The sequence below is a fragment of the Rhinopithecus roxellana genome, chromosome 19, assembly GCF_007565055.1.
Source record: "Rhinopithecus roxellana isolate Shanxi Qingling chromosome 19, ASM756505v1, whole genome shotgun sequence".
Taxonomy (NCBI): Eukaryota; Metazoa; Chordata; class Mammalia; order Primates; family Cercopithecidae; genus Rhinopithecus; species Rhinopithecus roxellana.
Window position 1 is genome coordinate 31,094,061 of NC_044567.1, and position 62,214 is coordinate 31,156,274.

A 62,214-nucleotide genomic window follows, 5' to 3' on the forward strand; every position below is an offset into this window, starting at 1 on the left:
ATACATTTATTTATGTATTTTTATTCCATTCTCAGATAGGGGACACATCAACTGATAAGAACAGATACTACACTTGATTTTAGCTGAAAGGTCAAGAAGTAATTTGCATGATTCCATTTATATGAAAATCCAAAGCAGGGAAACTGTAGGTGGTTCTCCTAGGGCAAGGAGATGTTGGGGGGTGAGTGTAGAAAGAAGGACTGACTGCTAAAATGTATGAGATTCTTTTTTTATTTTTTTGAGACGGGTCTCATTCCATCGCCCAGGATGGAATGCTGTGGCACGTGATTACGGCTCACTGCAGCCTCGACTTCTCCGGCTCGGCGGATCCTTCTGCCTGACCTCCCAAGTAGTTACATGCACATGCCACCATACCTGGGTCATTTTTTATTTTTTTTTTTGTATAGGCAGGTTTTGCCATGATAGCATTTTTGTGTAGGCAGGTTTTTGCCATGTTGCCCAGGCTGGTCTCAGACTTCGAGCCTCAAACCATCCACCCTCAGCCTCCAAAAGTGCTGGGATTACGGCGTGAGCCAATGCACCCGCTCAGGTATGAAGCTTCTTTTGCGGGTGATAAAATGTTCTAAAGTTGATTGTGATGACAGCTGTGTAACTTTGTGATTATACTAAAAGACCAACGAAATGTATACTTTATATTGTGAATTGTATGGTGAATTACATATTTGTTTTAAAAAGTCCTCTGTGTAGGGAAGAATGCCTGTGTTTTTAGTGGGAAGTGAATCAAGCAGGGAGCAAGACTTCCTCAATCTCAATACCACTGGATTCATATTTCAAGAAGTGTCACAAATAGAGGGCATGGTGGCACGCACCTAGTCCCAGCTACTCCGGAAGCTGAGGTAATGAGGAAAGAAAAAGACCCCCTCACATTGTTTTATGTTGTTTTATACTCAGTACCTGTTTTAAGAAAAAAAACAAGGAAGTAAAACCAAAGACAGGCAGCCCGGCGCCAGGCCCAAAACCACGGCCTGGTCTGCCTGGCCTAACCCCAGTAGTTAAAAATCAACTTATAGCTTAGAAACCGATGTTATTCATAGATTTCAGACTTGTGTAGAAGAACACTGTGAACTCCCTGCCCTGTTGTGGTTATCAGTGCATTAAACCGCTGTCACGTATCCCCTAGATTGCTCAAACAATCACAACCCTTTCATGTGAAATCTTTAGTGTTGTGAGCCTTAAAAGGGACAGAAATTGTGTACTCGGGGAGCTCGGATTTTGAGACGGTAGCTTGCCGATGCTCCCAGCTGAATAAAGCCCTTCCTTCTACAACTTGTGTCTGAGAGGTTTTGTCTGTGGCCTGTCCTGCTGCAGTAAGGAACTGCTTGCCTGGGAGGCAGAAGTTGCAGTGAGCCGAGATTGTGCCATTGCACTCCAGCCTGGGAGATGGAGTGCAAGATTTCGACTCCATTAAAAGAAACAACAAAAAAAAGCCTCACTCATCCAGTGTCCGCTAAGGAAAATCTACCCCAAGCAGGCTTTGTACCTTATCTTTCCTTATGCTTCATTTCATTTGGTAACTTTGTAAATGTTTCTTTTATTTGAATTCCTTTCAGATAGATTTTGAACAAGAGCAAAGAGAGATCACAAAAATATGCAGCAGATGTTTCCTCTGGAACAGGGAACTAGAGGTCAGGGACGGGAAGGCACATAAGATGCATCCTTTGTATATTTGAAATTTTTTTATTTTTTATTTTTATTTTTATTTTTTGAGACGGAGTTTTGCTCATCGCCCAGCTAGAGTGCAGTGGTGCGATCTTGGCTCACTGCAACCTCCGCCTCCCAGGTTCAAACGATTCTCCTGCCTCAGCCTCCTGAGTAGCTGGGATTACAGGCTCCCGCCACCACGCTCAGCTAATTTTTTGTATTTTCAGTAGAGACAGGATTTCGTCATGTTGGGCAGGCTGGTCTGGAACTCCTGCCCTCAGGTGATCCACCCTCCTCGACCTCCCAAAGTGCTAGGATTACAGGCGTAAGTCACGGCGCCCGGTTTCTTTGTTTGTTTGTTTTGTTTGTTTTGTTTTTTTTTTTGTTTTTTTGTTTTTTTTTTTTTTTTGAGACGGAGTTTCACTCTTGTTGCTCAGGCTGGAGTGCAATAGCAGGATCTCAGCTCACCGCAACCTCTGCCTCAGCCTACTGAGTAGCTGGGATTACAGGCATGCGCCACCATGCCCGGCTAATTTTGTATTTTTAGTAGAAACGGGGTTTCTCCATGTTGGTCAGATTGGTCTCAAACTCTCGACCTCAGGTGATCTGCCTGCCTGAACCTCCCAAAGTGCTGAGATTACAGGTGTGAGCCACTGCGCCCCGCCTGTTTGAAATTTTTGCCACTGGCTTTAAAAAATAAAATTGGCATCTCATTTAGATGTAAAACAAAATTCAACTCAAATGTGCAAGTGATGTCTAAAGCCTGTGTATAATATACATTCAAAAAAGAGGTGGGAGAGAGGATTTCAGGGTCTGGAAGGTGGAAACTGGCCTGGCCTTAAAAGGAAAAAATGATGGGACACTTGAGGGTGCTGGGGGTAGGGACTGGAGCGGTGCAGACAAGCCAGGGCCTGGACCTGCAGCCTTTGCTTCTCTTTGTACTAATTCTGAAACTTGGCCCCGAGCCAGGGCTGGGGCTATGTCTAATTGGCCAGATGTAGCTTCCCTGAGCAGATTGTGTCTTCAGTTTGACAGAAAAGAAATAAGAATAAGGCAGTTTAGCAGGCAGCACAGGCTTCCTGGAGCAAGGAAGACTGAGGCGGCGGAGGAAAAAAAATGCTAGCTGGTCCTCAAACAGGGCCAGAGGGGACCAAAGGGGACCAGCTGGCTGGGTACAGCCGGCCCGGCCTGAGACAATTTGCGCCCTTACGCAAAGCGTGGCCCTTCCCACACCGCCCCAGGGAGCCCCAGAGGCCACAGCTCGGCCAGGCCCGGACGTTCCCTGTCTCCCAAGACCAAGAATAGCCACAGTCAGGTCCTGGCCCAAATCTAGGAGCCCAGCCCCAAGCCCCTACCCCTCTGGGGAATTTCCCCAATTTTCACAGGCACAGGACGCATTCCCAACAGCCTCCGCCTCCCCACCGCTCACTCTTCCACCTGCCTCCCACCGCGCCTCCTCCTCCCCCTACCCCTGACCCCTCCAGCCTCCAACTGCTCCACCCCTCACGCCCCCACCTGCCTCCCACCCCACATCCGTCTCTCCTACCCCTCACCCCCATCTGCCTCCCACCCTACCTCTGCCACTTCCACCTCTCACCCCCACCTCCCTCCCACCCTCGCCTCTGCTTCCTCCACCTCTCACCACCCACCCCTCACCCCCACCTGCCTCCCACCCCACCTCTGCCTCCTCCACCCTTCACCCCCCTACCCCTCACCCCCACCTCTCTCCCACCCTCGCCTCTGCCTCCCCTACCCGTCACCCCGCTACTTTCCTCTCACCCCACCTCAGCCACGCCTCTCACTCTCGCCTCTCCACGCCCTCCCATCCCACTTCAGCGGCGCCTCCCACCCCTCACACCCCGACCTGCCTCAGCCGCGCCCCCCACCCCGTCTCTCGGGTAGTTGGCTCCACCGCGGTTCTGCTAAGACCCCCACCGCGACCCCAGTTCCTCTAGCTACTGAGCTTCAAGCGTGTCCCCCCAACTAACTACCCAGAATCCTGGGCCGCCTCCCACTGCGCCTCGGCAGCGTCCCCCGCGCACGTTCCCTGCTCTTTCCCCTCACACCTCCCCAGGAATCCCGCGAGTCTCTCGCCCTCTTGTCTGAGGTAGGCATCGGTCCCCCTCCCGGACACGCCCTCCTGGGACAGGCGTGGGAACCGCGTCCGCAGTCGCTTGGGCGGATCCCGGGTCGGGGGCCGGGATGGAAGGACCTTCCTTTGGACTCCGGCTTCGCGCTCCTCATGCGCCACTCCCTTCCCTAAGTCACTGAGCTGGACTGTAAGGGTGTCAGGGACTGTGGGCTCCACTCCCCTTCCCTCCAAAGGAACCTGAGGATGCAGGCGGAGGGCGGGACCACAGCATCTCCCTCTGGCTTGGAGGGCGGGGGCTGACCCGGGAGCGCGCTCTGGAGCGGTGAGCCAGGCGCCTTGGGAGGCTTTCTTTCCAGGCAGGGTCTTGCTCTGTCGCCTAGGCTGGAGTGCAGCAGCCCCATCACGGCTCTCTGCAGCCTCGATCTCCAGGGCTCAAGCGATTCTCCTCCCTCATCCTCCGGATAGCTGGGACCACAGGGGCGTGCCACTACGTCTAGCTAATGTTTATTTATTTATTTATTTAGAGATGGAGTCTGGCTCTGCCCAGGCTGGAGTGCAGTGGCATGATCTTGGCTCACTGCACCCTCCACCTCCCGGGTTCAAGAGATTCTCCTGCCTCAGCCTCCCGAGTAATGGGATTACAGGTGCCCACCACCACACCTGGCTAGTTTTTGAATTTTTAGTAGAGACAGGATTCCGCCCTGTTGGCCAGGCTAGTCTCGAACTCCTGACCTCAGGTGATCCACCCGCCTCGGCCTCCCAAAGTGTTGAGATTACAGGCATGAGCCACCACCACAGTCCGATGCTTGCTCGCTTGCTTATCTTTTATTTATTATTATTATTTTTTGAGATGGAATCTTGCTCTGTTGCCCAGGCTGGGGTGCAGTGGCACAATCTCGGCTCACTGCAAGCTCCACCTCCCGGGTTCACGTCATTCTCCTGCCTCAGCCTCCTGAGTAGCTGGGACTACAGGCGACCGCTGCCACACCAGGCAAATTTTTTGTATTTTTAGTAGAGACGGGGTTTCACCGTGTTAGCCAGGATGGTCTCGATCTCCTGACCTCGTGATCAGCCTGCCTTGGCCTCCCAAAAAGCTGGGATTACAGGCGTGAGCCACTGCGCCCGGCCGCTTGCTTTCTTCATCCTTTCCACACCCCAGGAGGTAGGTCCTGCTGTAACCTCCATTTCGGTCAAAAGAAAAGAAAAAGTAACTGACTTGCTGTAGGTTACTGCACAGTTTGCAAGTGATGACGGTGGGATTTGAACCCAGAAGGTCTGATTCCTATAGACTACAATACAGTATTCTCTCCCTTTACCTTCTCATCTCCTACTTAAAAAAAAAAAAATCGGATTTATCATGGTATAATTTACACCCTTTTTAACATTAGTTAATTTACACTCATTTAATTTTTAAAAGTTTACGCTCTTTTTAATGTATAGTTCAAATAATTTTGACAAATGGTGTCATGCCCGTCTAATTTTTTGTATTTTTAGTAGAGATGGGGTTTCACCATCTTGGCTAGGCTGGTTTTGAACTCTTGACCTCAAGTCATCTGCCCACCTCAGTCTCCCAAAGTGCTGGGATTACAGATGTCAGCCACTGCGCCCAGCCAGGTCTTATGGATTTTTAAAATCACTCATATTGCTTACCAAACTGCCTGGCACAAAGTGTTCAAAGGCTGTTGAAGAAAATGAGATTAAAACAAATCTAAAATGAGCACAAGAAATCTTTTTGAGGTCACGGTAATGTTCTAAAATTGGATAGTGGTGGTGGTTGCACAATAGTTTAAATTTACTAAATGTTATTAAAGTCTATGTATAAAAAGAGGTGAATTTTATACTACATAAATCACACCTTAATACAGCTGTTAAACAAAGTCAAGCCTGGGCCGGACACAGTGGCTCATGCCTGTAATCTCAGCAGTTTGGGAGGCTGAGGCAGGTGAAATCCCCCTGGGCTGAAACGATCCTCTCACCTCTGCCTCCTGAGTAGCTGGGACCACAGGTAAGTGTCACCACACTCACCTACTTTTAAATTTTTTTGTAGAGATCCCTCTGTTGCCCAGGCTGGTCTTGAACCCCTTGGCTCAAGTAGTCCTCTAACCTCAGCCTCTCAAAGTGCTGGGATTATGGGCATGAGCCACCACGTCTGGCTGTGATACCCATATTTTTACTGTACCCTTTCCATTTTTAGTTATGTTTAGATACACAAATATTTAGCATTACATTACACTTGCCTGCAGTACTCAAGACAGCAACAAGCTGTGTTAGTTTGTAGCCTAGAAGCAATAGGCTATACCGTACAGCACAGGTCTGCAGTAGGTTACACCATTCAGATTTGTGATGTTTGCACAATGAAGGCATTGCCTAACAGCACATATCTCAGAACACGACTGTATCTGAGGGTTCCACATCTGTGGATTCAACCAACTGAGGATGGAAAATATTTCAGAGAAAAAATAAAATAAAAAGAAACAATAAAGGCAGAGCATGGTAGCTCACATCTGTAATTCTAGCACTTTGGGAGACTGAGGCAGGAGGAACACTTGAGCCCAGGAGGCCCAGGCTGCAATGAGCCATAATCACGCCACTGCACACTCCAAGCTGGACAACAGAACAAGATCTTGTTTCAAAATAAAAATAAAAAGAAGGAAAAAAAGAAAATTCATAGAATGAACATTTAAGATTTGCTTTTCCATATACTGTTTTTAATATACACCAGTTTCCATGTACACCAATTTTTAAAATGTACAAAGAATGAAGAAGAGTTTTTCGCCTCTCCGGCTCCTCCCCGTGGTCACTCCGTGAACTACAATAGCTACCTAGGGCTGGCTCCAGACACCTGCTGCTAAGCGTGAGGCCAGGGAGCCAGGTTAATTAATGCCTTTGGCGAGAGGATAAACGCAGCCAACCAGCCTAGCCCTTTCAGTACCAATCACTTTTGGGGACTTCAGAATACAGAATACAAACAGTCCTCAGAATTAAGTTAGACCCGGATGTTCCTCGAAGTGGATTGGGAAGAGGTCACCAACCAAGTCACCTCCCTCTGATTATCATCTCTCACAACCGTCCCAAATCCCATCCTTCAAAGTCCAGCCACACCCAGATGCCTCTACCCATGCTGACTCCACCCTGGATGGGGTATACAGCCTGTGACTCAGAACAGGCCAATCAGTGCTGACATTCCCTGGCTAAGTGACTGGTTCAAGGGTGGGCATGTGACTAAGCCTATCCAATCACAGTGAGCCTTGGGATTTTTCCTGAGAATGCTGGGAAAAAGGCTGTCAAATGTCCTGGAAGGAGACAGCTCCAGAAGCTGTCGGCCACCATCTAATGATTTGTCTGTAAATGGAAGCAACACAGAGGAAGAATCGCCAAGGATGAGGAGATAAAATAGGAGCCTGGGCCGGGCGCGGTGGCTCACACCTGTAATCCCAGCACTTTGGGAGGCCGCGGCAGGCGGATCACGAGGTCGGGAGATCGAGACCATCCTGGCTAACACAGCGAAACCCCGTGTCTACTAAAAATACAAAAAATTAGCTGGGCGTGGTGGCGGGCACCTCTAGTCCCAGCTACCTGGGAGGCTGAGACAGGAGAATGGCGGGAACCCGGGAGGCAGAGCTTGTAGTGAGCGGAGATTGTGCCACTACACTCCAACCTGCGAAACAGAGCGAGACTCTGCCTTAAAAAGAAAACAAAAAAGGAGCCAGGTCTCATCCTTTGATCTCTGGATCAATACTTGCCTGAACTGAATCCAGAACTATTTGGTTTTGTGAAAAAAAGTTCCCCTCCTCCTCTCCTCACTCCATCCTTCTTCCTCTCCTTCTTCTCCACTTCCTCCTTCTCCTCCTCCACTGCCTCCTCCTCCTCCTTCTCCTCCTCCTCCTCCTTTCACCTTTCTCCTTTCTCTTTTCCTTTCCCCTTTTTGACTTAAGGCAGTTTGTGTTGATTCTTATTCTTATCCTACAATTGAAGGAGGCCACCAGAGTGTCAGATGGCATGTGCTTCCAGAAGAATGAGCACTTGATTGGAAGGAGAGATGGATCAAGGAATTCCTACTGCATGGAACAGTAGGAATTTGTATTTTGATTTGAAGGCAGGTAGTTTTTTTTTTTTTTTTTTTTTTTTTTTTTTTTAATAGACAGAATCTCGTTCTGTCACCCAGGCTGGAGTGCAGTGGGCCATCTCGGCTCACTGCAATCTCCACCTCCTGGGTTCAAGCAATTCTCCTGCCTCAGCCTCCCAAATAGCTGGGATTACAGGTGCCCGCCACCACGCCCGGCTCATTTCTGTATTTTTTTTTTTTTTTTTAGTAGAGACGTAGTTTTGCCTTGTTGGCCAGGCTGGTCTGGAACTCCTGACCTCAGGTGATCCGTCCACCTCTGCCTCCCAAAGTGTTGGGATTACAGGCGTGAGCCACCACACCTGGCCTGAACACAGGTAGATTTAAACAGGTGGAATGAACTGGCCAGTAAACCATATAGGAAATAAAAGCAAAAGATGGATTTCTCCATTTCATATTTTTTCTTCAATTTCCTATAATGAAAAATTTCAAACACAAAGGTTGGAAGAATAGTTCAATAAACATTCACTTTCCCACCTCCTAGATTAAACGGTCATTAGCATTATTTACTTACCTTTTTGGTGAAACCACTTCAAAATAAGTTGCAGACATCATGACTGCAGGGAAAGCTTTCCCGGCTGGACTGCAAATACCTCCTCCAACCTCAAGATCTGATTTGGGCTCTGAATTTAGATGGGACTCCTGCAGGATCTGTGGTGTAGTGTTAAACCAGCTCAAGAATGCCCCTTGGCCTACTGCTCTTGGCTTTCAGGGTTAGTGGTGGTATAACTAGTAGCTTATGGAGTGTAGTTCTACTGAAGAATGAGAGCCAGCCACTTACCTTTACAGAGTTGCTTGGAAGCAGGGGATTTAAGCTGAGTGACCCCAGACCCACTGGCTTCCCGTTGCTGATATTACCAACTAGAGCGTGCTCCATAGGCAGTGATTAAGGATGTCTGAAGCTGTGTTTTGAGGGTCCAAGTTTTTTTTGTTTTTTGTTTTTTGAGACAGGGTCTCCCTCTGTCGCCCAGGCTGGAGTGCAATGTCGTGATCTCGACTCACTGCAACTTTCGTGTCCTGGGTTCAAGCAATTCTCCTGCCTCAGCCTCCCAAGTAGCTGGGATTACAGGCACCCACCACTATGCCCGGCTAAATTTTTGTTTTGTTTTCTTTTTTTTGGGATGGAGTCTCGCTGTGTCACCCAGGCTGGCATGTAGTGGCATGATCTCAGCTCACTGCAACCTCTGCCTCCCAGATTCAAGCGATTCTCCTGCCTTGGCCTCCCAAGTAGCTGGGATTACAGGCCTGCGCCACCACACCTGGCTAATTTTTGTATTTTTAGTAGACACAGGGTTTTGCCATGTTGGCCAGGCTGGTCTTGAACTCCTAACCTGCCTGCCTTGGCCTCCCAAAGTGCTGGGATCAGGAGAGTATGAAGTTGTAAAAAGTTCTGGAGATAAATAATGGTGATGGTTACATGACATTGGTTACATGAATGTACTTAATGCCAATGAATTGTATATGTAAAAAATGGTTAAAATGATACACTTTGCTGGGCACGGTGGCTCAAGTCTGTAATCCCAGCACTTTGGGAGGCCAAGGCAGGCAGATCACGAGGTCAACCGATAGAGACCATCCTGGCTAACATGGTGAAGCCCCGTCTCTATTAAAGATACAAAAATTAGCTAGGCGTGGCGGTGCACATCTGTAGTCCCACCTACTCGGGAGGCTGAGGGAGGAAAATTGCTTGAACCTGGGAGGTGGAGGTTGCAGTGAGCCGAGATCGCGCCACTGCAAACTGCAGCCTGAGCGACAGAGCGAGACTGGATCTCAAAAAAAAAAAAAAAAGTACATTTTATGTCTCTTTTGTACCATCCCCCCTAAAAAAATGATTTTAAGAGTCAAGATCTCACTCTTGTCTATCAAAGTGCACTGCAGTTTCGGACTCAGCCAGCTTCCCTAGCTCAAGCAATCATCTCGCTTCAGCCTCCGGGGTAGCTGGGACTGTAGGCGGTGCCACCACACCCAGCTCATTTTTTATTTATTTTTTCCTTTTCTCCCTTGGTAGAGACGAGATCCCTAGGCTAGATTTCCTAGGCTGATCTCGAACTCATAGAACAAAGTATCTTCCCAACTGGGCCTCAGTGTGGGCTTTCAAAACGCTGGGATTACTGGATTATAGACGGCCGCAGCACACCAGCAGCAAACACTTCCCGCTTTAAAAATTCAGGTTGTGATTGGCTGTCATTCAGTATTATGCTAATTAGGCAAGCCTGTTTTAAACTTCTTAAAACAATTTTTTAAATGACGTTTCCACCTAAAACGTTAAAATTTGTCAAGTGATAATATTCGAAAATATGTTGTTGCCAAACTATTTTCCTATTTGTTTCCTAGTAGCATTGGAAATAGCAAAAGTATCTCGCCATCAGTTAAAAGTTAGCAGCAGATGTACACCTAGCGAGGCTACAGTTAAGACTATGCTTTCAAGGGATCGTTTCTATAGTTCGTTACTAGAGAAGTTTGTCTGAATGTGTAGAGCATCGATTAAACCACGAGAAAGAGACGTAGTGTTGTTTTCTGAGCGTAAAGCCGGCGTTTGGTGTTGCTTCAGTGCAACCGCCATCTGCCATTGAAGGTCGCTTTCCTCTCCGTTTTGGAGAGTAAGAGGGGAAGAACAGGGTCTGAGTGGTTTTCATTCTTGGTGGTGTAACGGTAGACAGTAGGATGGCGGTTGTTTTGATGTTTCCGTGTGTTTGACCCGCTCTGATATTCGCAAGGAAGTTGTTTCCTTGCATTTCACCTGCGATGGATCGTGTGTTTCGTGTGGGTGGTTTTCAGTCTTAGTTTTGGTGGAGAGTGGTACGGTCTTCTTCTCGGCTGCCTCCTTCAACGTCGTTTCCCGACCGCCACGCCACCCCCAGACGGGGTCTCGGGGTCTGTTCTGTCTGTCGCCCTGGTGACATAGCAATGCCCGCCTCCCGGGCTCAAGCGATTCTCCTGCTTAAGTCCTCCCGAGGCGCACGTCACGTCAGGCTTTTTTTTTTTTTTTTTTTGTAGAAACGAGGTGTCACCTTGTTAACCAGGCTGATCTCGAACTGCTGACCTCAGGTGATCCGCCCGCCTCGGCCTCCAAAAGAGCTGGGATTGCCGGCGTGAACCGCTGTGCTCGGTCTTATTTTATTTTTTTAGAGACAGGGTCTTCCCATATTGCCCAGGCTAGTCTCAAGCTCTTGAGCGCAAGGGATTGGCCTTCCAAAGTGCTAGGATTACAGGCCTGACCCACCACACCCAGCCTCGGGTGCCTTCTAGGAGCTGGAATAGACTCGGCAGGGCTCAGTGGCTCACGCCTGTAATCCCAGCACTTTAGGAGGCTGAGGTGTTCGAGACCAGCCTGACCAACATGGAGAAACCCTGTCTCTAATAAAAATATAAAATTCCCTGGGCGTGGTCGCACATGCCTGTTACAAAGGAAAGCAATTTAGTATTCTCCTAATTAATCTTGGGTGCTATACTTCTTTTATGTTTCTTTAGTAAAACAAAATCTTTCTTTTTTCTTTTTTCTTTTTTTTTTTTTGAGACCGGAGTCTTGCTCCCAGGCTGGAGTGCTGTAGCTCGATCTTGGCTCACTTCAACCTCCACCAACCTGGGTTCAAATGATTCTCCTGCTTCAGGCTCCCGAGTAGCTGGGATTAGGGGAGCCTGCCACCACACCAGGCTGATTTTTATATTTTTAGTAGAGACAGGGTTTCACCATATTGGCCAGGTTGGTCTTGAACTCCGGACCTCAGGCGATTTGCCTCAGCCTCCCAAAGTGCTGGGATTACAGGCATGAGCCACGATGCCCAGCTGTAAAATAAAATCTTAAATCAGCGTTTTCCTTTTTTTTTTGAAACGGAGTCTCACTCTGTGAGTTCGAGACCAGCCTAGGCAGTATAGCGGAATCCCGTCTCTACCAATGGGAAAAAAATTAAAAATGAACGGGGCGTGGTGGCACCATCTGTAGTCACAGCTACGCGGGAGGGTGAACAGGCTGATCGCTTGAGCCAGTGAGCTTTGATCGCCCCACGGCACCCCAGCCTGGGAGACAGAGTGAGATCTTGACTCTTAACAACATTTTTTTAGGGAGGAAGGTATAAAATTGACATAAAATGTACCTTTACCTTTTTTTTTTTTCTTTGAGATGGAGTCTCCCTCTGTCGCCCAGGCTGGAGTGCAATGGCATGATTTCAGCTCTGTAACCTCTGCCTCCCAGGTTCAAGCAATCCTCGAGCCTCAGCCTCCTGAGTAGCTGGGATTACAGGCGCCCACCACCACACTTGGCTAATTTTTGTATTTTTAATAGAGACGGGGTTTCACCATGTTGGCCAGGCTGGACCTGAACTCCTGACCTCGTGATCTGCCCGCCTCGGCCTCCCAAAGTGCTGGGATTACAGGCATGAACCACCATGCCGGGCCTTCCCATCTGTATTTCTTTGGTGAATGTCTGTCACACCTTTTGCCCATTTATCTTTTAAATTAAAAAAAGCTTTACTGTGGTATAGTTGATATATAATAAACTGCATATTTATAATGTACAGTTTGATAAGTTCTGACGTTTATATCACCCACGAAACAATAAGCACCAGTAAGATAATGAGCATATACATCATCCGCAAGTTTTCTCATGCTCCTTTATAATTCCTCCCTCTGCTCTTTCCCCCACACCCCATTCCCAGGCAGCTACTATCTGCACTCTGTCACTCTATATTAGTTATATTTTTTGTAATTTTATACCAAGGGAATCATACCATATGTCCTCTTTTTTGTCTGTGGTTTTTTGTTTTTTTTTTTTCTGAGATGGAGTCTCACTCTGTCACCCAGTCTGTTGTGTAGTGGCATGATCTCAGCCCACTGCAACCTCCGCCTCCCGGGTTCAAGCGATTCTTCTGCCTCAGCCCCCCAAGTAACTGGGACTATAGGCTTGCACACCACTCAGCTAATTTTTGTATGTTTAGTGAAGACGGTTTCCCCATGTTGGCCAGGCTGGTCTCGAACTCCTGATCACACGTGATCCACTCACCTCAGCCTACCAAAGTCCTGGGATTACAGGCGTGAGGCATCGTGCTTGGCCTCTTTTTTTTTTTTTTTCTTGAGATTCAGTCTTGCTCTGTTGCCCAGGCTGGAGTGCGGTGGTGCAGTCTTGGCTCACTACAACCTCCGCCTCCTGCATTCAAGTGATTCTTCTGCCTCAGCCTCCTGAGTAGCCGGGATTACAGGCGTGCACCACCACACCCGGCTAATTTTTTGTATTTGTAGTAGAGATGGGGTTTCACCATGTCGGTCAGGCTGATCTTGAGCTCCTAACCTCAAGCGAACTGTCTGCCTCGGCCTCCTAAAGTCCTGGTTTATAGGCATGAACCACCACACCTGCCCTTTTGTCTGCTTTCATTCAGCATATTTTGAGATTCAGCTGTGTTGTAGCATGTATCAGTAGTTCATTGCTTTCATTGCTAAGTAATATTCCTCTTTGGAAAACAATATGGAGATTTCTCAAAGAACTAAAGGTAGATCTACCATTCAGTCCAGCAATCCCACTACTGGTTATCTGCCCAAAGGAAAGTAAGTTGTTATATCAGAAAGAAACCTGCATGCATATGTTTATCACAGCACAACTCACAATTGCAAAGATAAGGAACCAATCCAAGTGCCCATCAATTGATTTTCAATAAATCAATGTCCATCGTCATCTTCAATGAAGAAAATATGGTATATACACACCATGGAATACTACTCAGCCATAAAAAAGAATGAAATAATAGGGAGTTTTTTTGTCTTTTGTTTGTTTTTGTTTTGAGACGGAGTCTTGCTCTGTCGCCCAGGCTGGAGTGCAGGGACGTGATCTCGGGTCACTGCAACCTCCGCCACCTGGGTTGAAGCAATTCTTCTATCTTGGCCTCCCGAGTAGCTGGGACTACAGGTGCACGCCACCACACCCAGCTAATTTTTGTATTTTTAGTAGAGACAGGGTTTCACTGTATTGGTCAGGCTGGTCTCAAACTCCTGACCTCAGGTGATGCACCCATCTCAGCCTCTTAAAGTGCTGGGGATTACAAGTGTGAGCCACCATGCCCAGGATGAAATAATGTTTTTTTGCAGCAACTTAGCTGGAACTGAAAGCCATTGTCTAAGTGAAGTAGCTCAGGAGTGGAAAACTAAATACCATGTATTCTCTCTTATAAGTGGAAAGTAGGCTAGGGGTGTGCAAAGGCATGCAGAGTGGTATAATGGACATTGGCGACTCAGATGGGAGAGGGTGGGAGGAGGGTGAAAGATGAAAAACTACATATTGAGTGCAATGCACAATCCTTGGGTGACAATTGCACTAAAATCTCAGACTCCACCGCTATTCAACTCATCCATGTAACCGAAAACCACTTGTACCCCAAAAGCTATTGAAATAAAAATACATAACTATAGTACTAATCATTATTATATTCAGTTGTTTTGGCTATATCCTAATTTGTTTATCCAACTTTACCTGTTGGATTTATGTTGTTTCTGGGTTTTGGCTATTACCAATAAAGCTGTTATGAAAATTTATATGCATGTCTTTGGATAGAAACTTTTTTTTTTTTTTTTTTTTGAGACGAAGTCTTGCTCTGTCACCTAGGTTGGAGTGCAGTGGCGCGATCTCGGCTCACTGCCAGCTCCGCCTCCTGGGTTCACGCCATTCTCCTGTCTCAGCCTCCCGAGAAGCTAGGACTACAGGTGCCCACCACCATGCCCAGCTACTTTTTTTTGTATTTTTAGTAGAGACGAGGTTTCACCGTGTTAGTCAGGATGGTCTTGATCTCCTGACCTCGTGATCTGCCTGCCTCGGCCTCCCAAAGTACTGGGATTACAGGCATGAGCCACCGTACCCAGCTGGATATAAACTTTCTTTACTCTTTGGTAAATACTAGGAGTGGAATAGTTGGATCATATGTGTGCTTTTTTTTTTTTTTTTTTTTTTTTTTTGAGACGGAGTTCTGCACTGTCAGCCAGCTGGAGTGCAGTGGTGCGATCTCAGCTCACTGCAACCTCTGCCTCCTGGGTTCAAGCAATTCTCCTGCCTCAGCCTCCTGAGCAACTGGGATTACAGACGCGTGCCACCACATCCAGCTAATTTTTTGTATTTTTAGTAGAGATGGGGTTTCCCAGTGTTAGCCAAGATGGTCACATGTTTAGCTTTTTAAGGAACTGCCAAACTATCTTTAAAAGGGATTGTACCATGTGCCTTCACACCAGTTGTATGAGAGTTCCAATTCCTCCTTATTTTTGCCAACTGTTGGTGTGATCAGTCATTTTAATTTTATTCATTCTAGTCAATGTAGTGTTGTAGTGTCTCATTTTGGTTTCAATTTGCATTTTCCTAATGACTAATAAGATTGAGCATCTCTTCATGTCCTGTTTTCTGCCTGCACATCTTGTTTGCTCAAGTGTTTATTGAAACCTTTTGTCTATTGTGTTAGTTTCTTACTGCTGTTGTAACAAATTTCTACAAATTTAGTGGCTTAAAGCAGCACAAATTTTATAATAAGCACAATTTTATAATCAAGCAGTTTTGTCAGTTACCTTAATGAAAAGCTAGAAAATGGCTGGGCACAATAGCTCACATCTGTACCCCTAGCTACTCTGGAGGCTGAGGTGGGAGGATCATCTGAGCCTGGGAGGTCGAGGCTACAGTGAGCTGCGATCATGTCACTGCACTCCAGCCTGGGCAACAGAACAAGACTCTGTCTCAAAAAAAAAAAATTGGAAAGAGAGATGGGTGGGGAAATAAAAGGAAGGAAGAAAGGAAGGAAGAAAGGAAGGAAGGAAGGAAGGAAGGAAGGAAGGAAGGAAGGAAGGAAGGAAGGAGGGAGGGAGGGAGGGAGGGAAGGAATGAAGGAAGGAAGGAAGGAAGGAAGGAAGGAAGGAGGAAGGAGGGAAGGAAGGAAGGAAAAAGGAAGGAAGGAAGGGAGGGAGGAAGGAAAAAGGAAGGAAGGAAGGGAGAAAAAGAAAAAGTGGAACCAACAGGGATCTGAGGTAAGTTTATACTTAGGGAGCCTCCCAAAGTATAAACTGTGAGAGCCTCTCAAAGTTTATACTTTTGGAGGTCAAGAGATTGAGACCATCCTGGCCATTGAGACCATCCTGGCCAACATGGTGAAACCCCTGTCTCTACTAAAAATACAAAAATTAGCTGGGCGTGGTGGTGCATGCCTGTAATCCCAGCTACTCGGGAAACTGAGGCAGGAAAATTGCTTGAACCCTGGGGGCGAAGGTTGCAGTGAGCAGAGATCACACCTCTGCACTCCAGCTTGGGCGGCTACATGAGACTCCATCTTAAAACAAACAAACAAACAAACAAAAAGAATAAAACAAAAACCGAGCCTCAGCCAAGACCTAGCCCAGACAGTAAATTGGCAGGGCTGGGAGTTTCTGTCACATCAGCAGTCAGATGTCTTAAAACCAGAGTCTACCCAGAGTATACACATCTTGTGTCTTTGTCTTAACCTGCTTTTCAGTTTATGCTAAAAAAGAAAAAGAATCCCAGCACTCTGGGAGGCTGAGGTGGGAGGATTGCTTGAGCCCAGGAGTTTGAGGCTGCAGTGAGCCGTGACAGCACCAGTGCACTCCGGTCTGGGTGATGGAGGGAGACCCTGTCTCCAAAAAACTAAAGAAAAACCTGTCACGGTACTGACCAATAATAGAGACTCCCAAAGCGTAAACTGGCCTGAGAGCCCTGTTTGTTCTTCCTGCTACCCTGCCCACTCTGCCCCCACCCCGTTCCAAGACTGGACCATGCCATGAAGGAAGCCCCTCGGTTACAGCCTCCCCCACCCCATCAACCACGCTGCTGAGGACATGGGAAAGAATGAGAAGCCAGAGGGAGGCGGTTGCTTGCAGGAGGTTTAGCGTAAAGGAAATAGGAATGGTAATGGGAAATTGAAGATAGCAGTTAAAAAGAGCCGTCATTCAAGAATGACACCCCTGATGCCACCTGTGCTGCCCCCCACCTGACAGAAATGGACCGAGAAGGCTGCTAGAGTGGATATGCAAAGGCAATTAACATTTTCAGAAGGAGTGGCCTTCTATGATGTAACCTTGTCATAATGAGGTTGCAGGGAAGAGACAGGAAGTTTCCAGTCATGATCACAAGGATAGTATTTCCTGTTGGAGTGATTTTTTTTGGTTTGTTTTTATGAATATCCTGCATTAGTTTGCAAAACATTTTACATTTGAGGAAACCCAAAACTCATTTTGCCTGAAGAGTTATATTCATTTATCGTTAAATCTATAAAATTACAAATATAAATATGTGTCTGCTTTACACTCTTCACAAAATATTGTGTGTCTAGACCTGATTTTCATAGGCTTGTTCTCTCAGAATTAGGAAGCCAAAAAAATAAGAAAAAAAAAAAAAAAGTGGTGAGAGTCAGATGGTTCATAGTCTTTTTGAAAAACCAGTAGCCATGTGCATTTTACTTAAAATAACTTTCCTTTTACCTCACCAAAGTACACCATGGTAGGTTATGTCTTTCCCTCTCTCTCTGCCTCTCTCCTCCCCCGTCCCCCTACACACAACTTTTAGACTCAAGGGGTACACGTATAGGTTTGTTACAGTGGTATATTGTGTGATGCTCAGGTTTGGGGTACAGTTGATCGCATCACCCAGGTAGTGAGCATAGTACCTAATGGTTAGCTTTTCAGGCCCTGTTCCCCCTGCCTTCCTCACCCCTTTTGGAGTTCCCGGTGTTTATTGTTCCTATCTTTGTGTCTCTATGTACTCACTATTAAGCTCCCATTTATGAGAAAGCATGGTAAGGTTTTCTGTTCCTGCATTGGTCACTTAGAATGATGGCCTCCACCAGGTGCGGTGGCTCACATCTGTAATCCCAGCGCTTTGGGAGGCCGAGGCAGGCAGATCATGAGGTCAGGAGATGGAGACTATCCTGGCTAACTTGGTGAAACCCTGTCTCTACTTAAAAATACAAAAAAATTAGCCAGATGTGGTGGCGGGTGCCTGTAGTCCCAGCTACTCGGGAGGCTGAGGCAGGAGAATGGCGTAAACCTGGAAGGCGGAGCTTGCAGTGAGCTGAAATCACACCACTGCATTCCAGCCTGGGTGACAGAGCGAGACTCTATCTCAAAAAAAAAAAAAAAAAAAAAAAGAATAATGGCCTCCAGCAGTGTCCATCCTGTTGCAGAGGATATGGTTTCCTTCTTTTTTATGGCTGTGTAGTATTCCATGGTGTGTATCTACCGTATTTTCTTTATCCATTCCACCATCGATGGGCCTCTAGGTTGATTCCATACTTTTGCTATTGTGAATAATGTGATGAATATACAAATGCATGTCTCTTTTTGGTAGAATTTTCCTTTGAGTACGTACCGAGTAATAAGATTGCTAGGTTGAATGGTAACTCTGTTTGAGGTTCTTTGAGAAATCTCGAAACTGCTTCCCACAGTGGCTGAACTAATTTACATTCCCAATAGTGTATAAGTGTTCCCTTTGCTCCACAGCCTCGCCAGCAGTTGCTATTTTTTGACTTTTTAATAGTAGCCGTTCTGACTGGTATGAGATGGTATGGTATCTCAATGAAGTTTAGATTTGCATTTCTCTAATGGTTAGTGATGATCAGAATTGTTTCTGTGTTTGTTGGCCACTTGTGTGTCCTCTTTTGAGAAGTGCCTGTTCATGCTCTTTACCCATTTGTTAATGGTTTTTTTTTTTTGTTTTTTTTTTTTTTTGCTTGTTGATTTAAGTTTTCTTTATCAATTCTGGATATTAAATACACAGTTTGCAAATATTTTCTCTCATTCTGAAAGTTGTCTGTTGACTCCACTGATAGTTTCTTTTGCTGTGCAGAAGCTCTTTAGTTTAGTTAGATCCCACTTGTCAATTTTTGGTTTTATTGCAGTTGCTTTTGGGGACTTAGCCAAAAATTATTTGGCAAGGCCAATGTCAAGAATGGTATTTCCTAGGTTTTATTTTAGGATTTTTATATTTTGAGGTCTTTCATTTAAATCTTCAGTTAATTTTTAGGTCGGATGTGGTGGCTCACACCTGTAATCCCAGCACTTTGGGAGGCCGAGGCGAGTGGATCACAAGGTCAGGAGATTGAGACCATCCTGGCTAACACACTCGGTGAAACCCCATCTGTACTAAAAATACAAACAATTAGCGGGGACCAGGCACAGTGACTCACGCCTGCACTCCCAACACTCTGGGAGGCTGAGGCGGGTGGATCACAAGGTCAGGAGATCGAGACCATCCTGGCTAACATGGTGAAACCCCATCTCTACTAAAAATACAAAAAAAATTAGCCAGGCTTGGTGGCGTGGCAGGACAATGGCGTGAACCTGGGAGGTAGAGCTTGCAGTATGCTGAGATCGTGCCAATGCACTCCAGCCTGGGGGACAGAGCAAGACTCCATCTCAAAAAAAAAAGAAAGAAAGAAAATATTTTTGTATAGCTATATAATTTGTGTGGTTTTTTGTTTGTTTGAGACAGGGTCTCACTGTCACCCAGACTGGAGGGCAGTGGCACATCACAGCTCACTGTAGCCTTGACCTCTTGAACTCCAGAGAAGCTCCCACCTCACTCAGGAGGACGTCAGTCCTCCAGGCAGATATCAGGCCCCAGGTGGACTCTGGACTTAAGGTGTACACCAGGCCCCAAGTTGACAACCAGGCCCCAGATGAACAACAAGGTCCTAGCTGGACAGCAGGCCCATGTTGAACACCACACTTAGGTGGACATTTGGCAGCAGGCAGACACCACGCCTTAGGTAGATACGTAGGCTCCAGGTGGGCATCAGACCCAAGGTACACAGCCAGTCCCCAGGTGATCACCAGACTCCAGGTGGACACAAGGCCTTAGGTGAACAACATGACCCAGTAGGCCATCAGGCCCCAGCTGGATACAGTCACCAGGAGAACACAATGTTCCAAGAGGGACATAGGCCCAAGGCAACATCAGGCCCTCTGTGGACATCAGGCCTGAGGAGGACATCCGGCCCCTAGTGAACATCAGGCACAGGTGTCCAAGCAGGCCCAGGGTGGACATAATGGTGTGTAGGTAAGGAGTTGTCCTGGGGGGAGGGCGAGCAGTCAGCAGCCCAGTGGAGTCCTGAGTAGGTTTTATGAAAGGAAGGGGCCGAGGGGACAGAACCTTAAAGAAGCGACCTCACTTCCTTGATGACACATCCAAACAGAACTTAGAACTCTGGTAACCAGGCGCCCAGATCCTAGGGTCAGCCCCGTAACCAGCTCACTTGGTGGGAGACGCTCGAGAGAGCAAGATGTTCTCGTGTTGCTTCCCCACTTCAAGAGGCTGCTGCTTCAGGAATGGAGGCAGTGAGAGCCTTTTCCGACGATGCCGAAGAAGGCTCATCCATCACCCTAGAGGCCTGTGGCCCTTTGTAACAAGGCGCACCCAGGTACCACAGGGCAGCCCGGGGCAGGCCCTAGTGGGCCAGGCCACACCAGAGATCCCATCGGGGCTGCATCTGCACATTGTCCCTGTCCAGGAGGAGATTCGGGAGCCCATGGAGGCGCAGGCACAAGGTGAGGTGGCCTGCAGTCTGGAAGATTTTGCGGGGTCGGTGTTTAGAGGCTGGAACTCCTTTAAATTCAGGGAGGTTGTTTCTGTGTTTGGAAATTCCAGTGGAAAGTGACTGACGCTGGTGACCCTTTCTCCTTTTTCAGCTTCTGATCCACATGCCAAAATAGGAGCACTTCCAGCACCGGCTGTTGAGCCAGAGTCAGCATGGGAAGAGCCCCCTCCAGAGAGAGCGCTGGAGCTGGAGGGAGCTCCGGCCAAGGACCAGCCCAACGAGGAGCTGCCTGAAATCACGGCACCTACTGTAGCCACTGGCCTTAGCCCTGAAGTTGAACATGTGGCAAGAGAGAGAGGCGGCAGGGAGGGGGTGACCAGCATGGCCCCAGACAGCAGCTCCCATGCTGCCCCTAGTCCTGGGCACGGTGGCAACCATGGAGGTAGAGAGCCTGGGCTCCTCTACCTCGCTGGAGAGAGGCTTGTGTCATTCATTAGAGCTGCAGTCCTGCTGCTGCAGGGCCTGTTTCTTCTACTGCTGCTGGTGGGGTCTATCTGTGTGCAGGAGGTGCTGGAGAGCATGAAGAGAAGGCTGGGAGGAAGAATTCCAGCAGCTCCTCCTGCACTCAGAGGCGGCCTCCTCCTTCAGGCACGGATGTCTGTCTGCAACTGGGCATCCAGGCTGTTTGCCCCTGAAGTGCTGCCCAGGATGGGCTCTTAAAAGGCCGGCAGGGGGTGAGGGGACCAGGAGGCTCCAAAGGGTACAGCAAGCAAAGCTTTTAAAGACAGCCCTTGTGCCCCAGGATCTCTGTGCCACCACCTGCCCTAGCATTTATTATTACTGTTAGAATTACAAGTTGATGAAACTACATTTCAATAAAGTTTGATTTATGAAACTTCGTGCTTTTTTGAACTCCCTAATGTTAGATGGTGTTTTTGAGGTGATCCTGAAAATCTCTGACGGTTGTGTCTTTTGTTGTGGTTGTTTGTGTGATTGAATTACCATCGAGTCAACTGCTACTGAAAACCTTTCAGGTTTGGCTTTTAGAAGACCTTGACCGGCCGGGCATGGTGGCTCATGCCTGTAATCCCAGCACTTTGGGAGGCGGAGGCAGGTGGATCACAAGGTCACAAGATCAAGACCATCCTGGCTAACATGGTGAAACCCCATCTCTACTAAAAATACAAAAAAAAAACCAAAAACAAAAAAACAACTAGCTGGTGTGGTGGCAGGCACCTGTAGTCCCAGCTACTCAGGAGGCTGAGGCAGGAGAATGGCATGAATCTGGGAGGCAGAGCATGCAGTGAGCCGAGATCATGCCACTGCACTCTGGCCTGGGAGACAGAGCAAGAGACAGTCTCAAAAAAAAAAAAAAAAAAAAAAAAAAAGACCTTGACCTACTCTTGCCTGTTTTGACTCTCTGGTTTATTGTGGAAAGAGGGATGATGTAGGCTCATGTCTCCGGCATATCAATCACCTTTTGCCACCAAGGATTTGACATCACAGTTTCCAAGAATTATGTGTGCAAGTTGACATGGTACTTTAGCTAATCTGGGTGTCAAAACAGAATGCCATAGACTAGGTGGCATAGGAAATTGATTTCTCACAGTTCTGGAGATGGTAAAATCCAAGGTCAAATGGTCAGCAGATTTCGTGTCTGCAGAGGGCTGGCTTCCTGGTTCATAGACAGCCATCTTTTTACTGTGTCCTTACATGACAGAAGGGATGAGGGAGCTCTCTGCAGTCCCTTTGATAGGGGCACCAATTCCATTCGTGAGGTCCCTGCCTTCATGAACTTAATCACCTCCCAAGGTCCCACCTCCAAATACCATCACATAGAATTAGAATTCGACACATGAATTTGAGGAGGACAGTAACATTTGCTTTACAGAATCAGGTCTCCCCGAGCCATATGCACTCACAGGAAATCTATAATCATCTGTTAAGTATTTGCTGGTCCCTTCTGGGTTTAGGGAATTTTTTTTCCTTAAGAAAAATGATCTTTCATGTGATCCATGGTTTATTCACAGAAAACCACTGTGAGTTCACACACTTGCTAAAAAGAAGGGCAGTTGTGATACAAAAATGAGAGTGACCTCTCTCCCTCTCTCCCCCCCCTCTCTCTTTTTAACCAACCCATTGGGCTGAGACGTTGTAGGGGCCCTTGGCTGGGCAGTAGGACTTAAGTAGCCACAAACGGCAAATACATCTTTTTGGTCAGTTTGGAGTAGAAAAGGTGACAGTTTACCAACAAAAGAAAAAGTAAAGCAGATGGAGAAGTTCTTAGTTCACATTCTAGCTATACCACCCCTTCCCTATGAAACCCCACCCCAAACTCAGGAACTAAGACATAAAAGAGTAAACACCAAGGCACTGGCAACCAACTGACTCTTCTGAATGCCCTTGCTGTCTCCTACAACAGTTCCAGGCTGAGCATAGGGGCCAGGAAGGTGGCAGGAACACGATGATTCCCTGTGGGGGTCAGCCAGGGCTAAGACAGGGCTGCTCACTAGGGCTAGAAATTAGGAAGGGAGAGGCTCAGTGCAGACCAGCCCTAGCCTCCAAGTCAGCAAGCAACGAGACTGTGACAAAAGCAGGCAGAGGAAGCTCGAGGTAGAAAAGCAGGGAAAGAAAGCAAGTACGGGGCGAGAAGAGAACTGTGCAGCGAAAGCAGCCGATCTGATGGCAGAGAGAGACTGGTGCTTAGAAGCTCATTTGGGGAGAGAATGAATAGAGGAGGCACAGAGATGGGGAACAAACATTTAGCTGGTGAGAGAGATTTAACACGAATGAGAAGAGAAATCTCACACAAAGGACACATTCATGCAGATCCTCAAAGATGAACACGCAGTCATCCCTACATGTAGAAATACGCTCACTTACACATATAAAACCACAGATGCATGGAGAGCAAGCATACATACAGACACATACTTCTACACATGTGCTCATGTGTGTCCAGATACACACACACTAAACATGCAAAACGTGACAGCATTTACACATAGATATACATCCTCACATGTACGCAAATGTTACATCCTCACGCAGACACCCACAGTCCAGTGCGCACATATCCACACAGGTACACAGCCATAGAACTGACATAGATACACATAAACATACACATACAGACACATACAGACAGGCATGCGCAGATATATCTATGCACATAGACACATGTACTCAGTCATACAGATACACACACTCTCTAACGCAAAGGTGACCAGTGTAGATGAATATTGTGAGCTCAGTGGCTTCCCAGACCTTCATCTTTTCCCTGCGCTTGTTTCAAAGCTGCTCAGCAGACTCCTGGCGAGGCTGTGTGAGGCAGGGGCAGGAGCTTCAGAGTCCTCACAGCTTTGTGAGGCAAAAGTCTAAGTCCAGTCCTGGCCTCTGCCGTTCACCCACCACTGGGCTATTAATGCCCTGTCTGCAGGCGAGAGATTCTGCATAGGCTAGTCTTGGGATTTTTTCTAACTGGCCATTTTCCTCCTTGGCACCCCCACTATCCCACTGGGAACGGCATACACTCTGCAAGGGAAACCTGAGAAATGGCTGTGAGTCTCCTCAGACAATAAGCATATCCTCCACCCACAGCTACCTCAAGGGCCCATCAAATCACAATCAGGATTATAAATACTTATGACTTAACAGTAATTGGCAACACATATACTATAGTATTTACAGTACCATAAATGCATCTGTTTCCCTTGTTCAGCAGTCTCTGAGCTGGAACAGTGTTCTGTGTTTGCCAAGGGAGACAGGGCCAATGCCCAGGACACGCAGGAAGTAGGGGCAGAAGGTGGCGTGTCGTGGGGTTTCTGGTCGATCTGCAGGGCCCAGCTTCTCCATGAACAGTGGGCTGTAGTGAGAAGCTTGCCAAGACATGCATATCGACTGGAGTTGGATTCTCCCCATCCTTAGCCCTGTGGTCCTTTGGCCTCAGCCATGGGTGCTCAGAGTCCTGTCAGGGTGGACAAATGTTTCAGTGTTTTTGGCCTGACCTGATACTTCCTGGGGATCCAGGCTGCAGGGCCAGTGAGCTACCTGCTTTCTCAGCCAAAGGGCTCTTGAAGCAGCAGCATCAGCTTTTTCTTGCCTTTGTAGATCTGTTTGAGATTGTCGATGAACTGGGTAAATTGCAGGTAGCCATCCTGGGGCTGCAGGAAGGTCTGCTGAGCCTTGCTTAGAAACTCAGTGAACTGTCCGTACTGGCAGTGAGTGGCTGATGTGTGTTGGGTGTAGTGTGGGGTGTTGATGTAAGCATTGATGGTGACATCAGCAACTGGCGCAATGGAGCTCTGTCAGTGGAGATGAGCTTTCCAGAGCTGCGGCGGCCTGGGATGCCGACCAGGCCAAGTGCAGTCACCACGCAACCTCGCACACAGGATGTCTGAAAGCACCATGGCAACGTGCACACTCTTCACTACCAGGGGGATGAGCACTGCCAGCTCATTCTTGCCCAGAGAGTGGCTGAGGGCACAAACTCAGAGCACGTCATTGATGGCTGCGTGAGTATTGATTGGTTATGAGCCAGGTTAAGGTGGCTCATGGCCAATGAGGCCAGCTTGAAGGCACGGAGCTGCAGCCACGGAGCTGCACATAGCAGGCAATGGGGAACAGCTGGGAATGGGCCGTGCCACCGGCAGCAGCCGCAGTGGCAATCTGGCAGGCGGCCTCAAAGGCAATGTGGTCTTTCTCAGAGTGTAAGGGCTGATGACAGGGCACAGCTCTGTGGATGCTTCATAGCACGCTGCAGGGCCAGTGTGCAAGCACAGGTAGCCAGTTCCTCCTGCTGTGGATAGTCAAGACTGAGGCGCAGGATAGTGGTGTGGGATATGGCTGTGGCAGCTACAATACTAGTAGCCTCAGTAGGAGTGAAGAGTGTGTCCCAGCTCTGCAAGATGCTCACTGGGGCCCACACACCTGTCAGGCCAGTGCCTGAGCTCAGCCGTGGCCATCTGGGTCCTGATTCAGGTCTGCTCAGATTACTGTGTGGGGTTCAAACTTGGCCAGCAGAGATGAGTTCTCCTTCCTCCTCAGCAACCTTGAGATGATCTGAGGCAAACCAGGGCAAGAGAAGCATGCCAGATGGCCAGACCCTGCTTGGGGTCTCTTCCTATCCCTTCCGTCCCCAGGCCAGAGGGTTGAAGGTTTCTGCAGGTGCTCTTAGCCCCTCACAAGGATGGAGCAGTGGAGCCTGGGGTTTGCTGGCCCCGAGGCCAGGGTGGTGGATCTGCCAGGGGTTCTAGCTGAAGTGGGGCCTCTCAGGGTAGAGTCTTGTGCTGGGGCTTTGGGCTTTAGAAAGGGTCATGATCCTCCAAGGTGTCTGGGGTTTCCCACAAGCATGGACAGGGACAGGTACAAAACCACCAGGCCCACTACCTCCCAAGGGTGCACTTGAGTATTGGCAGTTGAAAATTCATTCTCTTAGACATGTCTCCGATGTGAGGGTCAAAGTGCTGCTGGCGTCAGCATATGGTTGGTTAAAGCAGTGAGGACAGAACTTGGGCTGGCTGAACAGAGGCCATCTTCTCCCACCATCAGCCCCCTCCTTTCTTAGGCCATCAGGAATAGGAATATGAGAGCTCCATGGATTCGTTGTCCCATCCCAAGAGTAGGGCATAGAAACTCCTTTCCCCTGGGGGTAAAGGGAGGTGGGAGATACCCACTTCTGTAGCACGGGTCACCAAGCATTGTACCATCTCTCAGGGTCTCCAGTGAAGGGTTGATAAGGTCACCACCTGTAGCCCAGATTCCAGGGCCACGTTGATCAGGGTGCTGTCAGTACTACTGTTAGTGGGAGTAGCAATCTTGAACGCATTTTCAGCCAGTCTGAAGATGAGGGAGGAAGAACAAATGTGCCTCTGCATTGCTTCTGGAATTGTTCAGAGCCTCAAAGTGTCTCCTTTGGCAGCAGTCAGCATGGTGGAGGGCAGTTCCCACCACTTTGATTCCAAGTGTCCAAGCGGGAACAAGGGAGGATAACGGCTGGGCACCAGAGACAGCATATGGTGAGGGAGGGATGTGTCGCCTTCACAACCTGAGTTTTCTAAAACAGGTAACCTTGTGACACATAAGGCTAATTTATAGACCGGGTCTGGATCATGAGACAGCAGAGCTGAGAACAAATACTGGCAGAAGTATGCATGGAAACGCTCTCTCGGTGGATGACTTCTCCCAGATCGCTGAAAGGGCCCCCTTCCAGCAGCAAGATGCTCTATTTTTGGAGAGTTTGCACTAAGTCTTCATCCAGTTTCAGCTCTTGGAGTTGGCTGAGGAGCTGCTCCTCATTACCGCACACCTTGTCCTGTGGGTAGGAGCCTTCAGGCATTACCCTCTGTGACCCAGGCCCATGGATGCAGCTTCCAGGGCCAATGACAAGTAGGACTCACTGCTGTTTGGGGAGCCTACAGCCACAGGTACATGTTGGTACACAGGGGGTCTGCTTTCATTCATATCTAGATAGATGTCATCATTCAGGAGGCAGGCCTCAGTCAAAGTGACAAACAGGCAGTCAATGGGATCCAGGAAGTGGCCCACCCAGCCCTCCAGGTTTGTGATGGTTGTGGTTCCTCTCTGCAACACCTCTTTCTTCTGATGCTTGTAGATTTTCAGTTGCCACTGCTGCTGCAACCTCAGAGTATTAATAATGGCCACTGTGAGTCTGAGGGCCTCTTTTGGATAACCATAGGAATGTGGAGCATCAACCCCAGCACAGGCTGTGGCACATGCTCAAACCACAGTGAGTGGCCTTGGGAATTAAACACCAGTCTTGGCTGGGTGCAGTGGCTCATGCCTGTAATCCCAGCACTTTGGGAGGCCCAGGTGAGCGGATCATAAGGTCAGGAGATCAAGACCATCCTGGCCAACATGGTGAAATCCCTTCTGTACTAAAAATACAAAAACTTCAGCTGGGCATGGTGGCGGGCGCCTGTAGTCCCAGGTACTCGGTAGACTGAGGCAAAAAAATGGCGTTAACCCTGGAGGTGGAGCTTGCAGTGAGCTGAGATGGCGCCACTGCACTCTAGCCTGGCGGCAGAGTGAGACTCCATCTCCAAAAACAATACAAAAATTAACTGGGCATGGCGGCACGTGCCTGTAATCCCAGCTACTCAGGAGACTGAAGCAGGAGAATCACTTGAACTCGGGAGGCAGAGGTTGCAGTGAGACCAGATTGGGCCACTGCACTCTAGTCTGGCAGCAGAGCTACTAGACTCTGTCTAAAAAAAAAAAAAAAAAAAAAAAAAAAAAAAATCTCACAGATCCCTGAAAATGTGATTATGTACATTTTCTTTTTTGTTTTGTTTTGTTTTGGCTCGGTTTTTTGAGACGAATTTTCGCTCTTGCACCCAGGCAGGAGCAATGGCGCGTTCTCCGCTCACCTGCAACATCCACCTCTCGGATTCAAGCGATTCTCCCGCCTCAGCCTTTCAACCAAGTAGCTGGGATTACAGGTGCGCGCCACCAATGTCTGGCTACTTCTCTTTTTTTTGAGATGGAGCTTCGCTCTTGTCACCCAGGTGGAGTGCAATGGTACGTTCTCGGCTCACTGCAACATCCGACTCCTAGCTTCATGCAATTCTCCCACCTCAGCCTCCCGAGTAGCTGGGATTACAGGTGCCCGCCACCACGCCTGGCTATTTTTTTTTTTTTGTATTTTTAGTAGAGACGGGGTTTCATTATGTTAGCCAGGATGGTCTCCAACTCCTGACCTCAAGTGATCCATCTGGCTCGGCCTCCCAAAGTGCTGGGATTAAAGCATGAGCCACTGTGCCCAGCCTGATTATATATATTTTCAATAAACATATATGAAAATGGTCTCAGACCTTTTAATAATTAGAAGACCAAAATAAATAAAAATGTAATAATATTACCCACTAACCAGAATATAGAAAAGAAAGACTGACAAAATCAGGTGTTGCAAAGGACATCTAATCAGAATACTCCTAAACTTGTGGTTGGGTTGTATATTAGTCAAAAAAATCTTTGAAATTAAAAAAATTAATTGATAAATTGTGTGAATTTGTGGTGTACCACATTGTATATATATATACACACATACACAGACACACATTGTAGAATAGCTAAATCTGTATATATGTATACACAGCCCCAGACATACATTGTAGAATGGCTAAATCAAGCTACCTAGCATATCAGTTACCTTAGATACTTATCTTTTCTTTTTCTTTTTTTTTTTTTTTTTTGAGATGGAATCTCCTTCTGTCACCCAGGCTAGAGTGCAGTGGTGTGATCTCAGCTCACTGCAACTGCCACCTCCCAGGTTCAAGCGATTCCCCTCCCTCAGCCTCCCGAGTAGCTGGGATTACAGGCACCCACCTCCATGCCCGGCAATTTTTGTATTTTTAGTAGAGATGGGGTTTCGCTATCTTGGCCAGGCTGGTCTCAAAGTCTTGACCTCGTGATCCGCTCACCTCACCCTCCCAAAGTGCTGGAATTACAGGCGTGAGCCACTGAGCCTGGCCAATACTTATCTTTGTGTGTGTGTGTGTGTGTGTGTGGTGAGAACATTTAAAATCTGTTGTCTTAGCAATTTCAAATATTACCACATTGTTATTAAGTATAGTCAACATGTTGTACAATAGAACTTTTGAGCTTTTTCCTTCCAGCTGAAATTTTTAGTGACATGCATTGCATTTGAACATGTGCATTACTATGACCAAGCTATTTTATTTGTAGGTCTGTACTTAACTAAAATACACATGTGAACCAAAAGAAATTAACAAGAATATTCATAGTGGCTTTTTTTGCCCCAAATTGGAAACAAACCAATGTCCATCAACAGTAGAACTGATAGATGTGCCGTAGTCATACCGAGCACTACCGAGCAGGGAAAAGAAGTGAACTGCTTCATGAAACCACCTGAAAGAGTGTCACAAACGTAATGCTGGGCCAAAGAAGCCACACACAAAACCATTCCTACCGAATGGCCCTCCATGCATCCATTTATGAAACAGGCAACACTAACTGGGGCTGCTAAAAACCAGGTGACTCTTCGCTTTGGCAAGACAGATGGGCAGTGGTTAGGGAGCAGACCTTCAGGAGAGGGATTGCCAGATTTCATTTTCTTGGACTGTGTGGTGGCTACAAGCATGCCTCCACTTTGTGATAAATCAGAGTAGTAGAATAATAGGATTCCTGTGTATATTATACTTTAATAAATGTATTTGAATTCATTTTTGCCATTAGGACAAATAATACAAATTATAATAAATTTTTGCAATTTTAATATTATTTCTACTTGATGAAAAATAAGTCACCCGAGGGATTCCAAACTTGGGTATTTTAATATAGAACTTATGTGTGTGAATACATATTTCTAGAGATCCACAACTGTCTGATTAATGTCATTTGAGTGTAAAAAAGCAAAGTTATGTTGACAATTTGCTGACTCTCTAACCTTTTACTTGAAGTTAAGCTAATTATCCACATCCATCAATGAAACTGCATTCACGGAAGAGTCCAATCCATGGCATAAATGATAGGAACTTCAGAAAAGTCATTTCTTCTTCATTATTTATGTAAAAACATTAAATTTCTTAGAAACACAGACCAGCAAACTCTCAGTTTAGTGTTGCTTCCATTGCTTCCTCTAGTCTTGTTACCAGAGAAGATTTTTATGTTCCAGAATTGCACAGAGGGAAGAATTGCCTATTATGGCTACCACTGTGGCCATTGAGAAAGCCACAGGATTCCTAGGATCCCAGCAATGACCCTCCCTGGAGGTGATGGGAATTAAGAGACCTGCTATGGAAATTGTGGGGGCTGTGTAAACAGTCTCTACAAAGCTTTCTCTGTGTCTGGTACTTGAAGTCCACAGGCAGTAAAAAAGGGAAGATTACAGAACAGACTAGGAGAGATTCCATGAGTAAGTGATGGAACCCCATAAAAATAAAGTGAAACCCATGTTCATGAAACTAAACACAGGCCAGTAACCCAGCAGTCAGAGAAACTAAAGGAAAAATCCCGGGAAAGGCAGAGCAATTACAGGCTTAGCTGCTGTTTCATGCCAATGAGATAAGTCAACAGATCAGCAACAAGTTTATGTGTGTGTGTGTGTGTGCGTGTGGATGTGGACACTTGCTACAAAATTCAATTCATTTTATTCCAGTATGTGAGTGTGCACATGTGTGCATGTGTGCACTCCTGTTGACCCAGTTTCTGCTCTGTGGCCAGGTCGGTGACCCTGGACAACCCCAGTTGTGCCCTCAGTGATGTCTGCAGGGAGGGAGCACAGCCCCTGCTGTTGGGCATTGCACTATGTGATGCCATCCTTGGGACCCTCGGGGTGATGGAACCCAATAGGCTTCCTTAGGCTTTCCTTTCAGATGGACATGAAATAGATGACGCTCTATTGTCATTTTGTTTTCTTTCTTTCCATGGATTCTGTGATCATCTTCCTCTCCTCATAGACTCTGCAAGAAGGGGATTCCTGGTGGGGGAAGGGTAACTGGTGAGAAATGAGGTACCAGGAAATTAGCAAAGGGTCTTCTGGTCATCTGGGGACAGTTCTCATGCGGTGGTTATTATCTTAAGCCATTAAGTTTCAGAGTAGTGTGTTTTGTATCAAAAAATAATGGGAACAGAGTTTGAAACAAATGAATACTTTCTCATGTCCTGTATATTGCCAAAAAATAAAACCTCTCACAATAACAGATGTCACCATAAAATGTCAACAAATGTATAACTCTTATATACTACAGGTGGAAAAGTAAATCACTCCAATGTTTGGCAAACAATTCAATAATATTTAAAAAATTTAAGAAAGCTTTAACTCAATAACCTGAAAATGGTATTCCCAGAATTGCACATGTATATAAGGAGAGAAGGACAAAACTGTATATTGCAGCATAGATTTTAATAGTCAAAATCTGGAAGCAGTCAATAGAGGAAATGTATAGATAAATTTGGCTCTAGTTATATAGTAAATATGTATCTGGTATGCAGTAGATACTCAATATTTATTGAATAAATGAATGGATTAATATAATGCACTAAAATGAATAGTCGATGTATCGGCATGGATGCTTTTTTAAAAGCATGTGCTATAAAATATGATTAGCATGATAACACATTTCTGAATTACCTCATGCACTTTTAGCTCTTTAATTTACAAATAAATGCAGTCTGATTTGGTGCTGTGATAGAGATTTATGAAAAGGCTTCCCATATTATGGGGTAGATTCTTGGCAAAGACCCAGGTGTGCAAAACAACAGCAATTTGTTGCCCTGAGGCATTCAGATCATGGAGGCTGCATGGCAACTGCATCCTCTAGGTCTTGCATGGCCATTGGTGCATTTCACCAAGTGAAAAACTGGATCAGCTTTACATTTTAGAAGATGACTCTGGCAGAACAGTTTGCAAGATTATGTGCAAAATTAAATGTTAGGGGACAATCACAGAAATTGGTGTTAAGACCAATATAGTCAGTGGCGATTGAGAGAAAGGGATCTGATTCCAGGGGTATTTAAGAGGTAGAATTGAGACAATGTGTGACCCAATGTATGTGGCAAGATCAGGGAGAGGGAGGAATCTGGAAAGACTACCTGACTCTGGATCTAAGTGAATACAGGTTGTGTTCACTGACTTAAGAGAATGCGAGGAATGTACAGGTTTTGGGGTTAATAGATGATGAGCCTAGTTTTTAGAACTGCCAAGTTTGGGACATCTCTGGAGCATTTAGGAGGTAATATGTGGTTTGCAGAGAAATCCAAGAAAGTGAAAGTGTCTTCAGAGTGAGACAAGTAAATGGAAGCGGTATTTGGGGATGTCATTGTGCTGTAAAGACTATAATGATGATGATTTTAAAGTGCCCATATAACTCATTCAGTGCTTTTTTAATAGAAAGCCTCACAATTTAATCCAAACCAATTTTCATTACGGATCTGTTCCATGCTACACTCTGGAGCTCTGAGCCTTGGTAGAGCTAAGGCACTGTCTGTGTCCCTCCAATTCTGTTTTCAAGATGTGTTCCATTATCTGTAGCACTAATAATGCATCATACTCCCTCTCACCTCTAGCACATTGTCACTTGTTTTTCCCTAGTGTGCCTCACCTTGGGCCTCACTGTGGTTGTCACCTCCCTATGACTCATTTTTCTCTGTCCTAAAAGCAGCTATGTTCCTCAATAAGGACTGTGTATTTGTCACCAGCATAAATCCAGTGCTCACTATGGTACCTTATAATAGGTATTTAATAAATATTTGTTAAATAGTAAATGTTGTTTTAAGACATAGGCCATGCACACTGGGAACTTACAATCAAATGTGAGTGTAGCACAGTTTGCTTGGAACTATTCTCTGTTGCTTTACGCCTTCCATGCATCTCTCTTCAGTTAAATATAAATAACTAAGTCAGGACTATATATTTTTCTTTTATGCCACTGGTCATCTCTCCTGTCATAGTGTTCAGATAAAGTTTACAGCATTCACTTTAGCAATATTTTAGGGCACTAACGAAATTAGCCATTTTGCACTCTGTCCATATTAACTATTCTGCAAACCTAATGATTTGTTTATTTAACTGAATACTGATTTCCCCATTAGGGCCTATTAGCACCTCAAAATTGGCTTTGTAAACCTGGTAAAACCTGATTATTATCAGTAATTAGTAATTTGATGGATCCTTTATATAAAATTTAAATGGAGAAGCAGAGCACCTGAAGTTAATGTCTTTATCTGGCTATAAATTTAGAAAGGGCAAAAGTTGGCAATATGATTTCTTAAATTTTTATGGCTGCAAGAAGACTGTTGAGTTCACAATTTCCATGCATTTTGAAGGACTTCAAGTACATTTTAGTTTAATTAAAAGGGCCTGCATGTATCTGAGCATGTGGAACTTGAATTTTAAGACCTCTAATAATTTCATTCTAAATTTTGGTTTTATTGTTACAGCTAGGGATGGGTTGGCTCGTTGACTTAATTTCTTTTTCTAATGTGTGCTTCTGTACCTCAGAAATAAATGGAGAGAAAGGAGAGTGAGAGAAAGAAGCAGAACAGTTGACTGATGACCTTTGAAGTGTATCAAAACAACAATCTATTTATATCCACTGGGAAATGCTCATCTCTTTGAAGGCATCTCACAGCCTCTTTATCCTATGTGGCCTTTTTAGGTGTTCCTTTTAAATCCTGATCTAAATAAAGTACATGCTTCACAGTATCAAATTCATAGTCCAGCTAAATGAAAAATCCATTAGCTTGGAAACTCCTAGAAGTTGCATTGCTGTGGCCATTGATTTCTCCTCTCTGGTATCAACCTTACCTTGCATCCATTGAACACACCCTCCTGGCAGTGGGTCCATTTACTCAACTATCATCACCTCATGAAGAGCCCCAGGTGGCCCCTGTAGCATGTCTCTTTGAAAAACTATTACTTTGATGGTGAAAGAGTCAGTGTGACATCAAAAGTATCCTGACGATTCCTGTGCTCACCATTTTCGTTCCTTAACAGAACTCCTGTAGTTACAGAGCCTAAAACCAATGCAAAATGTGATCGATATTAGTAAACACCACTATCTTAGACATTTAAAGTTTGTACTAGGAGAGATCAAATCAAATAAACAAACAGGCGGTGGCTTGCCTTTTTTGCACAGGGCAGCCTGTCTGCAAAGTTTTATCTCACTAGGCTGCTATTTTTGTGGACCTCTCGGAGCTGAAGAAAGCTCTTTCTTTGGTTAGGTGTGGAAATATCAAGTCAATTTGTTAAATTGTGTATTTTTAATGTATTTGCTCACACAGATCTTAAAGATTTTTAGGTTTAACGGGCCTTAAAGAAACACAAATTAATAAAAGTGGAGTTATGCACTTTGGTGGACATATGCTTTATCTTTCAAAATCAGGACACTTCAGAAAATGGAGCGTTGTTAAAAATAGTACCAGTGCAAAGAACAAAAACCAGGACCATTGCCTGGCAAACTGAGACTTGTGGTCACCCTAATTATGAGAAGAGGGCAATTAAAAATGGAATGCTAACAGAATCTATTAGGACTGAAGGACTAGGGTTTAGTTTGGCAAACTGATATTTATTTGACAAATCTGATGAATAAATATGAAGCCAACCTCCTATATTAATGTCGAAGGTGAATACTTTGATTGGAGTTATTAAGACCATTAGAACTGACTGCTTTAAGATTTGTTGTTATTCTGTTAGATTAAAAGATAAATCAATGTCAGCTTGTTACTGGGACCCTCCCAAGTAAATCAATCAATGACTAACTTAGTGTGTGCCTTCTGTTTCCAATTATTTTGGTTTCATCTTCACAGGCTGATTTTTGCTCTTGAATGTACTATTAGTTGTATTTACGTAGACTGTGCACCAATGTCACTTCTTCCAAGATAGCTGTTGAAAATTTTCATTTAAAAATATGCAGTTACTTCCTTGGTGGAACTGAGACCTTGCACATCTTTAAACAACTTAGAAGAAATGTGTCCATGATTTATAGAACAAGCAAACAAAGCATGACCTTTCCTGAACTGATTAACAGTGCAATTCTTCAGAATGGCAATTTACTATAGATTCACTCACATTGAACAATTTTATAAATGTGTGTAAGTATAGGGTATGCTACAAATGCAAAACATGAAAATATAGTTGGATTAAAATAAAATTTGAATCAAATGCTTATATCATACTGGCATGAGAAAGAATGCTGAAATCACTTATGCTGAGCCCTGTTTTCTAGTTAAAAAAATAAATAAAAACACTTTATTTGGAATTTAAGAATAGCACATAAGAAACCATTTTCAGTTTAAATATTTGAATATTTTTATATTTAATTAAAGATATTTCCACACATCTTAAATTAATACCTGCCTTAAATGGAGTAGAATTCAATTTACTTAAAAACACTGAAAACTAAATATAATAGGGAGATTTTTATTTTTTTTCAGAAATTTTGTTTATCTTCCTGTGACCCTGAGCCATGTGTGAACAGAAGAGGAGTATGATGAGGAGCCATTTGGACATCTATTCTGGCCACTTTTGCAGTAACAGGAAGCACTTTGAAATAGTATAAAATTACAGTTCTTTTTTATTTTCATCTTGCAATGACAGGCTTTTTCTTTTTCTTTTTTTTTTTTTTTACGATTTTTTTTTTTTTATTATACTTTAAGTTCTAGGGTACATGTGCATAACGTGCAGGTTTGTTACATATGTATACTTATGCCATGTTGGTGTGCTGCACCCATCAACTCGTCAGCACCCATCAATTCATCATTTATATCATGTATAACTCCCCAATGCATTCCCTCCCTCCTCCCCCCTCCCCCCTCCCCATGATAGGCCCCAGTGCGTGATGTTCCCCTTCCCGAGTCCAAGTGATCTCATTGTTCAGTTCCCACCTATGAGTGAGAACATGCGGTGTTTGGTTTTCTGTTCTTGTGATAGTTTGCTAAGAATGATGGTTTCCAGCTGCATCCATGTCCCTACAAAGGACGCAAACTCATCCTTTTTTATGGCTGCATAGTATTCCATGGTGTATATGTGCCACATTTTCTTAATCCAGTCTGTCACAGATGGACATTTGGGTTGATTCCAAGTCTTTGCTATTGTGAATAGTGCCGCAATAAACATAGGTGTACATGTGTCTTTGTAGTAGAATAATTTATAATCCTTTGGGTATATACCCAGTAGTGGGATGGCTGGGTCATATGGTACATCTAGTTCTAGATCCTTGAGGAATTGCCATACTGTTTTCCATAATGGTTGAACTAGTTTACAATCCCACCAACAGTGTAAAAGTGTTCCTATTTCTCCACATCCTCTCCAACACCTGTTGTTTCCTGACTTCTTAATGATTGCCATTCTAACTGGTGTGAGATGGTATCTCATTGTGGTTTTGATTTGCATTTCTCTGATGGCGAGTGATGATGAGCATTTTTTCATGTGTCTGTTGGCTGTATGAATATCTTCTTTTGAGCAATGTCTGTTCATATCCTTTCCCCACTTTTTGATGGGGTTGTTTGTTTTTTTCTCGTATATTTGTTTGAGTTCTTTGTAGATTCTGGATATTAGCCCTTTGTCAGATGAGTAGGTTGCAAAAATTTTCTCCCATTCTGTAGGTTGCCTGTTCACTCTGATGGTAGTTTCTTTTGCTCTGCAAAAGCTCTTTAGTTTAATTAGATCCCATTTGTCAATTTTGGCTTTTGCTGCCGTTGCTTTTGGTGTTTTAGACATGAAGTCCTTGCCCATGCCTATGTCCTGAATGGTACTACCTAGATTTTCTTCTAGGGTTTTTATGGTATTAGGTCTAACATTTAAGTCTCTAATCCATCTTGAATTAATCTTCGTATAAGGGGTAAGGAAAGGATCCAGTTTCAGCTTTCTACTTATGGCTAGCCAATATTCCCAGCACCATTTATTAAATAGGGAATCCTTTCCCCATTTCTTGTTTCTCTCAGGTTTGTCAAAGATCAGATGGCTGTAGATGTGCAGTATTATTTCTGAGGACTCTGTTCTGTTCCATTGGTCTATATCTCTGTTTTGGTACCAGTACCATGCTGTTTTGGTTACTGTAGCCTTGTAGTATAGTTTGAAGTCAGGTAGCGTGACGCCTCCAGCTTTGTCCTTTTGACTTAGGATTGTCTTGGCAATGCGGGCTCTTTTTTGGTTCCATATGAACTTTAAAGCAGTTTTTTCCAATTCTGTGAAGAAACTCATTGGTAGCTTGATGGGGATGGCATTGAATCTATAAATAACCTTGGGGAGTATGGCCATTTTCACGATATTGATTCTTCCTATCCATGAGCATGGTATGTTCTTCCATTTGTTTGTGTCCTCTTTGATTTCACTGAGCAGTGGTTTGTAGTTCTCCTTGAGGAGGTCCTTTACATCCCTTGTAAGCTGGATTCCTAGGTATTTTATTCTCTTTGAAGCAGTTGTGAATGGAAGTTCATTCCTGATTTGGCTCTCTGCTTGTCTATTACTGGTGTATAAGAATGCTTGTGATTTTTGCACATTAATTTTGTATCCTGAGACTTTGCTGAAGTTGCTTATCAGCTTAAGGAGATTTTGGGCTGAGATGATGGGGTTTTCTAAATATACAATCATGTCATCTGCAAACAGGGACAATTTGACTTCTTCTTTTCCTAACTGGATACCCTTGATTTCTTTCTCTTGCCTGATTGCCCTAGCCAGAACTTCCAACACTATGTTGAATAGGAGTGGTGAGAGAGGGCATCCCTGTCTTGTGCCAGTTTTCAAAGGGAATTTTTCCAGTTTTTGCCCATTCAGTATGATATTAGCTGTGGGTTTGTCATAAATAGCTCTTATTATTTTGAGGTACGTTCCATCAATACCGAATTTCTTGAGCGTTTTTAGCATGAAGGGCTGTTGAATTTTGTCAAAAGCCTTTTCTGCATCTATTGAGACAATCATGTGGTTCTTGTCTTTGGTTCTGTTTATATGCTGGATTACGTTTATTGATTTGCGAATGTTGAACCAGCCTTGCATCCCAGGGATGAAGCCCACTTGATCATGGTGGATAAGCTTTTTGATGTGCTGCTGAATCCGGTTTGCCAGTATTTTATTGAGAATTTTTGCATCGATGTTCATCAGGGATATTGGTCTAAAATTCTCTTTTTTTGTTGTGTCTCTGCCAGGCTTTGGTATCAGGATGATGTTGGCCTCATAAAAAGAGTTAGGGAGGATTCCCTCTTTTTCTATTGATTGGAATAGTTTCAGAAGGAATGGTACCAGCTCCTCCTTGTACCTCTGGTAGAATTCAGCTGTGAATCCATCTGGTCCTGGACTTTTTTTGGTGGGTAGGCTATTAATGATTGCCTCAATTTCAGAGCCTGCTATTGGTCTATTCAGGGATTCAACTTCTTCCTGGTTTAGCCTTGGGAGAGTGTAAGTGTCCAGGAAATTTTCCATTTCTTCTAGATTTTCTAGTTGATTTGCGTAGAGGCGTTTATAGTATTCTCTGATGGTAGTTTGTATTTCTGTGGGGTCAGTGGTGATATCCCCTTTATCATTTTTTATTGCATCTATTTGATTCCTCTCTCTTTTCTTCTTTATTAGCCTTGCTAGCGGTCTGTCAATTTTGTTGATCTTTTCAAAAAACCAACTCCTGGATTCATTGATTTTTTGGAGGGTTTTTTGTGTCTCTATCTCCTTCAGTTCGGCTCTGATCTTAGTTATTTCTTGCCTTCTGCTAGCTTTTGAATGTGATTGCTCTTGCCTCTCTAGTTCTTTTAATTGTGATGTTAGAGTGTCAATTTTAGATCTTTCCTGCTTTCTCTTGTGGGCATTTAGTGCTATAAATTTCCCTCTACACACTGCTTTAAATGTGTCCCAGAGATTCTGGTATGTTGTATCTTTGTTCTCATTGGTTTCAAAGAACATCTTTATTTCTGCTTTCATTTCGTTATGTACCCAGTAGTCATGCAGGAGCAGGTTGTTCAGTTTCCATGTAGTCGAGCGGTTTTGATTGAGTTTCTTAGTCCTGAGTTCTAGTTTGATTGCACTGTGGTCTGAGAGACAGTTTGTTATAATTTCTGTTCTTTTACATTTGCTGAGGAGTGCTTTACTTCCAATTATGTGGTCAATTTTGGAATAAGTGCGATGTGGTGCTGGGAAGAATGTATATTCTGTTGATTTGGGGTGGAGAGTTCTATAGATGTCTATTAGGTCCGCTTGGTGCAGAGATGAGTTCAATTCCTGGATATCCTTGTTAACTTTCTGTCTCGTTGATCTGTCTAATGTTGACAGCGGAGTGTTGAAGTCTCCCATTATTATTGTATGGGAGTCTAAGTCTCTTTGTAAGTCTCTAAGGACTTGCTTTATGAATCTGGGTGCTCCTGTATTGGGTGCATATATATTTAGGAGAGTTAGCTCTTCCTGTTGAATTGATCCCTTTACCATTATGTAATGGCCTTCTTTGTCTCTTTTGATCTTTGATGGTTTAAAGTCTGTTTTATCAGAGACAAGGATTGCAACCCCTGCTTTTTTTTGTTCTCCATTTGCTTGGTAGATCTTCCTCCATCCCTTTATTTTGAGCCTATGTATGTCTCTGCATGTGAGATGGGTCTCCTGAATACAGCAGACTGATGGGTCTTGACTCTTTATCCAGTTTGCCAGTCTGTGTCTTTTAATTGGAGCATTTAGTCCATTAACATTTAAGGTTAATATTGTTATGTGTGAACTTGATCCTGCCATTATGATATTAACTGGTTATTTTGCTCGTTAGTTGATGCAGTTTCTTCCTAGCCTCGATGGTCTTTACATTTTCCCATGTTTTTGCGATGGCTGGTACCGGTTGTTCCTTTCCATGTTTAGGGCTTCCTTCAGGGTCTCTTGTAAGGCAGGCCTGGTGGTGACAAAATCTCTAAGCATTTGCTTATCTGTAAAGGATTTTATTTCTCCTTCAGTTATGAAACTTAGTTTGGCTGGATATGAAATTCTGGGTTGAAAATTCTTTTCTTTAAGAACATTGAATATTGGCCCCCACTCTCTTCTGGCTTGTAGAGTTTCTGCCGAGAGATCTGCTATTAGTCTGATGGGCTTCCCTTTGTGGGTAACCCGACCTTTCTCTCTGGCTGCCCTTAAGATTTTTTCCTTCATTTCAACTTAGGTGAATCTGGCAATTATGTGTCTTGGAGTTGCTCTTCTGGAGGAGTATCTTTGTGGCGTTCTCTGTATTTCCTGAATTTGAATGTTGGCCTGCCCTACTAGGTTGGGGAAGTTCTCCTGGATGATATCCTCAAGAGTGTTTTCCAACTTGGTTCCATTTTCCCCCTCACTTTCAGGCACCCCAATCAGACGTAGATTTGGTCTTTTTACGTAATCCCATACTTCTTGCAGGCTTTGCTCATTTCTTTTTCTTCTTTTTTCTTTTGGTTTCTCTTCTCGCTTCATTTCATTCATTTGATCTTCAATCACTGATACTCTTTCTTCCAGTTGATCGAGTCGGTTACTGAAGCTTGTGCATTTGTCACGTATTTCTCGTGTCATGGTTTTCATCTCTGTCATTTCGTTTATGATCTTCTCTGCATTATTTAGTCTAGCTGTCAATTCTTCCACTCTTTTTTCAAGATTTTTAGTTTCTTTGCGGTGGGTACGTAATTCCTCCTTTAGCTCTGATAAGTTTGATGGACTGAAGCCTTCTTCTCTCCTCTCGTCCAAGTCATTCTCTGGCGAGCTTTGATCCGTTGCTGGCGATGGGCTGCGCTCCTTTGCATGGGGAGATGCGCTCTTATTTTTTGAATTTCCAGCTTTTCTGCCCTGCTTCTTCCCCATCTTTGTGGTTTTATCTGTCTCTGGTCTTTGATGGTGGTGACGTACTGATGGGGTTTTGGTATAGGTGTCCTTCCTGTTTGATAGTTTTCCTTCTGACAGTCAGAAGGACTGTCTGTTGGTCTGTTGGAGATTGCTTGAGGTCCACTCCAGACCCTGTTTGCCTGGGTATCAGCAGCAGAGGTTGCCGAAGATAGAATATTGCTGAACAGCAAGTGTACCTGTCTGATTCTTCCTTTGGAAGTTTCCTCTCAGGGGTGTACTCCACCCTGTGAGGTGTGGGGTGTCAGACTGCCCCTAGTGGGGGATGTCTCCCAGCTAGGCTACTCAGGGGTCAGTGACACACCTGAGCAGGCATTCTGTCCATTCTCATATCTCAACCTCCACGTTGGGAGATCCACGGCTCTCCCCAAAGCTGTCAGACAGAGTCGTTCGCGTCTGCACCGGCTCCCGCTACTTCCCCTGTTGTTCTTCAGCTGTGCGCTGTCCCCAGAGGTGGAGACTACAGAGACAGGCAGGCTTCCCTGAGCTGCTGTGAGCTCCACCCAGTTTGAGCTTCCCAGCGGCTTTGTTTACCTACTTAAGCCTCAGCAATGGCGGGCGCCCCTCCCCCAGCATCGCTGCTGCCTTGCGGATAGATCGCGGCAGACTGCTGTGTTAGCAGTGAGGGAGGCTTCGTGGGCGTGGGACCCTCCCGGCCAGGTGTGGGATATATTCTCCTGGTGTGCCTGTATGCTTACAGCGCAGTATTGGGGTGGGAGTTACCCGATTTTCCAGGTGTTGTGTGTCTCAGTTCCCCTGGCTAGGAAAACGGATCCCCTTCCCCCTTGCGCTTCCAGGTGAGGCGATGCCTCGTTAGACTGTGTCAGCTCCAGGACCAGACATGGCGGATCCTAGGAGATGACCCAGTACCTCCGTTTAGGCTTTCTGGCCAAGTCGAGCAAGTGTTCCTTTTATCTTGGACAGGCTTTTTCAAATCAAGTACCGACTAGGTTTAGAATGATTTGCATTATCACACAGTTTAAAAATAAAATGATGTGCCTCAGGATTCACACCTCATAATGAATTTAAAGCCTTATATCTTGGATGATGAGCTCACTGAACCCAAACAATACCAGTTCATTTTTGTTGATATGGTGGTTGCTGATGGTGCTGTTCTTTTAAGTCCTTCCTTCAGAGTAGGGATCATCTTTGTTCATCTCTAGCACCTGGTTCTGTGTGTTGAACGACAGTGCTAGGGAGTCTTTTGAATGTAAATATGTGAAATCAAAATGTTAATATGACCCTCAAGTCAATCGAGTATTACTGTAATTATATAATTTTGCTTGTTTCCTTTTCGCTAAAAGCAGAATTATGTGAGGTTCCTCTTTTCAAGGAAATTCTTCAGAAAACCATGTTAACTATGTTCTTCGCTACCCTTTCCCCTGCACAATATTTAACTTACCACAGCTTCACATTCATTGGGACATTGAATAAATATTTCTGGTCAATAATCACAAACCAAGAATTTAGAAGTCAACTTGTTTCTCTTCCAGCACCTTAAACAGTACAATTTCCTTTAACATGGAGCTAATTTGTAGGTTGAGTTTTGTTTCAGCCATTCTTTCTCGAAAGAAACTTGACTTATTTACATGTAAGCGTATATAAGGAAATGCTTTTAATTTGAGGGGAACTATTCCTAGAAAAAAATTGAGAAGTAGGCCAAGTCTCTTTTTGTGTCCTCCCTGCACATCCTCCCAGCACTTCCTTCTGTTTCCCAAGAAAGCCACTATTTCCTCATTGCCCAAGTTCCTTCCTATAACAGCAAGGAATGTAGGAAATGACATATTACAGTTTTCTAAGGGATGTCTTTGTTGTAAACTAAATCATGGAATTGCCCATTTTAAAACAATAGACATTACTAAACCATGCATATGGATAACTTCCAAATGAAAACGTGACTATCTTTAAAAAAAAAAAAAAACCTATTTAGATAAATAAACAAGCTGACCTTTGAAGAAGCCTCAGTTAACATGATCATCTCTTATTTAAAACCCTCCACAGTGACCGTCGGAAATAAGAAAGCTAAGGTCAAGCCAAGACCATATTTTAAATTTTCATTTTTAACCTAAGGCTATTAAAGCAAAATGATATTTAGAAGCTGATCCAATTTTGTTTCAATATTCATATGTGAGAAAAATTTATCTTGTAAAATAATTCAATCCAGTTTTTCCCTGGATGAGTGGGAAGAGGGATAGTGTGGATTTATGTAAAGTAATAAGACCAGGGCTTGGAAGAAAAAGTTGGAGCTGCTGTAGCAGGTGGAGAGGAGATTTTTCTTCCTGTCTTGCTTCTATGATGCTGCTACTGACCGACTTTCTCTAATTCCAATATCCTTAAATGAGAAGCCATGAAAGCCAGTCATCTCTCTTTATCTCATCTAGCACATGGCCTAGTTGATTTTCTTAAGATCTCACACAGCAGAGTGTACTGTCATGGAATCAATGCAATTGGGAAATAGTATGTTTCTAATAAAGAAAAAAGAAAACCTTTTTAAAAAAAACACAGACTGAGAATCATTCCGTACCTGTATGGCACACAGCCATTTACTAAGAGGGAAGAACTCCAATAAATAAGACAAAAATAGTGAGTGGTAAGCCTTTTAAATTCATTCTGCCTAAAAATACTTCAAATAACTAAATACAAAGAAAATCCCTAAGAAGGCAAATACAAATAAGAGGGAGAAAAATCTCTTTCATGTCAGACAACACACCACCCAAAATCACCAGAGGAAAACAATCAAGCCCTCTGTCCTTGATAACAATAACATGCTGACTTTAAACAGCCCTAAACTCAGAAAAGAATGTGCAAGGTTTATTCCTATAAGAACAGAGAGGATTCTTCTTTCTCATTTGTCTGACTGTTTGATATTTTTCTGATGTGTCTCTTGTGAACTTTCTTTTTTCTTAGAAACTTTGAGTGCTAACTTCCTTTTTTTAATGTGAAATGACTGTAATAAAATGTGCAGAATTGATTGCTTAGAAGATTGATGTTCTTAAAACTGATATCTTCTCTGTGGCTATATGGCATGCTAACAAAAAAAAAAAAAAAAAAAAAGAAAGAAAGAAAGAAAGAAAAGAAAAGAAAAAGAAAAGCATACTTCTCTACTAATGGTACACTGACCTTTACCAGAAACTATTTCCCAGGATAATTGCAGAATTTTAAAAAGATGACTTGTTACATTTTCTCCTCTGACTTATGATATCTTATTTCCCCTTACTTTTTCTTGGAAAAGATGCAAATAAGTTGAACGCCCATTCGCTATAAGAATTAAGAGGTATTTTTTATAAAGTTCTCTTGCTAGTAAGGATCAGCTAGATTACACTACAGTAACTAACTACCCTTATTTCTCAATGGCTGAACAAAGCAAAATGTTACTTCTTCCTAAACTTTCATGTCCCACAAGGGTCAGTTGAGGAACTCTCTTGCACAAGGTCAATCATTGATTCAGGCTGACAAAAACTTTACCATCTTGAAATTGAAGTATATGGAATAGATGTCTTTTTCAGTCTGTGTAGCAGAATAAGAGAGGAAGGAAAAACATTGTTTCCACAATTAGATGTTTGGACTGGTAATAAGATGCATCACTACTACCTAAAGACCATTGACCACCAGTTATTACAAAGACCAAACTATGTTTCAAAGGACTGGGAAGTAGAATCTACTGAGGTATCAAGAAGGAAAGGAGAACTGAATGTGAATTTTTCCAGAATTTTCTATTATAGAGTTTATGTAATGTCACTGTGGAAATATACATTGGAAAGATAGACTGTGGCTAGATTGTAGTAGACTATTCTAGCCTAAGAGATTTGTACTTTATATTATAGGCAATGAAACCCGTCTGTTTTTAAGCCTCAGAAGTTGCTTTTGGTACTATTATAATACTCCGAGGATTGAAGCACTAGCATTTGGAGTGGAGGTAGGGTTGAAGATGGGAACAGCTAATCGAAGATATACATTCACTGTAATTTCCTCCAGGATGCCAATACTTAGAACTCTTTCCTGACATTTTCCTAGTCTCCACTGAATTTGGTGTGAATGTTTTCTTTATTCTCCCTTATATGTTCCTTTTCCAAATTTGCCCTTGCTCCTCATCTCCTGCCTTCCCCCAACAGTCAAAATTTACTAATTTGTGACATTAGAAAAATTACATGTTCTATAGCTGCTATAGTAATGTTAATCTGGCTCAGATGTACAATATGGATACAGGGTGAAATCAGATAATTATTTTAATTATTTCTCTTTTTAAAGATAATGAGGGTTTGAAAGGTGTGACTACAGTGGAATTAGAAATTATCTGGAGAGTGCAGGAGAACCTAGAGAATACAGATTGACTGATTTTGAGCTTAAGTGACTGAAAGGATGTTTTGCGTTATTTGAAAAGATGAATTACTAGTTTACATGAAAATACTTAAGGAAAAATCATAGACTACTACCCCTAGTTATAATGTGTATATATATATATATTTTTTTTCAAATAGCATCAAATCAATTGTTTATGTTACTGTCAATTGTCTTTCTACAACATAGCTCTACTTGATTCTTGCCCCTTTCTTGCTAAAAAGTTCATAGGCCCTCATTATATGGAATTTCATGTCCCAAGCTGTGCTAATCATGTTACTTCACAATAATGTTTGATGACCAAATACATCAGTAAAAACTAGGTTGCACAAAGAGAAACAGTATCTTTTCTAGAACTAATTAGTGGGCAATCTTTTGAAAATGGAATAGTATATAGTGTTTATCAAATTTACCTGACCATAGTATTCTTGTTTTTCTTTGCATGTATAGGTAGGAAATTTTATGTGTAGGTATGCTCTGTAGGAATAGAGAGAAAACAAAAACAAAAAACAAAAAGTGTATACATCTCAATACAACTCAGTGTCTCTGGTATCCAAAATATATGTGTGTGTGTGGTGGGGAGGGGGGACTGGGTTCTCCACTATGCCAAGCAAACAATTGATAATACACGGACACCAGCTTGATATCCTCTAATTCAATTCAATCATGACATTATCTACCTGAAAATTGGGTCAGATCCCACAGGTTGAGGAATCCATTTTACAACGCTTCTCCTAATCTCTGATCCCAATCACAAGCAGTAGGTTATTACCTAAGGTTCTGACTGACCTGCTATAAATTGGGGGTTCCCATGATCCTTCCGCCAAGATTCAATTAATTTGCTAGAGCAGCTTACAGAACTGAGGGAAACACTTACTTATAGAAGAAATGCATAAGACTGGGTATGGAAGAAGGGGAGCAGAGTTTCTAAGTTTCAATTTTATTCCCAGGTGTACCACCCTCCAGGGACCTGGACATGTCCAGCTATCTCAACCTCCCAAAATCCTATTTTTTTTTTTTAAGTGAAAGCTTCATTACATACAATACCTGGTTGATTAAATCTTTGTCCACTGGTGATCAACTTAGTCTTCAGTCGTTCTCCCTTTCCTGGAGGTTGGGGGGTAGGGCTAAAAAGCCTCAATTCCCAAATTGCAACTTGGATTTTACCATGATCCATGTTATTCTGAAGCTACCAAGGGGATGTCAAACACCATTCAACTCAGCATACAATAGACACTCATCACTATGGAGATTCCAATGATTTTAGGGACCGTATGTCAAAAACTGGGGATAAATATAAAATATATATAAATCACAATATCACAATGACATGGGAAATAAATTAAAACCATTCTAGTACAGTTTTGAAATGGAATCCTTCAGTTGGTTTCATAGTGAAATGAAGACTAAGTAGATTTAATTTTCTCCAAAAGATTCTAGTAAGTAGAATTAAAACTCTTGTTTGGCAATGATACGAGGAAATAAATAAGTGATTTGTAATGGTTGTTTGTACTATAGTAGGAATGATGGAGAGAGGATGAGATAAACACTTTTGAGAGCTCTTTAGGAGCTTAAAAATTGGGAGTTAGTGGTAGAATTGGTGTGAAGGTAAGAGACTAGTACATTTCATGTATGATTCTGAGATTTGTATCTCATATAATTAAGTGATATAGGTGAGATAAGAAATAATAGTTAATATTTATTGAATGTTCACTAAGTCAGTTAATGTTCCCAACTCTACTTTACTTAAGTCAATTAATTCTCAAAATGAATTTGAATGTTTCACGTGAGAGAGTCAAGGCAGATATTAAACAAATTATCCAAGATTTTCATCTTTTAAGTGGTAAAACTGGCACTTGTGCTCAGATATTTAACTAAAACCCCATGTTCTTAAACACTGTGACATGAAATATCTACCTATCTAAATACATGAATAAATAGAAATTTTTTATTCCAAATTATGTTAGTTAACATATTTTCCAATGTTTGATAAATTAACTTCAAATTCATTCAATAGACACATTGTAAATTTCACTATTTTTTCTTTTTCTTTTTTATTAACTTTTATTTTAGGTTTGGGGTACATGGGCAGGTTTGTTATATAGGCAAACTCTTATGGGGTTTTGTTGTACAGTTTATTTTGTCACCTATGTACTAAGTGTGGTACCCAATAGTTATTTTTTTCTGAATTTCTCCTTTCACCTTCCACTTTCAGGTAGGTCCCAGTGTCTGTTATTCCTCCCTTGGTGTCCACATGTTCTTATTTAGCTCTCACTAATAAGTGAGAACATGCAGTATTTGGTTTTCCGTTCCTGCATTAGTTTGTTAAGGATAACTTTTTAAAAATAAACATGATGATAAAGTGAGTAAGAGATCATTAATTTGACATGTATAGTCTGTGGCACCCACTGGGCATCCAAAGACAGTACATGATTCAGCATATGCCTTGATAATTCATAATGAGAAATTTAGAGACACAAATTTAGAAATATCTAGCATAGTGATGGCAAAGTGTGACATTTTTGCTCCCGTAGTTTGGCAAGTGAGAGGGAGTGGCATGCAGCGGCTTTGCTTCTTCACTCTTCTAGCTCAGTGAGCAGGACACAGTGGTGCCCAGCAGCTTTGCTTCTTTACTCTGGATTTTTGGGGAGTGGGAGAGAGTGGCACTCAGTGGCTTCTCTTCTTCTATAGTACAGTGAATGGGAAGGAGGGTTACAGCTCTTTTATTCCCACCTCTCACAGCCCAGCCAGCAGGAGCTCTTTCACTCCTACAGTTTGGTGAGCTCCAGGTTCTTGTCCCACGACTAAGAGGAATAAGGTATGTGGGCAATGGAGAGTGAGTAAGGCAGAGTAGAATTTTATTGAGTGACAGAAAGACTCTCAACCAGAAGAGGGGACCCAAAAACAAGTTGCCATCTCTGAGACTGAATCCAGGGTTTTTATGGGCTTAGAATAGGGGAATGAGTGCTGATTGGTCCATGGGTGGTCTTGGATAAAGCACCATTCAATTGGTCAAAAGGCATCATTCAGAGGGAACCAATCAAGAGAGAATGGGTAAGATGGGGATAGAAGTTCTCACTCTAATTGTGGACTCTATCAGGAACTGGCAGTTCAATTTTCAGGCTTTAAACTGTCCTTGGCTTGAATGTTGTGTTTCATTGGTCACCTGTCCCTGTTCACCTATAAGAATTTGCCTGTCTCCTGTTACTATTAATTCCCCCTCTGAAGAGGTACATCTAACTATTTAGGATAGGGACGATGACTGTTATAACTACTTTATGTTGAGGGGGGCATTGTTTTGGGAAAACAGCACTCACATCTCTCTCAGAAGCCTATCTGAGGGTCCCCAGTAAAAAGGGAGCCATCATCCAAGTCTCCATTTGCATGACCATTTAGAGTTTGATGGCCTCTAGGCCAGAAGAAACACATTTTTTAAGGAAGTTAAGTATGCATGGATCAAATATGACTATTATATAAAGAAGAGCTAATGGGAAAATTTAGTGCCAGAGATATCAGAAATAAGAAAATAGACTAATTCTGAAAAATATGTTGTGGCCAGAGCTGTTTCATCCTGGTGAAAGAAATTAAATCTTGTATGGGGGAAGGCAGTTACATTTTAGAAGAGAGGTAGCTGTTTAGGGGAGTATATAATCCCACAAGCATTCAGGACTAAGTGGTCCTTGGCAAACACACCTTATGTGGGGAACAGAATAAAGGTGAGAAGAGCAAGTATAGGCAAGACTGTAAAGAAGGTATACATGAAAGGTTAATTATTGACACTTATCTTTTATGATTTTTAGCTTGAGGTCTCCAATTTCTTCACCCTAGTGCTTCATGTGGTTTTCTGGGTCAACAGAAGCAATTCCATCAGTTTTCCATGCCTTTACCTGAGTATAATGAATGCAAGAATCTATTCTAGTGACCTTCACTGCTGAAGGAGTAGAAAGAAGTAAAGTGTAAGGTGCCTCCCAATCCGGGCATAGAGACAGAGAAAAAGAAGGAAGAGCCTGTACCAGTACTAAGTCTCCTGGGTTGAATATGGTTGGCCCTGGTTCGCAGGGCTGGACTTCCAACAGTTGTTTCACTTCCTGTAGAAAATGGGCCAAATAAATTACATGTTTAATCAAATCTGAGGTTTCCTCATCTGGCAAGAAATCATTGGTGAGAAAATCCATCCACACAGGATTTAGAAGGAACTTAAACCCAGCTTTGAAGGAGAGTTTCTAACATGTAGCAGGGCAATAGCAAGAAGAGTAATCAAGGGGAGATGAGTCTTTTGAGACAGTTTTCTGATGTTCTTTTCATAAAATCATTTGTCTCTTCTACCTTTCCCGAGGATTGTGGTTTCTAAGCACAATGGAGAAGGTATTATATGTCTAGTGCCTTTGATAATCCCTGGGTGACAGCCACCTGGAATGAGGGGCCATTATGGCTTTGGAGGTATTTAGGGAGTCCAAAGCCAGGAATTACCTCATTAATTAGTACTTTTATCACCTCAAAGACTTTTTCTGTCTGACATGAAAGTACTTCCACCCAGTTAGTGAAGGTACCTACCCGTACCAGGAGGTACTGGATGCCCCTTATCTTTGGCATATGGGTGAAATTCATCTGCCAGTCTTCCCCCAGGTAGCTTCCCATTCTTTGGGTTCCAGAGGAGAGAACCTGTTGATTGGGAAAATTATTTTTAAGGCAAGTCTCTTGAGGATTAATGACATGTTTGACTATTTTTAGCAGATTTTTACCTGAGAACAACCTTTGGACCAATTGATACGTTTTTATCCTTTTCTAGGTGGAAGGCTTGGTGAAGGATTTTAAGAACTTTCCATTGGCTGGAAGCTGGTGGATGGTTTGCCATCCTCCTATTGTAGCTATCATGAGGGGTGAAAGGTGTATTCCCAAGAGGTGGCCCATTCTATTTCTGCAGAAGAATATTGAAGTTTTATTTTTATTATGGAGCCCTTCCAGATTAGAGGGGCATCAAGTAGATCAGAAATCTGGGGCCTCTCACTGCTGATTTAGCTGCTTCATCTGCCAATGTATTTCCCTCATCCATTTCATCCATCCCTTTTTGGTGGCCTTTGCAATGTATTATTACCTCACCCTGTGGAAGGAAAATTGAGGATAATAGTCAGTTAATTTCCTGATGGCATTTAATGGGAGACCCATTAGCAGTGAGGAAGTCTTTCTCTTTCCAGATAGTGGCATGGGCATGGAAGTCTAGGAAAGCATTCTTAGAATGAGCATAAATGTTTACTGCTTTCTCTTTGCTTAATTCAAGAGCCCTCATGAGGGCAATTAGCTCAGCTGGTTAAGCACTTGTGCCCAAGCAGAGAGGCACACTCTCAATAATGTCATTCAGGGTGAGTACTGCATATCCTGCTTTATGAATCCTTTGTTCTACAAAAGAACTTCCATTTGTAAAGAGACTTCATTCTGGGTTCCTTAAGGGGGTTTCTTTGAGGCCCTCTTTGACCACATAGGTTTGTACTATCTGTTCACAGTCATGTTCAGGCTCCCCAACTTCCTCTGGGAGGAAAGTGGCTCTATGTTTAGGGAAAGGTAGGTCTTTACTTGGACTGTAGACCTCTCCAATGGCAGAGCTTGATATTTGAGGAGGTAGTTGTCCAGTAGCCCAAAACTCCCCTTGGAAGACAGCAGTACTGCCACATTATGTGGGGTATAAATGGTTATTTCCCATGGTTAACTTAGTAGCCTCTGGCACCAGCAAAGCTACCTCTGCAACTCCTCAGAGGCAGGCAACCCATCCTTTAGCCACCAAATTAAGCTCCTTCCTTAGATAGCCTATGGGCTGCTGGGTTGGACCACAGACCTGAGTTAGAACTTCCAGAGCCATTCCCTTCCTTTCTGATACACAAAGATTGAATGTCTTACCTATGAGAAGACTAATGGCTGGTGCCTCAAGAAAGGCCTGTTTCAATTGGTCAAAGGCCCTTTTAGCCTCTGGTTCTCCAGTTAGGGAGTGAGTCTTAGCTGCCTGCGTATCCTTTATTAGGTGACATAGGGAACAAGCTATCTCACCATACCCAGGTATCCATCCATAATCTGCAGAATCTTGTAATGCCCAAGAATCTCCTCAGTTGTTTGAGGGTTTTGGGGATGTGAAAGGAAGAGATGGGCTTAATACTTTTTTCACCTAGTATCCTGACATGCTCTGACAAGACTAGACCTAGGTACTTCGCTGAAGTCTGACAGAGCTGAGCCTTAGATTTTGAGACTGTATTAGTCAGAGTTATCTAGAGGGACAGAACTAATAGGATATATGTGAGTTTATTAAAGAGAATTGACTCATCTGATCACATGGTGAAGTCCTACGATAGGCCATGTTCGAGTTGAGGAGCAAGGAAGCCAGTGGTGGATCAGTTCGAGTCCTAAAACCTTAAAAGTAGGGAAGCCAACAGTACAGATTTCAATCTGTGGCCAAGGGCCCGAGAGCCCTTGGTAAACCACTGGTAAGTTCAAGAGTCCAAAAGCTAAAGAACTTGGAGCCTGAGGTTATGGGGCAGGAAGCATCTGGCATGGGAGTAAGATGAAGGCTGGAAGACTCAGCAAGTCTGCTTATCCATTTTCTCCTGCCTACTTTATTCTAGCCACACAGGCAGCTGACTAGATGGTGCCCATCTGGATTGAGGGTGAGTCTGCCTCTCCCAGTCCACTGATTCAAATGTTAATCTCCTTTGGCAACATGCTAACAGACACATCCAGGAACAATACTTTGCATCCTCCAGTCCAATCAAGTTGACACTCAACATTAACCATTACAAGTCCACCCCTTGTCAACTCGAACCCATACATATCTCCTGAAATCATACATAACCTTCAAATAAAGTTAATAATAAGGTCATATTTATGCCTGACACAATACAACTATCCTTCGTACAACCAGAAGCACACTAATCCTTAACATAAATACTATTACATAAAGTTAACAATGCTTAAATGCTGATATGAAGTCAATAAATCTTTTATCATATGATAAAGGAAAAAGAAAGGAAATAAATGAGGATATTTTCTTAGTACAAGTGTATACATACACAAACATGTTCTTAACAAAAGAAGGAGGAAATGGCCATGACAATTACAGTCATTTCTGCAACTCTTCATGTGGTTGTAGCTGGTATTGATGACTAGCTTCCTTTACTGTCTATTCTGTATTCCCTTTGCCTTCAGCAAGCACCTCATCAGGTTGTGGTTTTTTACCCTGTAGAGTGATCCAAACCTTCATTCCTGAAGGGTTTGGGCCATTTGTAGTCCTTCCTGGATTGGGTGGTTGTTGTTTCCCATTTACTTTAATCACAGGGCATGGTAATACTAAGAGACACCCTAAGGGATCTCCTGTATTCCACACATACTCTTTCTTACCTCCATTGGGGAGTAGTAGACTGATTTCATCTTGTTAGTCTGGGTCAATCACCCCATCCAACACTGTAATTCCCTTCTTAGCCCTGTTGACTCAGAGTAGGAGGGCTCCAAAGTGTCCAGGTGGCAATCTTAACTACCACTTTAATGGAATCATTGTTATGTCTCCTGGTGGCAGCATTCCTCTTTCTGGAACTAAGACGTCTAGGCCAGAAGAACGTAATGGTGCAGGAACAGGAAGCATCTTTCTAGGGGGTCACTAGGGGTGATGGTGTATAGTGCCACTTCCACTTCCATCCCTTGATTCCTGGACCCATGAATTCTGGCTATGTGCTGGCTATGTGAGAAAGAGTACCACATAGTAAATGCAAATTCAGAGCATACATTGGCTTCTGAAGAACTTTGCCCCAGCTCTGCCAAGTATTGTCACCTATGTGGCATCATAATTGTGACTTCAAAAGGCCATTCTACCATTCTAACAATCCAGCTGCTTCAGGATGATGGGGAAGATGTTAAGACCAGTGAATTAAATGAGCATGAGTCCACTGCTGTACTTCTTTAGCCATAAAGTGAGTGCCTCAGTCACAGGCAATACTATGTTGAATACCATGATGGTGGATAAGGCATCCTGTGAGTCCACAGATGGTAGTGTTGGCAGAAGCATTGTGTGCAGGATAGGCAAACTCATATCTAGAGTAAGGGTCTATGCTGGTGATGATAAACCATTGTCCTTTCCATGATGGAAGAGATACAATATAATCAACCTATCACCAAGTAGCTGGCTGATCACCCAGAGGAATGGTGCCATATAGAGGGCTCAGCGTTGGTCTCTGCCGCTGGCAAATTGGACAGTCATTGGTAGCCAGGTCAGCCTTGGTGAGTGGAAGTCCATGTTGCTGAACTCATGTATAACCTCCATCCCTGCCATTATGGCCACTTTGTTCATGGGCCCACTGGGAGATGACAGGGGTGGCTGGGGAAAGAGGCTAAGAGATGTCCACAGAACAAGTCATCCTATCCACTTGATTATTAAAATCTTCCTCTGCTGAGGTCACCTTTTCATCAGCACTCACGTGAGATACAAATATCTTCACAGTTTTGACAACTCATGCAGGTCCATCCACATACCTCTTCCCCAAATTTCTTTGTCAACAATTTTCCAATCCTGCTTCTTTCAAGTCCCTGACCATCCAACCAAACCATTGGCTATAGCCCATGAATCATTATATAATCGCACATCTGGCCATTTCCCCTTTCATGCAAAGTGCACAAGCAGGTGCACTGCTCAAAGTTCTGCCTACTGAAAAGCTTTCCTTTCACCAGTGTCTTTCAGAAATGTCCTAGAAAGGGGCCGTTGTGCTGCAGCTGTCCACTTTCAGGTAGTGCCTGTATATAGTGCAGAACCACCTGTAAACTAGTCCCTTGCATTCTCTTCCTCTGTCAGTTGATCCTAGGGATCTGCGCATGAGGCTACTGGTGCAGGCTGTTGGGGAGAAGGCAGGGTGGCAGGACTGGAGACTATGGGCATTGGAGCCACTTCCTCATGCAACTTATTTGTGCCTTTAGGACCTGCTCAAGCACTATCACGTATATAATACTTCCATTTTGTGATGGGATATTGCTGTGCATGCCCCACTTTATGGCTAGATGGGTCAAAAACCACCCAGTTCCTGATACGCAGTTCAGGTCATGTGATGATTTGTGACCCATAATCAAACTTTCAGTTTCTACCAAAGCCCAGTAATAGGCCAAGAAGTGTCTCTCAAAAAGAGAGGAGTTACCTGCAGAAAATGGCAAGGCCTTGCTCCAAAATCCTAGAGTTCTCTGCTGTGATTCACCTATGGGGGCCTGCCAAAGGCTCCAGTCAGCATCCTTATCTCTCACTGACACCTCAAGCACCATTGGATATTCTGGGTCATATGGCCTTGGAGCAGAGCAGCTTGCACTGCAGCCTGGACCTGTTGCAGAGCCTTCTCGTATTCTGCACCCCACTCAAAGCTGGCACTCAATACATGGCCCAGAGTGACACATCCAAATGAGGGATGTGTTGCCTCCAAAATCCAAATAGCCCCACTAGGCATTGTGCCTCTTTTTCGGTTGTAGGAGGGGCCAAATGCAGCAACATATCCTTCACCTTAGAAGAAATATTTTAACAGGTCCCACGCCACTGGACCTCTAGAATTTTACTGATGTGATTTTAGTTGGATTTATTTCCTATTCCCTGTCAGGGCAAATGTCTCACCAATAAGTGTGTTTGCTGCTTCTTGCTCAATGGGTCCAATCAGCATAATGTCATTAGTGTAATGGATCTGTTTGTATCTTGTAGAAGAAAAAAGGGACCAAGAGCTCTGTGAACAAGATTATGACACAAAGCCAGAGAGTTGATATACCCATGATGTAGGACAGTAAAGGTATATTGCTGGCCTTGCTAGCTGAAGGCAAATTGTTTCTGGTGAACCATATGGACAGGAATGGAGAAAATGGCATTTGCCAAATCAATGGCTATATACCAGGTACCATGAGATGTGTTAATTTGCTCAAGCAATGAAACCACATCTGGTACATCAGCTGCAATTGGAGTCACCACTTGGTTGAGCCTACAACAATCCACTGTCATTCTCCAAGATCCATCTGTCTTCTGCACAGGTCAAATAGGAGAGTTGAATGGGGATGTCGTAGGCGTCCTTGATGGTGGGAGCAATCTCTGCAATCCCTCCAGGAATGCAATACTGTTTGTGATTTACTATTTTTCTTGATAGAGGCAGCTCTAGCCGCTCTAATGGCTTTCATTTGGCCTTTCCACCATAGTAGCCCTCACCTTACCAGTCAGGGAGCTAATGTGGGGATTCTGACAGCTGCTAAGTACGCCTATGCTAATTATGCATTCTAACACTGGGGAAATGACCACAGGATGAGTCTAGGGACCCACTGGATCCACTGTAAGTCAGACCTGAGCTAAAACTGCATTAATCACCCAAACTTCATAAGCCCCTACTTTAACTGGAGGACCATCATGACATTTTGGGTCCCCTGGAATCAATGACAGCTCAGAGCCAGTGTCCAGTAGTCCCCAAAAGATCTGATTATTTCCCCTTCTCCCAATGCAGTTATCCTGGTAAAAAGCCAGAGGTCTCTTTGGGGAAGGATGGGAGAAATATTAACAGTATAAATTGTCGGTAGTGTAGTGGTGTCCTTCCTCAATGGGACCCAGCCTCCCCTTCATTCAAGGGGTTCTGGATTTGTAAACTGGTAGAAGTCTGAAAATTGGTTGTGGGGCTGTGCTTCTCCGTTGTTATAATTAAAATTAATCTTTTGTTTACTTGACCTGGAAGTTTTCTGCTTACACAAATTAAGTAAGAATGCAGTAGACTTCCTATTAATTTAATTGCTAGAAATACCATGATTAATTAGCCAATGCCAGAGCTCTACATGAGTCAGACTCTTCTGGTTGCTGCTTTGCCTCTGCTGTCCATTACGGTAACTATGCCCACTTTGCCTTTGATGGTTGAGTGCCACCTCTTGGCTCCTGCCACCTTGAGATCCATTTATTCCCATTGCATTTAAATTTTATAATTGAATGATTGTGGTTCCTACTGAAAGATCTGGAATACAGAGAAGACCAATCAAAGAGCTCTTTAAGGAAGAAGATGCTCCCCTCACAAACTTATTTGGCAAGGTATTGGTGAATAATATGTCTTCTGGATCTTCCCGGCTGAGATGGGTAGGTCTAAAGTGACTAATCCACTCTAGCATCCTAATTTCCCTTAGCCTTTGGATCCCTTCCTCTACATTAAACCAAGGGAGAAACAGCATTTCCAGCTTGTTTACTGTGGACTATCTTTTGATCTATATTTCAGCTAACCAAGCAAATAAATTAGTAGAACTTTTTTTTAACTCCCCAAGCTGCAACATTAAATGCAGAATCCCTGATTAGTGGCCCCAAAATGAATGAATTCAGCCTGATCCAACTTTATGTTCCTTCCACCATTATTCCACACCCTAATATCCATGCCTGCTCTCCAGATTTATGCTTATATAAATTAGAAAATTCAAGCATTTTGGGGGGATGTAGCACAACTCGTGAGTCACACTCTGAACCTCACTTCTAGGGGCCTGCTGGGACTTTAGTCTAGTTATAGGTCTAGAAGCAAACAGGGGTGTTGGGGGTGGGTTCTGAGGAGACTCAACATTGTCTTTCCTGGCAACTGCCTGAGGGGAGGCCATCACTGTTGCCTCAGCCAATGCATGGTTAATCTCCTTAGACAAAGGTGAAAAGGCTGATGGCATCATAAGTGGGGGAGGGGATGTTGCCACCACTGGAGGTGGGAAGGCTGTTTCCTCTGGCCAAAAGTCTCATCAGAGTTTACAAGCTCAGTGTCCCCAGCTTCATCAGATTCCTCCCACATGTCCCCATTCCAAGTTGCAGGGGCTCATTATTTTCCAATCAATGCCCTCACTTTAATTGTGGATAATCTGGTAAGACTGAGCATGCACTTTTCATTGCAGGTCAGCCACTTGCATGATAAAAATTTGTGTCTGATTTTTGGCAATTTCTGCTGGTCGTCTATAAGAGACACTCAAGGTGAGTCTATAAGACTCACTCAAGGTAATGTTAGAAGACTTGAGGCTCAGTATGTGCTTCTGGAACTGGGAGTTAGAATCTTTGAGCTCATTCTTTTATTTCACCGCTTTTTCCAGCAAACTTAGGAGCAACCAGCCAACTTCATTATATTCCTTGGTTCAACACATGTGGTAAAAGCTATTAGACATAGAGTCACTAAAATCCTTGCCTCTCACAAGCAGTGAATCAGAATTATCAAATGCATTTATTTTGCATAAGTCTGTAAACAGTTCACACCAAGGACTATCAGTGTTCTCCATACTATTACGAGTAGAGTCCTTAGCATTTTTGAGTCTAATCAGATTAAGCAGCCAACTCCAGAAACCCCAAAACCAACTGAAGAAATCCATCCTTAAAATTATTTTCCTCTAGAACCACTCTGGTACCAAAATCTGTATTAGTAAGGGTTCTGTAGAGTGACAGAACTAATAGGATATATGTGTGTATGAAATGGAATTTATTAAGAAGCGTTGACTCACAGTATGACAAGGTAAAGTCCCATGATAAGCCATCTGCAAGTTGAGGCACAGGGAAGCCAGTGGTGGATCAGCCCAAGTCCCAAAACTTCAAAAGCAGGAAAGCTGACAGCACAGCCTTCAGTTTGTGGCCAAAGGCTTGAGAGCCCCTGGAAAACTACTGGTGTAAGTATAAGAGTCAAAAAATTGAAGAACTTGGAGTCTGAGGTTATAGGGCAGGAAGTATGTAGCATGAGAGAAAGATGAAAGATGGAAGACTCAGCAAGTCAGTCCATCCATCTTCTCCTGCCTGCTTTATTCTAGCCACAAAGGCAGCTGATTAGATGGTGACCACCCAGATTGAGAGTGAGTCTGCTTCTCCCAGGCACAAATGTTAATCTCCTTTGGCAACACCCTCAGAGACACACCCAGAAACAAAATTTGCATCTTTCAATCCAATCAAGTTGACATTCAATATTAACCAACACAGAGACCTTATATCCTCTGTTAGCCAGAAAATTAAGAACAGCTTCACTGCCCTCTTGAATAATTTATTCAGTTGAGGTACAAAGAAGAATATCATTTACATATTGTAAAACTTTAACTTGGGTATAAAAGAACTCAGATCTTTTGTCAATACCTGCCCAAACAGGTGGGGGCTGTCTCAGAATTCCTGAGGTAATACCATCCAGGTTAGCTGGGTGGTCTGGTTGGAAGGATTCTCAAATGTAAACAAACATTTGAAGTCAGAGTATAGCAGTATGCAGAAAAAGGCATCCTTCAGGTCCAGGTTGTGAACCATTTAGATCCCTCAGGTATTTGAATTAGTATGGTATAGGGATTGGGAATCACCAGATGAATTGGAACTACACCTTTATGAATGAGGTGGAAGTCTTTGACCAGTCTCTATTTCTTGTCGGGTTTCTTTACCCCCAATATCGGAGTGTTACAAGAGTTATTGCAGGATTTGAGGATAACTTGCATCCTCAATTATCGATGATGACTCCTAGCCCTTTCCTAGCTTCTGGTTTTAGGGGATATTGTCTCTGATTAGGGAAGGAGGTGGGATCCTTAAGGTGGATTTGGACCCATGTGGCAGTTGTGGCTCGGCCAGTTTTCCTGTGAGTTGCACAAACTTCTGGATTAACATCAGTCTCCACCAGGAGGAGACAAATAGTCTGTCCTGGAGCCATAAGGATGGTGGTTCCCATGTGGGCTAAAATATACCTTCCTAGCAGAAGAGTTGGGCTTTCAAGTATGATTTAAAAGGTATGAGTAAACAAAAGGACTCCCCAACTACAACCAAGGGGTAAATGGTTGGGGAAAATATTGGATTAAAGACTTTCCTGAGACACCCCTTCACAGTCTTGCTAATGGAAGGAAGGGAAGCCTGGATTGCAGAGAATAGAAATAGCAGGCTCCAGTATCCAGGAGCTCCTCCCTTCCTCCTCCAGAATCACCTGGGGCTCCTGGATAATAATGGTGGTTTGAGCCATTGGTGCTGGGGAGAGTAACCCTGGGGCCCATCAGTCCTGCTAGACCGTTTGGGAGACTGGCTCTGAATCCAGTGACCTCTGTCTCCAAGGACAGTCCACCCTCCAGTGGTCCCCTCTGCATATTGGACAGGGTTGAGGTTACTTCCTCATGCTGCCTGGGCAGTCCTTCTTAAAGTGCCTTGGTTTGCTACATTTTAGCAGTTAACAAGTGCATCTCAAGGATTCTGGGGTTGGGAAGCCTGCAATGCGTCCATTAGAACCTCTGCCTTTTTCTTTTTTTTTTTTTTTTATTATACTTTAAGTTCTAGGGTACATGTGCATAACGTGCAGGTTTGTTACATATGTATACTTATGCCATGTTGGTGTGCTGCACCCATCAACTCGTTCAGCACCCGATTCAATTCATCATTTTTTTTTTTTTTTTTTTTTTTTTTTTGAGACGGAGTCTCGCTCTGTCGCCCAGGCTGGAGTGCAGTGGCCGGATCTCAGCTCACTGCAAGTTCCGCCTCCCGGGTTTACGCCATTCTCCTGTCTCAGCCTCCCGAGTAGCTGGGACTACAGGCGCCCGCAACACCTCCCCGGCTAGTTATTTGTATTTTTTAGTAGAGACGGGGTTTCACCGTGTTCGCCAGGATGGTCTCGATCTCCTGACCTCGTGATCCGCCCGTCTCGGCCTCCCAAAGTGCTGGGATTACAGGCTTGAGCCACCGCGCCCGGCCAATTCATCATTTATATCATGTATAACTCCCCAATGCAATCCCTCCCTCCTCCCCGCTCCCCCCTCCCCATGATAGGCCCCAGTGCGTGATGTTCCCCTTCCCGAGTCCAAGTGATCTCATTGTTCAGTTCCCACCTATGAGTGAGAACATGCGGTGTTTGGTTTTCTGTTCTTGTGATAGTTTGCTAAGAATGATGGTTTCCAGCTGCATCCATGTCCCTACAAAGGACGCAAAACTCATCCTTTTATATGGCTGCATAGTATTCCATGGTGTATATGTGCCACATTTTCTTAATCCAGTCTGTCACAGATGGACATTTGGTTGATTCCACGTCTTTGCTATTGTGAATAGTGCCGCAATAAACATACGTGTACATGTGTCTTTGTAGTAGAATAATTTATAATCCTTTGGGTATATACCCAGTAGTGGGATGGCTGGGTTCATATGGTACATCTAGTTCTAGATCCTTGAGGAATTGCCATACTGTTTTCCATAATGGCTGAACTAGTTTACAATCCCACCACAGTGTAAAAGTGTTCCTATTTCTCCACATCCTCTCCAACACCTGTTGTTTCCTGACTTTCTTAATGATTGCCATTCTAACTGGTGTGAGATGGTATCTCATTGTGGTTTGATTTGCATTTCTCTGATGGCGAGTGATTATGAGCATTTTTTCATGTGTCTGTTGGCTGTATGAATATCTTCTTTTGAGCAATGTCTGTTCATATCCTTTCCCCCACTTTTTGATGGGGGTTGTTTGTTTTTTTCTCGTGTATTGTTTGAGTTCTTTGTAGATTCCTGGATATTAGCCCTTTGTCAGATGAGTAGGTTGCAAAAATTTTCTCCCATTCTGTAGGTTGCCTGTTCACTCTGATGGTAGTTTCTTTTGCTGTGCAAAAGCTCTTTAGTTTAATTAGATCCCACTTGTCAATTTTTGCTTTTGCTGCCATTGCTTTTGGTGTTTTAGACATGAAGTCCTTGTCCATGAGATGGATTAGAGACTTAAATGTTAGGCCTAATACCATAAAAACCCTAGAAGAAAATCTAGGTAGTACCTCTGCCTTTTTCTTATGTTTTCTCTCTCTCTCGAGCCTCCTTCTGATCCCTACTGTGAAAAGTCAAGGTGGCCATTTTCAGGAGGTTTTCTAAAGTACTCTCTGGTCTCATCGCCTATTTCTGCAGCTTCCTCCTGATGTCAAGGCCCAACTGAGTAACAAACTTATCCTTTAGGGATTAGTTGTCCCTTGACTGAATCAGGAGATAGAGAAGTGTGCTTTACCAAGGCCTCTCTTAGCCTTTCTAGGAAAGCAGTGGGATTCTCATCTGACCCCTAGTTTATCATGAAGAGTTTGGAGTAACTGAGAGGCTTAGTTTTAGTCCTTCATAAGCCCTCCAATATGCACATCTGAAAGTGTTTTCCTCCTCATTCTCCATGTCATCATTGGGGTCCCAGTTAGGATCCTCCAATGGTACTACTGTTTTCCAATTGAATAAGGCTCTTCCCTTTCCTTGGCACTATATGAGATACAAAGCTCATCCCCAAACTTACTGCTACTTGCAGGGGTGACTGCCTCACAGCAGTAGTCGGGGTTTGATTCAAAGTAACATAATGTCCTTCCAGGAGTCTTCAAATACTTGGGTTAAATTCTGGAATACCTCTATATACCTGTCAGGGTTGTCCTGAAAAACTTAGCAAGATCCCCTTTAAATTTTCTTAAGTCCTATAGAGAAAAGGGAACCTGAGCTTTACTGGGGCCAAATTCAATAAGCCATCTCTTGTAGGGGCATGACTGAGGCTGGAGCCCACCTAAACAAGGATTTCTAGAGCAGGACAAGCTTGACAGAGAACCTGGATAGTGAAGATAGGATGGACCAGGAAAAGCAGGACCAGAAGAGGCTGATTCCCCCTCTGGCGGCACCTCTGGGATTTGCTTCCCTAGTCTCCTGGGATTGTATTTTGCAACCTGTCCTGAGATGACCGCTAAGAGGGCTGGATCAATCCTACAATGTCAGCAAAATGTCCAAATTATCCTGCAAGGCAAAGTAATCCTGCACATATGGGACCCTCAGATTATTTGCCCTTGAATACACAGAAAAGTTCCAACTGCAGGATAGTGTTAAAATTAATACTTTCCTCTGGAAACTAAGTCTCTCCATTCTGTAACTTGTAACTCGGCCATGCTCTTGTACAAAGGAAATATAAGATGGTGTGTTTTTTTTCTTTTTTCTTTTTTTTTATACTTTAAGTTCTGGATACATGTGCAGAATGTGCATGTTTGTTACATAGGTATATACGTGCCATGGTGGTTTGCTGCACCCATAAACCCATCATCTACCTTAGGTATTCCTCCTAATGCTATCTGTCCCCTCTTCTCCCCACCTCCTGACAGGCCCCTGTATGCGATGTCACACTCCCTGTGTCCATGTGTTCTCATTGTTTAACTCCCACTTATGAGTGAGAACATGCAGTGTTTGGTTTTCTGTTCCTGTGTTAGTTTGCTGAGAATGATAGTTTTCCAATTTCAT

The 62,214-nt window shown here is 43.8% G+C and overlaps 1 protein-coding gene, 1 non-coding gene and 1 pseudogene across 3 annotated transcripts; 2 read left to right on the top strand and 1 right to left on the bottom strand.

Moving 5' to 3' along the window:
* The first annotated feature begins 10,288 nt into the window (after positions 1–10,288).
* Positions 10,289–10,507, top strand: LOC115895086. The gene has a single exon (XR_004055280.1). It is a non-coding gene; the product is annotated as a small nucleolar RNA U3 (small nucleolar RNA).
* Positions 10,508–20,125: 9,618 nt separating this feature from the next.
* Positions 20,126–21,188, top strand: LOC115894907 (CMT1A duplicated region transcript 15 protein-like protein). Of its 2 annotated transcripts, XM_030923994.1 has the most exons (3): positions 20,126–20,390; positions 20,532–20,680; positions 20,945–21,188. In XM_030923994.1, the coding sequence occupies exons 1-3, from the start codon at positions 20,126–20,128 to the stop codon at positions 21,098–21,100; spliced, it is 570 nt and encodes a 189-aa protein (XP_030779854.1). In that variant the 3' UTR covers positions 21,101–21,188. The 2 variants fall into 2 exon arrangements, with proteins under 2 accessions (XP_030779854.1, XP_030779852.1); XM_030923992.1 differs by having other exon boundaries at positions 20,532–21,188.
* Positions 21,189–24,438: 3,250 nt separating this feature from the next.
* On the bottom strand, positions 24,439–27,180 carry LOC115894925 (annotated as a pseudogene).
* Positions 27,181–62,214: the final 35,034 nt, after the last annotated feature.

Excerpts from the sequence above, each read along its gene's own strand:
- LOC115894907 (XM_030923992.1), top strand. The coding sequence starts at position 20,126 with ATGTTCTCGTGTTGCTTCCCCACTTCAAGAGGCTGCTGCTTCAGGAAT. Across the intron at positions 20,391-20,531 it reads CATGGAGGCGCAGGCACAAG|CTTCTGATCCACATGCCAAA; the intron begins GTGAGGTGGCCT and ends CTCCTTTTTCAG.